Source organism: Equus przewalskii, chromosome 19 (genome assembly GCF_037783145.1).
Source record: "Equus przewalskii isolate Varuska chromosome 19, EquPr2, whole genome shotgun sequence".
Lineage (NCBI taxonomy): Eukaryota > Metazoa > Chordata > Mammalia > Perissodactyla > Equidae > Equus > Equus przewalskii.
The window spans coordinates 43,096,423-43,167,304 of record NC_091849.1 but is presented as its reverse complement, the minus strand read 5'-3'; the positions used below and the strand labels follow the sequence as shown (position 1 = coordinate 43,167,304).

At 53.2% G+C, this 70,882-nt stretch overlaps 1 long non-coding RNA gene across 1 annotated transcript; it reads right to left on the bottom strand.

Moving 5' to 3' along the window:
• Positions 1 to 30,218: 30,218 nt before the first annotated feature.
• LOC139077342 (uncharacterized) lies at positions 30,219 to 57,216 on the bottom strand. Its single transcript, XR_011529769.1, has 4 exons — positions 56,966 to 57,216; positions 52,888 to 52,947; positions 37,968 to 52,432; positions 30,219 to 36,234 (listed from the first exon to the last, which is right to left on the bottom strand). It is a non-coding gene; the product is annotated as an uncharacterized lncRNA (long non-coding RNA).
• Between the last annotated feature and the right edge of the window lie 13,666 nt (positions 57,217 to 70,882).

The window sequence follows — 70,882 nt, the reverse complement described above, 5'->3', positions numbered from 1 at the left end:
ACGCTGAGAGTGATATATTCAGAGAGAACCAGGCCTCTGAGATGGTGTGGCTGACAAGGCCTCCTTCACACCGTTTCCCCTTGGTTCTCCTGCGGGGTGTCCCTACTGGCTCCTGTTGCATTTCCGTGCACCCAGCCCCCCACCGCCAACATGCACACATCCCAGCTCCTCCAGAGGCTGCGCTGTGCGTCAGGATTCCCACCTCCTGAAATCCAGCATCTTGTCTGAGGCCCCTCTCTCTTTCCTGAGCCACATCAGAAGGGGCCACCCCTGTGGGGAGCTCCGCCTATCCCCACACAGGGTATTGGCCTTGTGGACCTCAACCAAATGACCCCAACCTAGGGCAGTAGTGGGGAGAGGGCCTAGAGCCGAGTCATAATGCTAATGACCCCCACAACAATAGCAGCAAGTCTTGTTTCTCAAGCACTGAGCACGATCTAGACGCGCCATCTGCATTATCTCATTTAGTTCTAGAGGCCTCCACATGCCAGTCAAGGGGACTGGGGCTCTGAGAGGTCAAGGGACTTGTCTGAGGGGCACTTCTAGGTGCCTTTCACCTGGTCAGGGTGGAAGGCCTGCAGGGTCCTGGCCTGGGGCTGCCCCTGCTGCAGCCAAGCAGGGGGTTCAGCCCTGGGCACCCCCACCTCCTGTGAGACCCGGGCTGGGTATGTCCAACTCCAGCCCCACGCTTCAGAGGAGAGGCTGGGGTCCTGGGGTGGAGGGGGCTGTGAGCTGGGAGAGCGGGGGTGGGCGAGACTGAGTGGCCCCTCCCATTCTGGGGTTGGAGGGAGGGTGGAGGTGGCTGTCAGGATTCCGGCTGCCCCCGGTGTGCTGCTGTTCCTCTGCCAAAGCTGCCTGCTGCCTACCTTTCAGCTCTGGGCGGCTGGGCTGTCTGGGAGAGATGCTGTTACGGGGGGCCAGCCCAGGCACCCCCACCTCCACCCCGCTCCCCAGGCTGAGACGTGTCTCCTGCTTGCAGAAAACAGATCTGGGGACCCAGGTGTACAGAGGAAGACCCCACAGAGCTTTCCAGAGCCCGTGCCTCCTGCCCAGGCCGAGGAAGCTCAGAACAGGGTCCTGCTTGCTCCAAGCCCTGCTCACTCCAGGCTTCAGCAGCCCTCACTGGCCCAGTGACACTGTTGGCCCTCTCGCCCAGCTTGTGGAAAAGCTGAGGAGCAGCGCAGTGCTCTGCAAACCAGGGTTCACACAATTTCCCACCCTTCCCAGCTCAGGGGCCATGCTCCTCTGAGCTTGAATGCCCTGCAATCATACCTCCCACCTGGGCACAGCTCACCTGCCCCCTGACTAACAGTCCTTCATGCACATGTCTGTCCCCCAAAGACAGAGACAAGCTCCGGGAGGGCTGGACCTGGGTCTGAGTCCACTCAGCACAGGGCCTGATATAGAACTAGTTCCTGCCCCTCCCCCTTCCAGAGAGCTGTAGGACAGAGATGGGCGGGGTGGGCAGTAAGGTAGGAGGGGGTGGGCTGCTTATGGAACAGTAGAAGGAACCTGGCTGGGAGTCCCACAGACCCAGGTGATGTCCTGCCTCTGCCTAACTGCTCCTACCTCCTGTGCTCCAACCTCGTAAGTGTTGGAGAATAGAAGCGATGCCTTTGGGACACAGGCTCGGCTGCCCCATCAGACAAAGGTTCTTCGTGTCTCGGAAAGCAGAGCTGGTAGGATAGAAGGACATGCTCTTGATAGAAATTTGAAACTGTCAGGGAGAAAACCTGCAGGAGCGGCCAGGCCCCTGACCTTGGCACGTGCAGCTGCCCGGTTCACAGCCCATCGTGGCAGCCGGTGGGGGCCGTGTCCCCTCCAGGGCAGGGGCTGGGTTGTACTCCTTTGTGCTCCCAGCACCTAATGCAGAGTCTGCCCCACAATGTGCCCATAACACCGGGTTGTTGAACAAATCTGGCCGAGGTAAATGGGTCCTTGCCCATGTGGACACTCACTGGAAATGACAGTGGCCTTATCATTGTGAACGTTTGGTAGTGAGCCCAAGGAAGTGGGCCCCTGGGTGATGGGCATCCTGGATTCCGGGAAAGGAAGGATCCCATGGCTTTACACTTTGGAAGGCACCAAGAGCCCAGGGGATGCAAGGCTGGGAGTGGAGCCCAGCCCAAACCGTCAAGGCCAGACCCAGGTGGAGGAAGAAGGCTTCCCCTCAGGTGGCACCGAGGGTGCTGACACGAACTCCATTTTGAACGTCCGTGTTCGAAATCTGGTAAACTGAACTCTCAGCCAAACACCAGTGCCCAGCTCACTCTGCAGAGAGTGAGGACGCTGGGGCGGGAAATGCTGAGACCTCACGGTAAAAACCTTGGGTGGCATTCTTTCTATTAGCTCCATTGGAACAAGAAATAGGGCCAACTCTCCCCCTAAGGGGGACAAACTAAAAGCAGAGAAGAGCAGGTCTAACTCAATCCTAGGAAAGAGAGATGCTGGGATGGAACTGGCGACATTCGTGGGGCTTAAGTCTGAGGCCAGAGGAAGCTTCATCTCTGGTGCAGAAGGATCTCCAGCTCCTGGGCACAGACTCTCAGCTCTGGAGGGAGGGCACCACCTCAGAGCTGGGCTGACATGTTCTGATGTTTACGAGTGGGAAGAGTCTATTTGGGAAACGACAGACTTGTGATCTTGAAGTCAGTCGCCAGTGAATACTGGGGAGTTGATTATTTGGCATGTGAATTCATAGATAAGGAAGCTAGACTGACAGGCAGACAGACAGATAGCGTAGCACCCTGCCGCAGACAAGTAATTTCATAGATCCTCACAACATGGAGAGGTGGGGTCTGCTACCACCAGTTGGCAGGGGAAGAAAGTGAGGCTTCCAGAGGCTAAACAATGTGCCCAAAGCCACATTGTTTGAAATGGGCAGATGAGGGTCCTAGTTCTGCTGACTACAAAGGCCAGGGGTTTCCTCTCCAGACCCTCCAGCCGACTCCACTAGGAGCGAACGATACCATGTTAACCGGCCTCAGCTCTCTTTCTGGCAGGATGGGAGGGTGCGCTCTTGATAGAAGTTTGAAACCGGCAGGGAGAAAACAGGATGAAGGGCTGCTGGAGGTGGGGGTGCTGGATTTCCACCAGGAGGGTGACAGAGCCTGTTTTGATATTCTGGCGAGGCTGGCTCCCATGACAGCAGTGGGGACTGGACCACGGGAACAGGGATGAATGGACTCCTGAGATTCTCTAGGGCTTGCCCCAGGGCCCTAGTCCTTGGTGTCATCACCCAGGGCATTTTAATCAATGGCTTGAATGGAGATCTGAGAGGCTGCCCGCCCCCCCCACCCCCCCTCCATTGCAGGTGACCTGCAGACCAGAGGAATGGGCTCTGTGGCACAATGAGGATTTACATCTGCCTGACGGTGCCTGGAACAACGGGCAAAACCAACAGGAGAGATCAACAGCGGGCAGAAATTACAAAGTCCAGCTCTAGGATCAATACAAAATCCAAGTCAAAGGGCACATGGGCATTGATCTCACAGAGAAGCTGGTGCATATATGGAATGGCTTACGTGCAAAGGTAGTCCCAGCGGCACAGTCTTGAATGCTGCAAAGGGTTGGAAGCAACCTAAATATCCACCAGTAGGGGATCAATTAAATACCTTGGGTAGATCCACACAATGGAAGGCCATGGGGCTGATACAAAGAATGAGGCAAGGAGTTATATACTGATAAGGAAAGTTCTCCAAGGTGCCCGGTTAAATTATAAAGCAAGGTGCATGACAGTGTACATTGACAGTGTAGACTATGCTTTTCTTTGTGCAATCGAGAATACGTGCATACATTTGTATACAGACCATCTCCAGAGGATACACAAGAAACAAGGTAGGAGGCTGGGGTCCTGCTTTACACTGCATAGCTATCGTGACTTCATTTTGTGCCATATACAAGTATGTGTGTGTGTGTGTGTTTATGTGTGTGTAAGGGGAAATGAATGGAGCAGGCCTCATAGTAATTCTAGTGAAAAAGACCTGGAAGTTTGGCTAACCATAAACTCACTGAAAATTGCTTTAAGAAAAAAACCTAACTGTAATATGAGGTTATAATAATAGGAGCATAGGACCCGGGCTGAAGGAGGTGTATGTCCTGCTATACTCTGAGCTGGTCAGGCTGTACCCAGAGTGTGGGACCTCTTTGAGACAGCCATGTTTGGGGAGAAACATTGGTAGCTAGATCAGACCTGAGGGGACAACTGGGCTAAGGTGGTTGGGTGGAGGGAGGGAAACTAGACGAACACAGAGATGCTGGAGAAATGGAGGGTCATTGAAGGGCTGGCATGCAGAAGCAGGAGGGACCTGATTATTTCATTTGCTCCAAAGAATGGAACTTGGATCAATGGTTTGGAAGGTACAGGGAGATAAATTTTTGGCCTCAGGAAGAACTTTCTAATCATTAGAACTTAACTACATAATAATAATATAATAATAATAACATATATTATGTAATTTAACAACGTAATATAATAAGAAGTACTTTCTACTAATTAGTATAGGAATGAGCTCTGCATCGCTGGCAGTATTGAAGAAGCCACTGATAACCATGCATCTCGGATGCTGCAGAGGGCATTAACAGAATCACCAGGACTCATATTTTTGGGTTCACCCCACACGTATTGAAGCTGAACCTCTGTAGTCGAAGTCTAGAAATCAGCTTTACTTATTTTATTTTTACCACAGACACAAACAACTGAACTAGTTATACACCTCAGTTCACAGTATAAGATCATCATTGGTCTATTCAAAGCCCCCTTTAATGTTACTTTTTGTCTTATTTTTCTCCTTCACCCCTGATCTCCACTCCCATTTCCCACCACCCCCGACCCCCTGCCCAGGCCCTCGTTCTGCGTGCTTGATATGGGTCTTGAAATGTGATGCATCTTCTTTGTAGACCAAGTCGTGTGGTTTTCTGCACGTTTGATTGTTTACATAAATGGTGTTGGGCTGTAACTCTCCTCCATTTCTTACGGAGGAGATCTCTGCATCCTTGTATGTCCGCCTGGCTTGTTCTAACTGCCGCTTTCAAGGGAGCCACCACATCTTACTTATCCATGACCCAGGGATGGACACTCAGGCTGCCTCCAACTCCTCACTACTCCAAATTTTGCTGCCATGTGTGCCCTGTACATGTCCTCTTTCCATCCTGTACGATCATTTTTCCAGGCTATCTACCCCTTTGCCGGATTCTGAGATGCAGGGCGTATGCACACTTAGTTTCATAACTACAGCCAGATTGCTCAGAATGGTTATATTAGTTTATTCTCTCACCTGCAGGACGCAAGAGTCCCATCTCCCAACATGGGGTATGATCCACCTTTCTAATTCGTGCTATCCAGTCGGGTGTGGAGAGGGATGTTGTTATTTGAAGGCTGCATGTCTCTGATGACTAGTGAATTCGTGGATCTTTTCATACACTTGGCCATTGTACCTCCTCTTTTGTGACATGTCTGTTCGTCTCATTTTTTTTCTATTGGATTTTTTTGTCTTTTCCTTGTTGATTAACAGGAGTTCCTTGACTATTTCAGATTTTAATCCCTGGTGGGTTTTGAAGTTGTAAATATCTTCTCTGAGGATCTTCCTTCTTAGCAGGTGTTCTAGGGGTCAGTCAGGTTCGAGAAGCCCCAGAGTAGATATATACCACCTGAGATCATTTTTACTTCTGCCTCTGCATGCTTTTAAGATTCTTGGGCTTTCTGAAGAGATTCCTCACCATCTCTTTGGAGCAAACAGAGGCCTCAGAAGGGGTGAGGGCAGGAGGAGTCATTGTGAATGTGGACATGGAGCTGGGGTGCCCCTCGCCCCTTGACCATCTCTAGTAGTATGTTGTATTGTGAAGATGTTCATGAGACATGGCCCAGATGGGCTTGTAAGAGGCTCCTCAGGGGTGATACATAGTTCATTTGGACAAAGTCTAGAACATCTCATTGTTCAGAAGAGATTGTCAATCTATTGGAATTTTCTCAACAATAGAAGCTTAACTCTTTTATCTCTGTGGAAGTTTTAAAATTTGGTTGCAAAATTTTCAACACTCCTTCCATTGAGAGATAGTAGGGGGGAGGTCTGTGTTTCCTCCCCTTGAATCTGGGCTGGACTTAGTCAATTTTCTTTGTACCCAATGGAATTTAGCAGAAGTGATGCTATATGACTTCTGAGGCTGGGTCAGAGAAGACCCTGCATCTTCTGCCTAGCTCTTTTGGGACACTCACTCTGGAGGAAGCAAACTGCTATATAAGATGTCCAACTACCTTGAGACTGCCATGCTGGACGGGCCATGCATAGGTGCCTTAGTCAACAATACTAGCTGAGCTCCCAGCCAATGACCAGCACCAACTGCCAGCCATGTGAGGGAGCTGTCTTGGATGTCCAGCTCTAACTGACATCTGACAGCAACTGTATGAGAGACTCTGAGTGAGAACTTCCCAGTTGAGCCCTTCCTGAATTCCTGACCCGCAAAATCATGAGACAACAAAATTGTTGTTGCTTATTCCACTAAGTTCTGGAGTAATTTGTTGTATAGCAATGGTAACCACAACAATCTCCTGGGACATGGAAGGATAGTTACTTTGCTGATAACTCTAATACATGTAGCCTCTATGGGTCTATTCTATTGACTATTGTTTCTGATGTTTTAAAAATTACATTATCTGACTCCTCATGGGTGTAGGTATTTTTGATTATGTGTTGGACATTGTATTTACAGACTTATTTGTAGAAATAATTTGAGGCCTAGAATGATGTTACCTTCCTTTAGAGAGGATTCACATTCGTGCCTAACAGGTACCTGGAGCAATAATACTACAGAATCACCTACTTCAATTTTAAGAATTGAGTGATTGGAAACTGAGCTGTCTACTTCTGGTTTATCCTTAACTCCTAAGGTAAGGCCCTTTTGGGGTGCATGCTCACAGAGAGAGGCTTCACTAAGTCCCATCCTGTGGCAAGCCTGGAACTCCAGTCCACGTCCTCTTAGACCTACAAGGCTGTCAAAAGCATTGTTCAGCTTCTTGGACTTGGCTGACCCCTCCTGAATGGGCAAACACCCTCAGGGAAAAAATGGCCTCACACGCCACTCTTACTTCTCTAGGTCTAGGTCGTGGCCCCAAAATTCCTCACTATCTTGTTAGCTCTCTGATACCTTCAAGCAGATTTAAAAATATTTTGTCCAGCTCTTCTAGTTGTCCTCAGTGGGAGCATTGGTCTAAATCACTTAGTCTGCCATTATGAACTCTTATTTACTTAATTCTTTAAAGGTCAAAAACATAAAGAAAAATGAAATCATGTTCTTTGAAAGTCCTTGTGAAAAAATATATCATAGTCTCAAACATTTTTAAACAGATATTGGCCATAGTCTGATTTTCCACTGAAGAGTCTGGGTCCCCGTTAAGAATATCCCCAACTGTAATTGAAACACAGAGCTGGGGTGTGTAATTTTCTTTGCCTCTACCATGAACAACTTGAGATTGCTTTAATTATTTAGTTCTTGGGTCACTTTTTGTTGTTTGTATCTTCAACACCTGCTACCTTCTGCTGTCAATGAGAATATCCTTAATGGCCTTTTCCTCACTCTGAATTTATTCCTTTAATACATATGTAAAGTAGCTAACCAAGCAGGCTAGAACAGTGTGCAAGGTAAGAGCAGATAGGCTCCGATTCGGATAGGGGAAATATGGATAAGCAAAGCTCTAAGGTTTGTCAGACCCTTGTCAGACAATTGTCAGGAGCACCTTTCGTCTGCTTAGAAGCCTCTTGATCTCAGATCTGAGTCTGGATGGTATAGGTTGTCATAGTAAAAGGCTGCTGCTCTTGCCCTGACTTAGGTGCCCCCCTGGAAGCAGGGAGTTTGGGGGTGAACAGTGCCCTAAAGCAGCTCAGGGTCTTCGCCAGCCCTAGGCCGCCTTCTCTTTGTTTCCGAGGCCCCACCCTGCCTCTCTGCCAAGAAGACTCAAGAACTCCTGGCAGAGAATGCTGTTCCCTGCTGGCCTGCGGAGATGACCACTTCATGGAGAGCGGAGAGAGGAAGGAGGAGGAAAGCGAAAAGAAAGGTCCTCTTTCAGGCTTAAGATGATGTGGAGTGGCTGCCTCACGGCCTGCCAAGAGCTGACTCACCGGGCTGGGACAGGCACTACAGGTGCACTCAGGCCAGCAGACAATAGGCGCCTGTTGCAAACAGTACACACCCGAGACAGACCACCGGGGTCAGGTGGAGACAGCCCCTGAGGGAGTATGGGGGCTGGAAGGGCAGGCGGGAGTCCAGCTTCCCGGGGCCTGCTCTGAGCAGTCACCGCCATGGGGACTGTGTGATTTCATGGTCTAGGGGCAGGAGCATGGGACCAGGAGTTCAGAGACCTGGGCTGCCTCTAATGTGGGCCTCATTCCTCATCTCCCAGCTCTAAGGTTCTGGTGGTAACTGCCACTAATGTGCTCTGGACGTCAGAGAAGGCATACACGCTCCCTGTGCCTCCTTTACCCATCTCTGGGTGAGTCGTTCACCTGTAGTATCTCCTTAAATCTTTACTGTCCTTGAAAGTAGATGCCATTATTAGTCCCACTTTATGGATGAGGAAACCAAGGCACAGATGCCCTGACGATGCACAGCTGAGAGCTGCGTTTCAAAAGCCAGAGCTGTGTGAGTCTGGAGCCCACGCTAAGCTCTGCACCATGCAGCCACCCAAGTAGACCAGGACCCAGAGCCCTGCATCCCGGCAAACACAGGGTCTACTCTGCGAGTCTGGCAGAGGCAATAGCGATGGGATGTCAGGAAGCTTCTGGGAGGAGGGGGAAGTGGAGCAGCTCCGGGCATGGGGACAGACAGGGTGGGAGGTGAGGGCTGGTGGGGGTTGGGAGCTGAGACGTGGATTCTTAGCTGACTCCTGCATTCAGCAGATTGGAGGTGGGCATGGAAGGGTGGAGTGGACCCTTACTTCCGCCCCTCTTCAGTCCTGGGGGAGTGACCCTGGTCCCTCTCCAGGGCTTGGTGCCGGGGCAGGCTCTTCACTGCTCTGTCCATTGCCAGCTATGTGAACTTGGGCATGTTCTAGAGATTTTCTAGTCTTCAGTTTTCTCATCTGTATAATGGGAATTATAACATGGACCTCATAAGGCTGTTAACATAATGACATTTAATGAATGGAGTGATTCTTGTTGGATATCCTCGCCCACACCTCTCTTCTCTGGGCTGAGGCCTTGCTTCTCTTGTCTTTCCTCACAGTCCTCCTTGGCCCAAACCATCCCTCCCCATCGGAGTTGACTCCTTGAGCGGCCAGCTCCTTCTTACCTGTGTGGCCCTCTTGCCTCCCCTCCCTGGTGGGGTCCGTGCTCCACAGCCTGTGCTCCCTGACTACTCTGCAGTGGGACCCCAGCCCGGGGTCCCATGGAGCTCTTTCTCTACCTTTGCCCCACTGGTAGGAGATGAGGGGTAAGTACACCAGAGTTGAGTGCCTGGAGACCTGCATTTAAGGGGAGCTCCATCTCATTTAAGAGTTGGGTCAGCCACCAGCCCTCACTGAGGTTTCCTATCTCTGAAAAGCAAGACTCTTTGGGGTTCCACTCCCACAGGGGGGTCCAGGGTGAGCTGAGGTGGTTCCAGTCCGTGGTTGTACTCCTTGGGAAGAGAGGGGCGGATGAGTCTGGGCAGGCGAGGATGGAGGGAGAGCCACCCCCGCACCCCCGCCTCTCCCTGTCGTCTATCTCCCTCCCTCCTCCTGTCTAGAGGCCTCCTAGGGTCCACTTTGCCTGAGAAAGAAACCGTCTGCCCCTCCTTGTCGATAAGGAATTAAGTGAGCAAATCCAGTCTCCACGTTAAGCCTTCCCTGCTCTGCGCTGGCCAGTGAGAAGGGCAGAGGGAGGGCCCGGCCTGGGACCAGTCGTGTCTAGGCCTCCTGCTATCAGGGCAGCAGACGATTAGCCAATTAGCCTGGAGGAAACCAGGTCTGGCTCCTGGGGCCTCTAGGATGCATCTCCCAAGAGAGCAGGGGCCTCTGGGACTGCTGGTTTAGGCGAAAAGGGGCAGCTGTGGGGCCATACCAAGAGCCCACAGGGTACGGAGAGGAGGCGGCCATCTTTTCTGCCATTTATAGGGGAGGGGACCTCAGGGATGGAACCCTGCCTTCAGTACCCCAACCTGGCCTCCTGGGTATGAGTCCCGTAAAGGCAGAGAGAGCTTGGCACACAGCCAGTGCTGAGTTATAGTCAGCCACTGTCATCATTATTGTTATTAATTAATTTATTTATTTACGTTTTTGGCAGGGAAAGATTCGCCCTGAGCTAACATCTGTTGCCAATCTTCCTCTTTCTCTTTTTTTTTTCCTCCTCAAAGCCCCGGTACCTGGTTGTATATCCTAGTTGTAAGTCGTTCTAGCTCTTCTGTGTGAACCGCTGCCACAGCATGGCCATGGACAGACAGTGATGTGGTTCTGCCACCAGCAAGTGAACCCGGGCCGCCGAAGTGGTGAGCACCAAAATTTAACCACTAGGCAATCAGGGCTGGCTCAACTGTCATTATTATTATTGCTGTTATTGTTTCTACCATACATTGAGCATCTATGATGTGACATTATTTCTATGAAGTTGTATTATGAACCCCACTTTATGGATGGGGAGAAATTGAGTGGAGATTCAAACTCAGATCTCCAAAACCTGATCTCTCTAATATTACACTTTGTGGGTCTGTGCCACCCTGGGTCATCTGGGGCAGTTGTTACAAATGGGTTAGATTTCCTAACCCATGCAGGGCCTGCTCAGTCAGGACTTCCTGAGGGGGAGGGACGACCCCAGGAATCTATTCTCAGTGAGCACTCTACCACCACATCACTACTGACTCTGGTGCCGGAGATCTGTAGTCTGACTCTGAGAAACTCAGACCTAAGAGACTCCTTGCCCTCTCCCAGAGCACCCTCTAAGTTGCCTGGGGGAGGGGAGTCCCACTCCTTTGTGGAGGGAGAGTTCCTTTCATCCACTAAGGAGCATCCCTCCAGAGGCCTGGCAATGGGCGGCCGGGTGGGCAGCATCCCTGGCTGAGGCATTCACCAGCCTCATCTCGGGCTAGCCTGGCAGCCGTGGCCTCATGAATTGCCTCTCTGCATCCATGAAAGGCAAGGCCCAGAAAGGGCCCTTGGCTTGTCTGAGGCCGCCCAGATGCCAGGAGAGGGCAGGCTCTCAGGGCAACGGGTTCCCACATTTGAGCTCCTTGTGCCCAGGTCTGTTTCTCATCAGTCTCTCTGGGCCTTGAGGAAACCAAGGCTTGAGGGTGGCCAGCGGCCGTGTGGTTTTGGAAGGAAGGGGAGGCCAAGTCCTGGAGTTCCCGGGGCCTCCGCATTCATAAGCCTGTACGGGGGCGCGAATGCACGCACACACATGTGAATCGGCAGGCACACAAGCAGAGTGCAAACACCCTCATGCAAACTTGCTGTGAGCTCAGGGGTGGCCTGTTACAGTCCTTGGCAGCCAGGGAGACAGGCAGGCCTGGTCTGAGAAGGCCTCACCCTGGCTGGTCCCAACTTCTCCCAGCTCCATCCCTTCCTCCTCAGGCTGTGTGGTCCCTGGACAGGGGAGGCCATGGCTCTGTCATCAGCTCTGAAAGAGTCTACCTTTCCGACCTGCCCTAGAAGGGCTTCCAGGCTGATGGGGATGGCTCACGTGGTGTGAGGAGCTCCACGATGAAGCCCTGTCTCTTCTCTGTCCCTACACAGTGAAGAACAAGACTAGTGTCCAAGGACTACCACCTCACCAGTTCTGCTTTTGCTGGTGGGGCCCAGGCAGGCACAGGTCAGACCCAAACCTCAGACCTGAACCGACCCCCATGGGGTGCCTCCTCCCTGGTTAGTTTCAGAGACAGGGACTGACTCCTAAAATAGGGGCTGGGGCTGGGGACACAGACCTGGTCATCTGGCCCTGCCTCTGTGGGGGTGAGCTTGGCTGACTCGGGGGGGTCATCCCACCCCAACCTCCCCTTCCCCATTTGGATTTGGGGCCCATGGACTACCACCAGCTTTGACACCTCCTTGGAGCCTGGGGCTTCCACCCTGACGGTGTACACCCCGGGCCAGCATGATGCCAAGAGCACAGTGGGAGCTCAAAACATGCAAGTATTCAAAGGCACCCCTTTTGCTCCCAATTCCTTTCTTTCCGTGTACTCAGTTTCTCCCTCCCCTTCTTTCCCTTCCTATGCCTCAGGCCTGGCACGTCCCCCAGCACCGCTGAGCCTCCTTAGGACCCAGGGAGGGTCATAACTTGAGCCTCCAGGGCCCATCGGGGCCAAATCCCCAAACAATCCTTGAGATTCATCTCGTCTGTTTCTCACCAGCCTCTCTGGGCCTTGAGGAAACTGAGGCTGGAGGCTGACTAGCAGGATCTTTACCTCTGGAGACAAACTTCCTCAGAGGGGGCTGGGGAGCCATTTAGGGATCAGTACTTCCCCTTGGCTCATGGTCATCATGGGCAGAGCCCCTGGCCTGGTCTCCCTCGATGATGGCACTCTGCCAGCCCCCAGCATCCCGCTCCTCCTGGTCGGAGGGCCGTCCTTCTCAGCCAGCTCAAGGAGTCCTGCGCTGGACCCATTCTGGGCCCGGTGCTGAGGAGATTTCAGGCCACGCCTGCCAGGGGCTGACAGGTTGGCCTAGGAGATGCCCATTCTCCACAGAGAGGTGGGCTACAGGCAACAGGCCAAGGGTCAAGAGAGCTGGGGCAGGCAGGGCCAAATGCAAGTCACTTCACTCAAAGATGGCCAGCTCGGCCCTGGGTAAGGAGCCAGGCACACAGCAGGACTGTTATAGGACCGTCCTCTAGGGCGAGGGGCCAGCAGTGGGCCAGAGGGTACATGGAAACATCTCGAGGGTGTGAGGTAAGTAGCCATGGGTTTGCGAGCTCAGCCTCTGGCCCAGACCACCTGGGTCTGCATTCAGGTCTGACCCTCACGAGCTGAGAGCTCTGTGAACCAGGGCAGGTAACAGCCCTACCTGGCAGAGCTGTTTCCAGAGTGAAGTGAGTCCCTTGACATAAAACATTTAGAATAGTGCCTGGCACATGGAAAGACCTTGATCGACGTTACACAGTATTGTCATAGACCAGAACAAATGGAAACCCACCGTTAAGGGCTTGAACTGACTGCTGGTATTTGAGTTCCTCCCCTGGACTCTGAGCTCCCCTCTGAGTGCTTTATGTCCTATGCCTGGCACATCTCAAGGACTCAAGAATACGTGTTAAAAGGATGAACACATGAACGAGTGAATTAGGGCAAGCAGAGCATCAAGAGATACTTCTTGGAAGAGGCAGCACTTGGAGAAAGGGCCCCACAGAGTGGGAGGGCAGCCGAAGCAAAGGCTGGGAGGCTTGGGGCCAGGCTGGTGTCCAAGCAGACCATCAGCAGAGGCCCTTAAGGAGAGGAGCCCAGCCAGGCCTGAGGGGGTTCAGGGTGGGACAGGCAGGCTGGTAGGAGACTGAGCTGACAGGCGCCCACCACAGAGGCTGGACAGCCGTCTGCCCTATCCTGGGTCACAGGGGTCTGGGGTTGGATGAGGGCTGCCCCTGAGATGAGGATGGATGGGAAAAGGGCAGGGAGGGGCAGCCGGACCTTCAGCTTAATCCTCTCTTCCTCCTCTGCCCAGGCACCATGGGCCATTTATGGAGCCCACGTTTATGGAGCCCTCCCTGGAATTCTCTTGTCACTGGGAGAAAAACCAGCCTTGCTCCACAGACCCCTCAACCAGTGGAGAAACAAGTGTTGGAGATAAGAGGATTTTAAACAAATAAACTCCCCTACAAGAGACTTAGAAGAGGAAAAGGTTGTGTTTTCTCTTTCTTTCTCCTTGCTTGCTTCCTTCCTCCTTCCCTCCCTTTTGTCCTCCTGCTTTCCTTCCTTTTTTTCATTCTGTCGTTACTAAAAACCCACATCCCCAGATAAAAAAAAGCAAATCAAAAGCAAAAAAACCCCACGCCTTCCATCAAGGTGTCATCCTGTGCTGACCACCGAGGACCTATTAACCCAAAGATCCTCAAGGGTCATCCTGTCCATTCCCCACCTCCAGGTGCAACTGCACAGAGATCCCTACAGGTTTCCCTGTTTCCTTCAGTGGTGCCCTGTTGCCTCTGCTCTGGCCCCTTCTTCTGTCCCGCCATCAGGCAGATCCCTAGGGAATGATCCTTGGGCAACAGAAGGCCCAATCTAGACCCTGAGGGCTAACAACTGACCCACGAAGCAGGCGAGGCTGTGCAGGGTGCAGGTCTGGCTGGATGGTGGGGAAAGTGTCACTGAACAGGGAGACACGGCCCCGCCCTCAGGGATCCCTGGTCTGAGGTGAGACAGGGCCCTGCCTTCAGGGAGCCCCGGTCTGAGGGGAGACACGGCCTCTGCTCTAGGAAACCCCTGATCTGAGGGAGTAGGTAGGTAACTACACCACAGATATCAACCTGTTTCTCACTTTTGGTGCAGGCTGGCAGGCTGTAAGGTGGTGTGGGACCTCCCGAATCTGTCTCACACAGCGGGTGAGTACAAATGTGTAAAGTTGCCAGGTCAAGGGGCAGTGAGGAACAGCTGACTTCTCTTATTTCCTTCTATCCTTTTTCTGTCCCCAGCTTCACCGACCAACAGCAGGGTCACTGGAATCCAGTGTCCCTTTGGGACAGGGGAGAGTTGGGGCTGGAGAAGGACGAGGTTGGGGGAGGCCTGCTGAGTGACTCTCTGGAGTCTGGCAGGCGAATAACCACAGGAGATAAGCCCCTGTGATAAGGGGCAATCAAGCCACCTCATTTAGCAGAGAGCCTGTCGGTGACAAGCCTGTGTTTTGAGCCCCACACAGGCCAGGATATGCGTGTGGTGGAGAGTGGGCACAATTCAGGAGCTCTTGGCCTCAGATCAGGCTGGCCAGCAAGAGGCCTTCTGAGGCAGCCCCAAGCTCCCTCCATCTGTCTCTACCCAGGTGGAAACATTCCCATTCCCTGACATCGGAGCATCTCCAATGGGACCTCATTAAATGGATATAGTGGGAATGGAAGGGGGGGTGGGGTCTGGATGCCCAGGAGCTTCTTGGCTCCTCCCCTGGTCACATCTTATGGAGTGCAAGCTGATTGGCAGGAGACACGTCCATTGGGTGCTCACTGAAGCTCATATGACCTGGAGGCTGGAGGGAGGCTGCCAGGGCAGGAGGAGTGTGAGCCTCAGGGTGGCAGGGTTGGCTGTGGCCTTTCCAGGACAGAAGGATCCTCTTTGGGGCCTGGATGATGAGCTGGCATTGCCTGAATGCATTGGCCAAAAGCCAATACTAGGTAGACCCTCATGGTACAGAGGGGAAACTGAGGCCCAGAGAGAGGAAGGGGCTTGCCTAGGGATCACACAACACTTGAAAGTCCCCAACTGTCTCCCCTGCTCTAGGCTGCACAAGAATTGCAAAAGTCAAACTTTCACTCTACATACACTTGTGTGCCTTCGTGGATGCTTGTGGGGCATGGTCTGCAGACCCAGCAGCTGTCACCATGCCCTGGAAGGGGTCCCAAGCCCAGCCCTGCCCAGGCTCCCAACTCTCTGGTCAGCTGAGGTGACCCACATGGAAAGGCCCCAGACTTCCAGGCGACACTCACTCATCACTCCCTCAGCTGCTCTCCCCCTGACAGTCCACAGGCGGTTCTCCATTCCTGCCTGGCGCTCCCCTCGGCACAGCGAGAACATCCACGACACAGCTCAGCTTCCCAGTCCTTGGGGACCACCGAGCTCAGCAATTTCAGCCAGAACACAAGACGGGCAGGCAGGCGGATTAGCTCTCAGGAAAATTGCTTTCAGCCTGTACCAAGCAATGCCACAGAGAAAACCCAGGATTGTCTGCAGCTGGGCTTGGTCCCGGCCCAGTCTTCCCTTCCAGAAGGGGGAGCAAAAGGCATGGGGACAGCCAGCTGTGGGGAGGGGAGCTATGATGCAAATTTAAATGCCTGAAATGAATAAGGATGAGAGGATGATTTATGAAAACCTATGCAAATAGATGTTCAAATCTACCCCAGGTGAGGAGGATATATGCAAATCAGGGCTCCAGAAAATCCTGACAATGAAGTTCTCTGTTCTAATGAACAGGGCCTAGGGATCCCCCAAATGTGTCCTTGCACACAGCTTGGGTCTTCCCACTCCATACCCTCTCTCTGCTTGCATCATGTGGTCTGTCCCCCTGTCACTCAGGGGCTGTGGCCAGAGCACAGTATGGCCCAGATGCAGCCTCCCACAGGGCCCACCTTTCCTCTACCTGTCCCAGGCTGTACTCCTAAAGGCCCACCAGCCCCTAACCATGGTCCCCCTCCAATGACTGAGAAGGATTTGTGGCTGCTCATCCCCCATGACTGCAGCCTCCACCCCAAGCTTGTCCTGTGCCCCCAAGGGGACCAAGAGAGTGGTCTCCCCATCAGAAAGATGGCCTCCTTGGGCCTTGTTTCCAGCAATGCCCAGGACACAAAAGATGCTCAATAACAGATGAATGATGGAATAAATGAACACACAAACGCAAATTCAAATGCACAGTCAATTCCCTCTGGGGACCCTCAGCCCTCCCCTTCTGCTTCTTGCTCAGTTGTTTTCACAGCTGCCTATGTATTGGAGCTGAAGTGTTCGAGCACTTTCCTCATGTCTTCAACAAGCCTGAGCTCGCCAGGGGCAAGAGGGTGTCCTGGTCATCTCCCTCATCCTGGGACTTTCTAGGAAGGGCTCTCAAATATTGATTGACTCAGCGAACACGTAAACATGTGGTTTCTAAGTGTCTGTCTGTTTCCCTCTCCCCCTTGCTGGTCTGTGCGTGCCTAGAGGGTGGGGACAGGCTCACTCATCTGCAGACAGCAGGGTTTGGCACGTAGTGGCACTTAGTGCACGTGGACAGATGGATAGGCGAATAGGAACCGCTGGGGACCATGACCGGCTGACAGGTCTGTCTTTCCTATTAACTCTGGGAAAATAAAGGATGCAATTAAGGAATGAACTAGAAAATGAGTAAGTGAGTGAATAGGTGGCTGAGTCCTGTCTGGGGTCTGAGGAGACTGTTACCTGCTGTACAGTGTCACTGTCCTCAGCCTAGGTGGCTGAGCACACGTGTGTCCTGTGCTCAGATCTGAGCTCCTCTCCCAACTTCTCCCCTGGGGCCTGCTCTAGGCTCTAGGCCTCTGCTCCTACATGACTCCTCACTCCAGCCCCCTCCCACAGCCTCGACCCCCCATGGTTCTTTCTGTGACCTTGATCCCACCAGTCCAGCTGTTTGACTCTGAGCCCCACAGCCTCTGGGTGGCTTTTTCCTACCTTCCTTTGAGGTTGCCACGTCAAGTGCAGCTCTGGAGCCAGCCAGACTTTCTGGGCTTGAGTCTTCCTTCTGCCATCTGCCAGAAGGCAAGAGATTCATCTCCAGCCTCAATTTTCCCATCTGTAAAATGGTGATAATACCAGCTATTAAGAAGATTAAACAAGGGTCCAAACTGACTCTTGGAATGGAACCAACTGCTCAGTCAAGTACTCCGTGCATGGGGCTTCCCTTCCCTCTGGGTCCCTGCTGCTGGCCCTGCAGCCCCCTATGGGGCCGCAGTCTCTGGGGCCCAGGAGACGCCCCCCCCCACCCCCCGCTTTCTAGGAGCGGGATTAAAAGACTCATTCCTATAGGAAGTTGGTTCGAGTGGAGCTTCCAGCCCAGGAGCAGGAAAGGAATTGGGACAATTAAGCCAGAAAAGAGGAGGTACCCTGAGAGACAATTGGAGCTGGAACCTACATGTGAAGCATTCATTCCAAAGGAATGGCTAAAACTGAAATGAGAAAGCTTGAGTTTAGGTACAAGAAAGGACTTCCCAAGAAGGACTTCCCCTGTCTGAAGTCCAGGCGGCTTTGAGAAAAAAAAATAATAATTTGAAATTATCTCTGCTTCCAAGTTTTCAAAGCGTTTGCCTAACCTTCATCTTATTCCATCCCTTAATATGTGGCAACAGTGTAGCTTGTAAAATAGGTGGGGCAGCTGATTCCCTTCCCACACAGGGCAGGAAAAAGGTTCTGAAAGGTCGTAGGACTGGCCCAAGGTTGCCCAGCAGAGGGTCAGGAAACTGGGGTGAGAGCTTTCTTATGAGTGAGTCCAGGTTACTGGCTTTCTCTCACCCTTTCCAGGGTTTAGTGAGTCTGGCATATTTTTTTGAAGCTGAGGTTTAATGCTGATTTCTTTGCTTAAGGAAAAAATGGGAAGTGGAGGGTGGGAGAGGTTTCCTCCATACTGTGGAGTGCAGTGGGCCCTGAGTATGTCCCTTTCCTTCTGGAGCTGGGCTGGGCTGGGTGGAGGTCAGTGGGGAGGACCCTCAAGGCAGGAAAGGGAGCACCAGAACAGGGAGCAGGGGTTGGGCTCTGAGCTTCCATCAAAGGCAGACGCCTCTTTGACCCCATCTGGCCGGCCATCCTTTCTCCCATGCAGCCAGACCCCCCCATTCCCACCCCAGCCTGGCCCATCTCCGCCTTGCCCCAAACCTGCAAACAATGCGATGTTGACAATCCGCGGGGGCTAAGCACTCGATAACACGGTCCCCACCACGCCAGACATCCTAACAGCGGGCAGGGCTCTGTGCTGTGACGGGAAGATGCTTTGAATACATCATCCTGTCAACCCAGTTTATTATTCTTTCGCTCAAGATAAACTGCAGCCGCCAAAAGGGGCTGTATAAATTCCAGGCTCAGAAGTCCAGCAGGCCCCACTCCTTGTTAAGCACTCACTCACACACACGCACATACACATAAATCCTGCTGAGAAAATACCACCCCCCTTGGGCCCCACAAGTCTCAGGGGCTCAGTAGCCTCCATCTCATGGGGTGGTCCCAGGAGCAGCTGCAGACATCAGGGGACCCAATGCTTGGGCCTACCCTTGGGGCCCTTCCCTGGCTGGGCCAGGGAAGGTCTCCCCACAGGAGCCAGCTGTCCCTGGTCAAGCCCAGCCTCTTGACTCCCGGACTTCTGTCTGTCCAAGGCGACAGCCCCGAGTGGGTGGCCGGAGCACCCGCATGGCTGGGTTGGGGAGGGGAGAGGCTTTCAGACTCCAGAGCTGACACCCTGGCCCTCAGAGAAAGTGGACCCTGATGAGGCCTTCAAAAGCTGCCAGCATCCATCCTGGGGGGAAGGGGACCCCACGGACCACCATCTCCCCAACCCCTACATAGAGGAAATGCTGAGGAGACCACGTCATCTCCACGTGCTGGCCGGGGGGGGGGGGGGCGTCTCTGTACCCAGGGTACAAACCCAGTCCTTCCTCCACGGCCCTGGGTATATGCAGCTGGAAGGGAGGGCTTCTGTGGGCTTCATTCAGTCTTGCCCTGCCTCACCAGGGGCTTAGAATAAAAACAAAAAATAAAACAACCCTATGCTAGGAGCAGGAACAATGACAGGGAGGCAGCAGGACACAGTGGAAAGAACCGGAGCTTTGGTGACAGATCTAGGTGTGGCTCTCCATCCTTCAGCTTCCTTCTCCATAAAGTGGGGAGAATCATTTCTCTCACGGGGTGTTGTCCTACAGACTGGAGGAGAGCACGGCGCGTCGGGCGCCTGTGTCATTTCTCCATCGTGATGCCCTGTCCTGTTCTCCACCAGGCCGGGGAGACTGCAGTGTTATCTCCATTCTAGAGAGGTGGAAGCTGAGTGGAGTCCGAGGCATCTCAGATAGGAAACTCAGTTCACTTCTAACTCCAAAGCATGATTATCGCTGTTATTTAGCGCCTGTTGTATGCAGGTGACTCTGCTGGATGTTGAGAAAATGTATAGAAGCAGCTTGACTTCATGCTGAGGTTACCCACCTCTAAAGCAGGCTCTGTCAGGGCAAGGATGTGTCCGTCTGTCTGTCTGCTGCAGGGCGTATCTCCCCCTGTCCTAGAGGACCCAGCCCTAGCAGGGGAAGCCTGGATCTCAGGTTCGAGGATTGGACTCACGTGACTCCGGACAGGTTGCTTGATCTCTCTAAGCCATGTTGTCCTTGTCCATGAAATGGCTGCAGGGTAGGGTCTCCAGGAGGATGGTTGTGGAAGGACCTTGGCCAAGTCCAGGGGCCTGGTCAGACAGAGGTGTTTCTGCTGTGCCAAGGCAAGGAAGGAGGGTCAATCTAGGATGTCAGCGGCCCTGCTCATGTGGAAGCAAGTTCCGGCCCCCGCCAGAGGGATGGCTGCCCCCTCTGCTACAGTGGTCCCCAACAACCAGTCCAAGGGTCATCCCCCTGTCTGGGACATGCCATGAGCCCCTCGCCCCTCCCCAGCAGGGACCGCAAGCAGGTAGAGTAACCTGGTAAGCTGAGAGAGGCTCACTGTGTGCCCAGCCCTGGGTCCCCAACCCCCGTCATCGGCACCCGGGCCTCCCCAGAACTCAGAGCAGGCTTTGGAGCAGGCTCCTTGGAGTGCTCCCGAAACAGGATTTTCAGGACCCACACCAGGGACTTTGGGCCACTCCAGCGAACACTGCTTTGGGAAGACAGGACCCAGCATAGATATCCAGAACTCAAAGCATCTGGCCCAGTGCCTATGCTCTCCAGAGATTGGAGCTCAGAATTGGTACGTTATGCTTCAGAGGTTGCCAAGGGGGATAATGGCCTTAACCCCACCCCACCCCCCAAAATAAAGCTCGTTTGACCTGTTTTGTAGCTCGGGCTCCACCTAAGACCTGACTGAATGGAGAATTCTTCTGCTAAAAAGCAAGTGAGGAACTCACTGAGGGAGATCAAGCTTCTCATTTCACAGATGAAGAGACTGAGGTTCAGAGAGACTGCAGCCACTCACAGATGAGTGAAGAGCTGGGGTTAGGCCCTGGCCTAGTGCTCACAGCTCCACTCCAGCCTGTCCATGACCATCTCCCAACAGCTCACCAAAGCTGGGGTCACCAAGATTCTGTCAGAATCACCTGGGCAGCTTGTTAAAATTAGTAATCTGCTAGTCTTGGTTCTTTACAAAATCCTTGAGTGATTCTAATTCATACCTGGGACTGGGAACCATGAAGGATGCTTACAAATCATCAGCACAGAGCTACATGCCTACTGTGTGACTTTGGGCAGATTACTTTCCTTCTCTGTACCTCAGTTTCCTCGTCAGCTAAAGGGAATAGCAATAGCATCTGGCATTATTGTGATGAGTTAACACATGACTAACACAATATCACATCTGCACTCTGCTCTTCCGCAACTCTGCTCCAGCTGCAGCAGCCTCCTCGTTGTTCCTTGGACATACGGAGCATGTTCCTGCCCCAGGGCCTTTGCCCTTACTGTTCCCTCTGTACTTTTGTCCCCTGGATAGTCCCATGCTCCCTCTCTTAGCTCCTTCAGGAGTTTGCTCAAATGTCACTGAATCAAAAGCCTTCACTGATCACCCTTGTCCTAATTAACTTTTCACCACCCAGTCTATTTTCTGTTCACTTACTTCTTGGCTTAGGCTGTCTCACAAGAATGTGAGCTCCCTGAGGGCAGGGAGTCATTTGCCTTGCTTACTGCCACATCCCCAGCACCTAGAACGGTGCCTGGCACTCAACAAACATTACTGATTGAATGAATGAAAATAAAATACTAAAACTGTGCCAAGTACATAGTAGGTATCTAATATATGTAGTTATTATTGTCATTCACATCTCTACCCACATTGGACATGGTAAAGACCAAATATGGCATATGGCTCAACCCTCATGGGTGGGGAAAGGAAGAAAGAATGCACTTTACAGGCTGAAGTAGGCCCACATGAGCTGTGTGGCCTGGGTTAGGTGTGTCCACAGCTCTGAGTCCCAGTTTCCTGTCTGATCAGAGGGGAACACTGTACCTGTCCTGTGTTTTGCTGTTGCCTGGAAGGGTATCCAGGGCTACGTCTCTGCCGATATTTTGGCTCTCAGCTCAGAAGCAGACGGGACCCAAGGACACATGCCTGAGTGAGGTCACGACTCAGGGATCTAATGTCACCCTGACATGGGAGCAGAGTGGTCACCTGCCTGGGCGATGTGGACACAAGGACAGTTGCCTCACCAACAGGCGGATGTGCTGGGAGCTCTTAACAGGTGGGAAGACACCTCCAGATGCCCCCTTCCTGTCACCGCCTCCTGACACCCAGCTATTGTTGGCCAGGGGAGCTGGAAGATCGCTGCTGACAAGGTGCGGTCCCTGCTGGGCTAAGCAGATGGGGCGGCCTCCCCATGCCGCCATGCCCCGGGGACCAGCCTGCACTGAGGTCAGGGGCTCAGGGAGCCCATAACTGCCTTCAGGGCAGTGTTCCTAGCCGCCAGCCTTGGTCCTTCCCCCCACCCTGCTCACTCACTCCTGTGTCCAGATTGCACAAATGAACGAACGAATGAATGAGTGAGCAAGTTTCCAGAGTTCACCCCCAGGCCTTGGCCTCAGGCTGCCTCTGCCTCTTCCCCACTGTGGGAAAAGGCAGCAGGTCAACAAGGAAGACACTTCTGAGTGCTGACTGTGTGCACTGCAGCCCTGGGTGTGGGACAGCCAGCTCCTCACAATCGGCTCACAACAGCGCAGGGTTGGCTTTTCCATCTGATTCGCCACTTGCTAAGATAGAGCCTTACTCAGGTTGGGGAGCACAGAAGGGGCACCTGGAGGAGGACTTCTGGGAGGAGGTGACACTAGAGTGGAGTCCTAAAGACTGAATCTAAACTGGCAAGTTGAACAAGGGGAAGGGTAATCCGGGCAGAGGTGTAAAGCCTGTGCAAAGGCATGGAGGTGTAAAACAGCCTGGGGTGTGCTGGGAAGGGGCCTGCGATTCGAGGTAAGCTGGGTTACACATAGAGGGAAGTGGCTGGAAAGGGAGGTAGGCCCAGGCCTGGGCAGCCTGTTGAGACCTGCTGGGACCTTGAGACCTTGGGGGCGGGGGGTGACTTCGATGGGCCTTGAGGAGGGGCAGAGCGTGATCAGAGTCACAAGTTTTAGCAAGGTCCTGTGGCTGCAGAGCAGCAAAGGGATCTGAGGGCTGAGATGGCAGCCTGTACATCCATCCAGGGGAGGGATGCTGGGGCCTGAGGAAAGGCTGTACTGGCTGGGATTCCATCCCGGTCTCCACCTACTCCATCAGCTAGAATCGAGGAAGCTGAAGCCAGAGAGAAGAAAGACGTGGAGGCCCTGGAATGGCCGGGGGCCACAGTTCATGGGCAGCTGAGATATCTCTTCCACACTCAGAATAAAACTCCGCCGGGGCGGGGCCTTGTTCAAAGAAAGTTTCCGATAGGGCAGTTGCCTCAACTCTGTGGTTTTCCTTTCAAGACAGAGCTGAGTTCATTGAACTTAAGGGCAAATCTATATCCTTGTCCTTCCTCTGCAGAGATAATAAAATTAATGGGATTATTTCCTGTGCGCAAGAATAGCCTGCTAAGAAAACATTGTGGAGTAAATGCTGTTTGTGAAAGCCAGACTGAAAGGCCAAATCTTTGCCACCAGGAGGAAGTAAAGGGTGTGGCTCCACGGGCTCTGGGGACAGTGCCACTAGCACCTTGCTTTGCCAGAGACTGCCACATGCTCTGACTTCCCTCTGACTCACTAGGCTCTGATTCTTGCAGATGGCCAGACTGCAGAGCCACCAGTCTGTCACCCTGGCGTCCAAGATACAGGTTAGCTGGCTAGTTGCTTAGCTTTTGGAAAAACAGAGTTCCTCCTAGACCCAGAGGAGGTCCAAGCTGGACTTTAAAGATTGTCTGGATCGTCTCTCTCGTTATAAATGGGAAAACTGAGGTCTCCAATGACACTAAGATGAGCTTGTCTCAGGTCACACAGCCAGTTGTGGCAAGGCCTGGTAGGGAAACTGAGACACAGAGATGGGAATTTACTCGCCCTGGTCATATAGCCAGCTGGTGGGTTGTAGTGGGAAACTGAGGCTTCAGGCAGGAGAAACGGCTTGCCTAGGCTCCCACAGCCTGCTGGTGACAAAGCCTGGGACTGACCCAGGTCCCCAGCCCCCAGGTCAGAGCTGGCTCTGTCAATAGCCCTGAGCTCCTGTCCCCTACCCCTACTCCTCTGCAGAGAGAAGCCTCAGTGGATCACTGCGGTCCATCTCTGTCTGCTGAGTCTGTCATCACTGACAGTATCTCCATACCCCCTGCTTAGCCCCTTTAGATCTTATCGGCCCAGCCCCCATGAGGGCTCCTCACCCGACCATCCTCAAACAGCATCCGTGTGCACAGGTGCACCGGCCGGGCGGGGTGCTGGGCATTCCATCAGGGGGTAGACAATGGCTGGGTTAAGAGGGTCATCTTCTTTTCGCACCTCCCGAGTCCTCGAGTTTGTAAATCATTATCCCAGGCTGCACAAAGCAGCCATTGAGCAGGGCTTGTCCCTGCCCCGTGACATGATAGGCAGAGGCTACTAGGGTCCCCGAGTGGCTGGGTGGTAGCTCCTTGCCCCCCGCCCCCTCCCAGGCAGTAGGATTGGGTTCCCCTTCTAATCCGTGCTCCTCCATCCACCCTCTTTGTGCCCATTGTAATTTATAATCGAGGGGCATGATGCAACCTGCTAATTACATTGCTCGATTTTGAACACATCCCGGCTTCTCTGACTCAGGCGGCAGAGGGAGGAGGGAGCAGCCGGTTCTGCTTTGTGGCTTATCAGGGCTGGGTTATTCCGCTCACACCGGCTCACGCTTCCCCGGCCCTCGCCTTTGTTAACCACAGCTTGCATCACCTCCTGCTTTCCATTTCTCCAGAATTTTTTTAACGGCCCTTTTTTATGAGCCACTCCATCTTGTTAGCTAATGAATGATTGTGGGGCAGTGATGGGGATCGCTTTGTGTCTCTATTAAATGTTACATGATTGCAATTATGAGTTAACAAGGGACATCTAATAAAAAAAAATAATCTATTTTGCGGCCTGGGGCAGACACGAGACTCACTGCCTGGTTCCCAGGCTGAATAATTGTGAGCCCTGGGGACCACAGTCTGGAAAAGGAACTGACAGAGGGAAGGATGGATACCCCCCCAGCTGTGGGGGCACGGCCGGAGGGAGGGCAAGAGCTATGTCTCCAAACCTCTCTGGAGGCGCCCCCCCACCTACCTGGAGAGCTCGGGCTCCCATAGGCAGGTGTCGGGATTATTGCTGATGCTGCTTCTCAGTCCTTCCTGTGTCCACCATTGTCCCCTAGCCCCTTCCCCACATCCCAGCAGAGGGAGCTTCTAAGGATGAAGCTGGCTGTGCCACTGCCCTACTCAAACTCCCCTTAATGGCCCCAAGACCTCCATTTATCACTGGGCGCTCCTGTCACCTTTCTGCTTTCAGTTAGCCATTCCCACAGCCTGCCTGTCCTCACCAAGACTTGTTCAGAGAGGGCAGGGCCCCTGGAAGGTGAGGGATCCCAAGAGTCAGGCAGGAGGAGGCTCTGGGGATTGGAAGGGGTGATGAACACGGAGAGCCTGCAGCTAGCTATCGCGGTCCTGCCGAGGAGCCTCAGACCGCCCCACAGGCACCCAGGACCAGGGCGCACCGCAATGCAGCACCGCCAGCCTCTTCATCACTGCTCTCAGGTGGCAAAGGGCAGGCTGTGGGCTTGAAAGCGTCCCCTGGGGGCAGCTGTGGCTTGTCCCAAGGATGGTCACTGAACTCTTGCAGGTGCTGGGTACACAGGAGATGCTTAATAAATACTCAGGGATCCAAAGGGAAGAGAAGAGTCATGGATGATGTTCACAACCCATTAAGAAGACCTCAACTCATGCCCTGAAGACAGAATACGGAACACAACCTATTCACATGGCACACTGCTGCTGAGTAGCAGGACTGGCCTTCCTGCTGCATAACCAGGGACCTGGCAGAACCTCTCAGTGAGGGCTGTCTGGCGGGCAGAGGAACAAGACTCCTGAGTCCTGGTGTAGGCAAGTCACATCCTCTCCCTGGGCCTCCATTTCCCCACCATTGGAGCCTGCACTTCAATATGGTGTCTGCATCCTAGTGAAGCTACTTACCCTTCTGCCCCCAGCCACCCCACCCCGCCCTGCCCCACCCCGATGGCGAGCTCCTTCAGTAGAGCTGTCCTTCACTGACTCAGTTTTTGATAGGCACTCAGTAAACGCCGAACTACTGAGCAGCTGAAAGGAATGCTCTCCAAGCACCCACTCCGTGCCAGGCCTCCCACCAGGCACTCCCTCTGTGTCGTCAGGAATCCTCCCACCAACACTGCTGGAAGGACCTCTTCATCCCCATTTTACAGCTGAGGCAACTGAGGTTGAGAGAGCTTCCAGCCAGTGTCCATTAGCGGGGCTGGGGCTGAGCTGTCTAAAGGCGGGCTCTGAACCAGAGCCAAGTGCGGGCTGAGGGCGCCCCTCCCCGGCTCCTCAGGGCCTGGGTGGCAGCAGGCAGGAGACCATTGGGGCGGGAGCCGACAGGGGTGACCGCAGGCTGGGCGACAGAAGGAACACAGTCTGAGGACACCGCTGAAGTGCATCTTCAAACACTGTGGCCGCGCTGTGGGCGCCGAGAAACCACAGCCGCCCACATCTCAGCGGTCAGGCGGCCGGGGCAGGAGGCCGAGCTGGCAGTGGCAGGGCGGCCAAGGGGCAGGCAGGAGTGTGTGTGTGTGTAGGGGGGGGTGCTGTGCTGATCTCACCCACAGAAAGCCTCAGCTAGGGGCAGGGCCAACTATGGACTATGTGGGACCCTTGTTTACAACTAGTGAGAGTTTCAAGATGGCAGCAGAGCATTAAACCCTTGTAAATGTGGGCCTTCTGGTCACACATCCCTGAAGTGGGTCCTGGCCAGTGTTTTGTCCACCCAGCTCCCAGCTCAGGGTTCTTCTTGGCATGCCACTTGGGTAGACACCGTGCAAAAGATCTGGCCCCTCACTGCCTGGGTGGAGCCCACATAAGCCACGGTGCAGGGCACGGCAGGGCAGGTGGAAGGGCTGGGCATCAGGAAAGCTCAGGTTGTGGCCCTTTTTGGAGGCCATGTGGACAAGGCCAGGCCAGCACACTGCTGGGATGGCAAGCAGGCATTCAGGGTTGGGCCTGCCTGGTGACTCACACCTACCTGTCGGCTCAGAGACGCTGTGCTGCTACTTTCACTGTGAGTACCTTGGGGAGAGGTCACGGGCCCTACAAAAGACATCTGGAGCCCCTGGCTGGGTACCTGCAGACCTCAAGCCTACAGGGAAGCCAGGGTCTTGTGGGTGCCCAGAACTGGGCAGGTGGCTTGTCCTCCAGAGCCAGGAACACTGTCACCAGAGAGGAGCTTGGAACCTGCGGTGAGCCTATATCCCCCAGTTGACTCTTGGCCACAGGGACGACCATGTCCACTGGCTCATGACTGTCCTCTGCCCTGCATATAGTGCCTGTGAGGGGCTGGGCTGAGTCTCAATTTGTGTCTTCCACCACAGTACCCAGCATAGGGCCCCATACACAGCTGGTACTCAGGAAACATTGGTGGAGTTAACACTGAAATAATGAGAGATCGTCCTCTTCTGTCTCGTTGGTCTTAGGGCTGACACTTAGCTTAGAGGTCAAGGAAAGGAAGTGTGCTTTTGGTTAGCAAAGTGGTGGGACACACTCCGTGCACACGAGTTTGGCTGTGCACCTCTGCACGCATGTGCAGGAACACACGTGTGGGGAACGTACACGTGGAGGGTGGACTCATGTACAGAGGGAGAAGATATAGATATATATGCGTGCACGCACGTGTGTGTGGGTGCTTACATATACGTGTAGGACATGCACACGTGTGGGAGGGGACACATGCACGAGATGCATGCACATGTGCATGTTTGTGTGGGAGGCGTCCAGCCACACACACTGGGGCACAGGTAGGTGGCATGGGCACAGATGCCCAGCAGTCTTCTTCTTCCTGGACTGCATCTCCCAGCCAGGCCCCCTCCCCCATCCAGGAGCCAGGCTTGCTCAGGCAGTGTGCAGGGCATGGGGGAGGTGGAGAAGTGTGGTGGCAGGAAGTGCAGGCTGTCTGGTGAAGTCTGGACTCTGCCCCTCACTCACTGTGCATCCTTGGGCAAGTTACATAAATCCTCCTGGTCTCAGCCTTGTTGTCTGTAAAAGGGGCTCATGACAGCACTTCCTTCATAAGCTATAAGGCACGACAAGTGGTATCTGGTTCCCGGTAGGTCTCCTGGCTGGGGCTGCTTCAGCAGCAGGTGCATGGCTGGAGCCCTTGTCCACCCATCTCCATGACCGTGACGGGCAAGTTCCAGACACCGCTGCCCTGGCCAGAGAGGTGAGAAGAGGGGAGGGTATGGCTGCGCTCTGCAGAGGTCTGGCCCCTGATGGCCCCCTTCCAACGCCTCAGAGGGCCCTGGGGAGGCGGCTAAGGCGTCCCCAGATCGGAACACACACGTGGTGGGGCATGGCAAGGTACAGTCAGTCTTTAAAAACAGTCCTCCTGGGACAGCGGAGCTGGGCCCCAGAGGCCACCCACCCACTGCAGAGACTGGCGTCCTCGCGGGGCGAGGTAAATCACCCGTGATTGCCCTCTGGAATGCGGGCGCTGTGAAAGGTAACACGCATGTTACTGCTACATAAACACAGTTAAACTATTTACAATGGCTCGGCCCGGCGGCCCCAGGAAGACCCTGCCATGTGGGGTGGGTGGGCCCGCCTCCGCTCTGCCAGCCACGGTGGTTGGGAGAGGGATTTATTTTGGCAAGAGCCAGGCCCTTGGCACCTTCCCATCGCCACCCGATCCAAGGGCCCGGTGTGGCCCAGGAGAAGCATCTTCTCCCAGGCCAGAAAAATGTTTCAAAATTATGGAAAGGAGAAGCACAACAAAACCCCCTCTTTGTTTTATTTCAGCCCTTATCCTTCCGCCCAGCTTGTGGACGGCACTTTTTTAAGTAAGCAGGAGCTTTTGCCCCAAATCCCAAGAATGTACTGGGGTGGTTCTCCATGCTGGCAACTGAGGGAGAAGACAATCCTGCTCCCGAGGCGCTCCCAGCGTGTGGGAAAGAACCAGCCCCTGCCTGCAGGAGCCTCCCATCTGGCGTGGGACAGAGCTCCTGTCCTCAGCCCCCTGCCCCGCTCCTGCCCAGTCTAAGAGTGGGGGCACAGTTCCGGTCCCAGGAATGGGGAGGCCCTCACCATTTGGACATTTGATGGAACCACCTGGAGCTCAAGGCCTCAGGGAGACCCAGGGAACAGGCTGCCCTGGGGGGCAAAGGCCCTAAGGTGGCTGTGGCCATGGCTGTTCAGGTCTCCCCAAGAGAAATATTGCTGCGTGCTCACCCAGATTCCTTCCCGTGCAGGTTCTAGCCTTGGTCCATTTCCTTTCTCCAGATGTGCCATCACCTACTGTTTATTTGTTTAAAAGGTACCAGGGTCACAAAAAAGGTCACCACTGAGGCTGATAAATGCCAGAGGGCTTTATACCAGGGTGTGGAGGCCCTGCCACCGCTGAGCCTTCTCCCTGGCCCCTCCAGATCTCCCTCCTCTCCTGCTCCCAGGGCTGCCCCTCTGCCCTCTTCCTGTGTTTGCTCCTGCAATGCCCACACCTGGAGGGCACCCCTCGCCCCTTCCTGCCCATTCATTCACTGAGCACCTGCAGGACCGGCCTTCTTGAGCAGCTCAGTTGACGAGGCCTTTTCTCTCCCATTGTCTACACAGCCCAATCCAGGCCATCTGGATTAATCTGCTCATCCTCCAGCTCCTCCGCTAATAATCACCATCATTAAGTGAAGGCCTTTGCTGCGCCTGACGCTGGCCTCCTTAGCTCACATACCTTCTTCCCGATTTCCCACCACCATCCGGCAAGTGGGAATTTCTGGCCCCATTATAGCCACGAGGGAATGGAGCCTCAGAGGTTGGGTGATCTCCCAGGTCACACAGCTGGTGAGTGGGACGGGGGTTCCGACATCTGTGTTCTGTCCGCCGCACCACTTTGCCCACTCGACCGCACCCTCCAGGGAACAAAGAGCAACATGGCCTGTATTAGGTGGGGTCAGAAAGGGGTCAGGTCGATAAAAAACATCAGAACTTACACACAAGTGAGGTTATCATGCAAAAAGCTCAACTCCGAAGAGAGCAGTTATTCTGACCGTGCTCCTTGTTCAGTGCATTCTGTTCTTGTTTTTGTTTTACATTTTAGTTTTATAGCAACAGGTGCAAAATGGAAAAGGTCAAAAAGCAAATCTTCATCCCGGCCTTCTCCCAGTCCCACGGGTCCTGTCCTTCCGGTGTCTTCAGCTGTGGTGCCTCCACCCTGAAGCATCCCCTAGCCTCAGAGCATTTTCACCCAGCTTTCTGCAGTTTTATTCACAAGCACTTTTCAAGTCAATCAAACTCATTCACATCAGAATCAAACTTTTTATAATCCAATTTAATCCATCACATTATTCGTTCAACTTGATTTCAAATTACGTTTTAAAAAGGATCTCTTTACTTTAGAATAGTCTTAGATGTACAGAAAAATTGCAGATAAAACAAAGAGTTCCCATACTCTCCACACCCAGGTTCCTCCATAATAGACATCTTAATTAGTCTGGACACTTGTCACAGTTAATGAACTAATATTGACACATTATTATTAACTAAAGTCTATAGTGGATTCAGATTTCCTTAGTTCTTACTAACGTCCTTTTTCTGTGCCAGGATCCCATTCAGGACACCACGTTACATGTAGTCACCATTTCTCTTCAGGCTCCTCTTGGCCGTGACAGTTCCCATTTCCTTGTTTTTGATGACATTGACAGTTTTGAGGAGTACTGGTCAGATATTCTGTAGAATTTCCCTCAGTTAGGATTTGTCTCATGCTTTTCTCATGATTTGGCTCGAGTTAGGAGTTTGTAGAGATAAAAGGCCATTTTCATCACATCGTATCGAGGGTACACACTATCTACACGACTTATCACGCTCGATGCTGACCTTGATCACGGGGCTGAGGTAGCGTTTGTCAACTTTTTCCACCATCAAGTGATTCTTCCCCCCCACTTTCCGCAGTGTCCTCTTTGGAAGGAAGTCACTATACAGAGCTTACACTTAAGGGGCGGGGGAGCTATGATCCCCCTCCCTGAGAATAAAGCATCTGCATAATTATTTGGAATTCTCCTGCATGCGAGATTTGTCTCTTCTCCTCCATTTATTTATTTAATCATTTATTTATATGAGTATAAACTAGTGGAAATTTATTTTAAACCTTGGGTTATAATCCAAAACTACTTTGTTTATTTTGTTTCTCAAATTCTTCCATCTTTGGCCACTGGAAGTTCTTTCAGTCGGCTCCTGGAGGGTTTTTTGAGCACTGTCTTACTTTCTGACACTATAAGTTACCCTGGGCTCCTCGTGTATATTTCCTGCCCCAGATCTAGAAGCAGCCTTTTCTCCCAGGAGCCCTGGTTTCACTGAAGGGAGAATGGTATTAGAAACCAAGATCTGAGCACCAAGTGTGCTTGTCGCTACTGGGGTGTGGTTGCTTATAGACTGTCCCAGCTGACAGAGAAAGGAAATATACATGCATTTACTAACCCATGTGTATATACATATCTGTAAGTATTTCTCATGTAACCATCTGTATCTATATTAAGCTAAACGTGGGTTCATACTGATGTCCCTAACTCTTCCATTACCACATGGATCATTCTAGCCTTCTCGCCTTACTTGTCTGTAATTTTTCACTCCAACAGTGAGAAACCCAGCTCCCACCATATACCATCCACTTACTGAATTGCTGAGTTCCAGGATACACATACGTTATTTCAGATTGTTAACCTATATTTCCATGGGAAACAACTTCATCAACTAGAGGACCGTGCTATGTGCAGCTCCCTTTGTCTTTAGTCGTACAGATTCCACTCATTTCCGGAGTTACTGAGCATCTTTCCTCCCATCCCCTTCAATGGGTGATTTTCTGCTTTTGTAATACAGTTGGATTCTTTGTCACATTCTGCATTCTATCCTGTGGTCTTCCAGCGTCCTAAATGACTTTTAAAAATGTACATACGTTAAGGTTCGGTCTTCATGCTGTAAAGTTCGATGGGTTTGGACAATCGCGGTATCATGTATCCCCCATCATAGTATCACACAAAATAGTTTTGCCACCCTAAAAAATTTCCTGTGGCTCACCTGTTCAACCTTCCTTCCACCCCAAACTACTGACAGCCACTGATGTGTTTACCATCTCTATAGTTTTGCCTTTTCCAAGATGTCACGTAAATGGAATCATATAGTATGCAGTCTTTCCAGACAGGCTTCTTTCACTTAGCAATATGCATTTAAGATTCACCCATGTCTTTGTGTGGCTTGATAGCTCATTTCTTTTTATTGCTAAATAGTATAAAATTGTGTGGATGTACCACAGTTTGTTTCTCTATTCGTCTATTAAATGACGTCTTGGTTACTTTGGCAATTATATTTTTGGCAATTCTGAATAAATTGCTGCTATAAATATTCATGTGCTGGTTTTTGTGTGGACATAAGTTTTGAAATCAGTTGAGTAAATACCTAGGAGTACAATTGTTGGATCATATGGTAAGACTATGTTTAGTTTTTGTAAGAAACTGCCAAACTTTTCCATAGGGGCTGTACCATTTTGCCTTCCCACCAGCAATGAATGAGAGTTCCTCTTGCCCCATATCCCCACCAGTAATTGATATTTTCAATTCGGGGGGGGGGGGGGGCGGGCGCGGATTTTAGCCATTCTAATAGGTATGCAGTGGTTTCTCTTTGTTTTAATTTTCATTTCCCTAATGACAAATGATTATGAGCATCTTTCATATGTTTATTTACCGCCTGAATATTTTCTTTGATGAGCTGTCTGTTTAAACCCATTTTTAAATTGGGTTGTTTGGATTGTTTCAAAAAATCAAGTCCACCTCTGAGAGGGGAGGGTCAAACATAAGTGAGGACCGTCAGCATTTAGGTAAGATTCCCAGGAACTATTTGTGGAATAACATTCCATGGAGACCTGGAATCCCAGAGCTAAAAGAGACCTCAGAGTCCTTTTACCGGAGAAGAAAACGGAGTTTTGAGAGGGGAAGTGGTGAAGTGGCAGGGATATTTACTGCTCGCCACATCCCCACATGCTCCCCCACACTTCCCAGTTGCCTCGCCAGTAGGACCAGTTCTGGTCAATAGCCTGTGAGTGGAGATGCTGTATGTCATTTCTGAGCCAAAGCATTTAAAAGCCAGTGCGTAGCCCTCCTGCTCTTTTCTGTCCCTGTAGGCACCGTCACGGAAGCCATGTGTGGGAATATGATGTGTCTAACATCCAGGGTCCCTCTGTGGGGCAGAGCCCCTGCCCATCTGCCTCCGTCATATTGTGTGAGCTAGAAATATACCTCCATGGTGTGAATACACTGAGAGTTCAGGGTCTATTTGTTATTGCAGCAGAGCAGGGCCTATCCTGACGCATACAGCCAGTCATCGGATCACGCCTTTGGCATAACGCTTACATCATTAGAGTCCCCCAAACCTGGTGGTGTGCTGGCCCAGGAAAAAGTTGCTTAAAGGAGAGAGAGAATTTAAATGAACCTATGTCTACTGAAACCTACCGTGTGCCCGGCCCCAAGTAGGCACTGCCCCTTCATTATCTCATGTCTGTCCGGGGAGGAGGTCCAGCTCTCTCCTGAACTGTCTGCTCTTGCCACTCACTGGGCCTTATCTGCCCAGATGACATGTAGGGGTTGACAAATAATTGGAGCTAACTTTCCCAGAAATAGATTAATCCTTATGGGATACTAAAGGCAAATCTCTCCACCCAAGTCAAGCCCTCGAAAGTCCCTATAAACCCCATGTCTCCCAAAAGTTTTACCTAAGAGGAAGCGGGTCTCAGAAGCTCTGTTCTATCTTCTGCTGCATCTTTTCTTCAAACTCAGTTAGCATCCTTGACTTTTCTAGAGGAAGAAGACATTCCCATCCCCATTGTCCAGAAGACGTGCACCCACCAGCATTTAACAGGCCTCTGCTCCAGCCTGGCCCAGCCTAAAGCAATTCCCCCTGGTTTGGGCCTCTGATAGCCTGCCACGGGCTAGTCTCCAAGTCTCCCAATCACAGTATCAGGGGCCTGATGCAGCCCTCAGGGAAGGGAGGGAGGCCTTCTCCATGTGAAGTGAAACGATGCTCACAGGGCTCAAAATCAAGACCTTGACCTCATTAGCACAATGTTCTGGTCAGCTGATTTGGGGAAATGTGGTGATGTTAATTATGTGCTGATTTATTTAATCCTTGTTCTTGTGAAATGCATGCATTTGCCTTCCCCTCCTCTCTGCAGGGGCTGTAAACTCCTGGGGGCACGGCAGGGGGTGGAGCAGGAGGGGGAAGGACCCACCCAGACCTAGATTCACTTCCTGGCTTCTGTGACCCTGGGTAACCTTCCTGAGCCTGGAATTGTGTAAGGATTACGCTCTTGGCACTGTGCCTGGCACGTAGGAAGCTCGGTAAATTATAACCATTATTATCATACGGTTAATTATTATTTTATGCTATCACGGAGGGAGGAATTTCCATTGCTCCATCCTGATTCTTGAAAGGCAGTAGAGTGTAGGCCGCTGTTGTCAATAGAACTTTCCATGATGGTTGAAATATTCGGTGTCCGCTCTGTCCAGTATGGTAGCCACTAGCCGTATATGACTGAGCCCTTGAAAGGTGGCAGGTGCAACTGAGGAACTGAATTTTTAATTGTATTTCTTTTAATTATTTCATAGTTGAATAGTCCATGAGTTTAGTGGCTGCTGTATTGGGCAGCACAGGTGTAGAGTAAGAATGCTGTCTCTGGGGTAGACCATCTGGGTTCCCACCCTCCTTCCTAGCTGTACGATCTTGGGCCAGTTACTCAACCACTGTGGGCCTCAGCTTCCTCATCTGTAAAATGGGGATATTGTAGTACGGACTTCCTAGGGAGAGTGTAAGGATTAAATGTGCACTCTATGTAAAGTGCCCCATTTTAGAAGAGTTTAAGGAACGTTAGCTATTAATACTGCTCTCTTTAGCGCCGGTGCCTGGCCTGCAATCCATGAGCATGACTATGTCTCCCATCTCGAGGGCCCTGTCTGCTCCTGCTCTGAATTTCTCTTCAACCTCAGCCCAGGGTGGAGAAAACCAGCATCTGTTGACCGGGCGTGAAGGAGACTCAGAATGTCTCGAGGACAAGGACGGGCAACACCCACGGTGACAGTCCAGGCTGCCCCTCTCCCCTGGCGGTGGTGTGAGCTGTTGCCCTTCTCCAAAGGGGTGGGCTGTGGAAGGCAAGCTCATCCTCTGGCCCCAGTGCATTTGGGGCATGGCAGCCTGAAAGAGGGGGTTCGGATGGGCTCAGGGGCCAGGGCTTTCTCCATTTCAATCTCCCAGCCACGGATCCTTAGGAGCCAAACTGTGTCCACTCTACCCTGTTTCCAGACGTTTCCAAATGTTTCCAACCATGGAGACGATCCGATCCACCTGCAGAACTTGGCCAAGAAGCCAGAGGAGGCCAGAAGCCAGGCGGGCTCTCCCGGAAAGCGGCGGGCTTCCAAGAAGCGGCAGATCTGGCTCCAATGCCGGGGCCTTGGAGCCGGTCTTCGGAATTCCCCATTCCTCCTCACCCTGATGGGGAACCGCATTCCTCCATTTCAGGGAATGGGTGCGAGCCTGTGTCCTTTCCTCTTCTTCCTCCACAGGGGTGCAAGGGCCACGTGGGGATTTCCGGAATCCAGGACTTCTTGGTGCCCCCAGAGACACAACTTCAAATTCCCCCAAAGAATTAATCAGCATCAGGAGCGAAGGATCCTCTAAGGATCTCACTGTCCCTGCCTTCATGATGGCTCCTTCCTCACCTGTGCTGGAATCAGTAGAAAATGGAAGGGTTTGCAGGCAGGGCCAAAGTCTCCTCTGAGAGGTGGCCTGAGAGAACACCTCCTTCTCCCAGCCAGAGTTCCCTCTTCCCCCAGTGCCTGGGGCTCCTACTTCTGCAGCCAGGAGCAACCCACCCTTCAGAGCCACAGAAGAATGCCACAGTCTCATGAAGCACAGTCTCCAAAGACAGGGCATGGGGCAGAGACCATCTTTGCTCCACTTTTCCCGATTTCAGGGTAAGAGACAGCAGGAGGCACCAAGGTTAGACTCTAGGAAGGACTTCCTAGTGTGAGAAATATGAGATAGAGTGTTGTAGGAGCCAGTTATATTCAACCCTCTGATCTGGCTGATGAGAGAGGGCTCTGATAGATAGAGCAGGATGGTGAGAAATCTGGGATTTAAAATGCACAGGATACATGGCTGATACGATGTCTCAGTTAGCTGGATTTGGAGTCAGACAGACTTAGTTTTAAATCCCAGCTGGGCCACTGACTGGCTGTATGACGTCGGGTTAATCGTTTAATGATGCTTCTATTCAGTTTCCTCATCTGTAAAATGGGGATAAAGAGATTCATAGCCCAGGTTATACTGAGGAGTGAAGGAGGCCTGTAGGTGAACGGCCCCAGCCCAGGGCCTGGCACATCCTGGAGAACTGAGAGGTGGCCGAGTCTGAGCCGGCTGGGGGTTTAGGGTACAGGGGGAGGGGAGACCTGCAGGAAGGTAGGCTGCGGCTGCAGAGCTCAGTTCCCAGTGGGAAAGATGGATCAGCACCACCGGAGACGGCCTGGGGCCTGCCGCAGACCAAGGAACGGGCCCTACTCCCTGTTCCCCAGCCCCCCTCATACACCCCACTTCAAGGCAATCGTAGGGGGACAGGAGAGCACTGGCACCCTCTCCCTGGAGATCTCTGCTCTTCCGGCAGGCCCCCTCCCCTCTTGATCTGAGGACCCTCATTTGCTAACCCCAAGAGCCCTTCATGGGGCCCCCCAGAGAGAACTGGTTTCCCCCAGACAGTCTTACTCCTTCCTTGCAAGACCCTCAGGGGCCCCAAGAAAGACCCCAGGCGGGGGCCAGCCTGCCAGGGCTGCTTCAGACCAGTGCTGGTGAGCACTGGGGTGGGGAGGCTGCTGGTGATTTGGGGGGCCAGCTGGTGGGTACGTTTGCCGGGGACCCACTTCCCACCAGACTCAAGTGCAAATTGAAAGCCCCTCTGGACCTTGAGGTGGGACAGGGAGGAAGCTGGCTTTGCTCGGCTAGACTGTGGCATTGGCTGGCCCTAGGCTGAGCGGCCTTCAGAGTCCCCTCCCCCACGCCCCGGGCAGGGGTGAGAAGGACTTTGTGGCCACTGGGCTGTAAACAGCCTCATAAAGTCAGCTCAGGCCAGACTCCCCACTGCCAAGGAGGAAAACCCAGAGATAGTGAGGGCTTGGGAGGCCCGGAGCTAGAGGACCCAGTGGGTGTCTTGAACTCAATTTTAGGCCTGTTGGATGGAGAAGAACAAAGCTCTTGCCGTGAGTTAAGACACAGCCCCCCACTCCCTTGAACTGGGGCTTCCCTGGGAACAAGGCTGTGTTCCGCCAACAGATTGGCCTGGGAGGTAGGGGTAGGGGGTGGTCTCAGTTTGCTTTGACTTACTCCCACCATCTGAACAAGACCACAATGTCTCCAGAAGGGAGAAATCTCTAACTTGTGGCCTCCAGAATCTGACAGTGATTCATTGCCAATGAGGGCAACACAGGGGGGCATTTTTAACTTTCCTGAAAAGTTATGGACTCCTGGAAGGCTCTCTTGGTCTTCCCCCGTATCTCTTTCTTCCCCTTACCTCTGCCAGTCCTTCCAGGGAAGACAGTGAGGGGCTGGGGTGGCCCCAGGGTCGGGCCAGGGATGTGTCTGGGGTGTAGAGAGCTGCCCGACTCCAGGCCCCTCTGTTCCCTCTCCCCCCTGCCCCTCACCCCCAAGCCAGCCCCTCTGGCCTCTCTGCAGCCCTACCTTGCCCAGAGCAACCCCAGCTGGGCACCCCGCTCCCTCCCTCCCTCCCTCCATTGCCCACAGAGGAGCGCACCCAGCTGCCCACTGCCAGGTACAGAGGATAAAAATATCCAGTGGAAAAACACGTGGCTCCAGGTCAAACATTAACCTGCTGGACCTGGCCTGCTGGCCACGGTGTTCCCTCCCAGGCTACCTGGGCACCAACATGCAGCTGGTGGCAGTGTCCTCTCCCTCTAACCATCACTGTGACCCTCAGACATTTACCCACAGGCTTCCCATAGGAAGCACCCACCTGAGGCCCAAGGGCGCAGGACCGGCCAGCCCGTTCAGACTGGTGGCTGCAGCGACAATCCTCCTTCCACCCAGCCGTGGGGCTTCCCTGGAGCTCTCTGGGTTTCCAGGTCAGCCGGCTCTGCCTCTGCTCAGAACAGCACCTCTGACTCTCTGGGGGAGGAGCTCCTGGGTTCCTCAGGTTTCCCATCAGTCTGCTGCAAAGTCAAGCTCACTTAGAATCCGGAAGGAAGCACAACAGGCAAAGGGAAGGGAGTGAGGAGAGAAGAGTCCAACCAGCGCTGGCACACACCCTTCAGCATGCTGGGAGGCCACCTGGAGGAGGTGTTGGGGTTGGGGGGTAGGCAGGTGAGAAGTTCCAGCCCTGTGCCTTGCATGTCCAGCTCTGATGTTATCTGGGGGTGGGGAGACCAGAGGGACAGGTGTGTCCTCCGTGGGCCCAGAGGACTCTGCCCACACACCTCAGGCGCACTGTAGTGTTACCTGGCATGTCCTACTCAGCCACTTGAGGCTTGGTGAGGCCATAGCCTGACCCCAGCCCTCACTCCTCACACCTCTGGGGTCCCATGCCCAGTGGTTCTAGAAAATGCCTACGTGGCAGCCTGGAGCCAGGGCCAAACATCCCATTTTCTGTCAAGGAAGCTTGACTGTGCACAATGAAAGAGAGGAGAGCACAACTGCCCCATCGTTCTGGCCGGCTGGAGTCCGATGGGCCCCAGTTGGAGCCCAAAAGGGATTAGGGGGCCCTGGGACCAGGGAAGCCCTCCCAGCCACTTAGATGTCCATGCAGCATTGCAGCGGTGTGGGGAGAGTGTGTAAATATTAACTTTTAAGGGGAAGCAGAGGGTGAGTGGAGATCAGCAAGGGCCCTAAGGGGCAATAAGGCTCCCCTGGGCACAGGAATTCCTACCCAGGACGGTCCACTGGCCTCCTGGAGCTGTTTCCCACCAGGGCGGCTGTCACTGTGCCAGGTCCGGGCTCTGGAGACAGTGGCCAAAGGCCTGGCCCTGCCACTGACCCAACCAGGCCACACAGGAGGCCCCGGGGGCTTTGGAAGCCTCGGTTTAGAGCCAAGTTCTGCCACTTAAGTAGCCACGAGGTCTTGTAAGAGTTACTAGCCTCTCCGAGCCTCAGTTACCTCACCTATACAATGGGGACAACTATGCCCCGCTCTCAAGGTGTTCCAAAGATTAAGCTAGCTGATCTCTCTCTGTAGTGCCCGGCACAGAGAAGGTATTCTATGGATGGTTGCTCTGGTTAGTTTTTCTCTCCGTTCCAGGCCTCAGTTTCCTCATCTGTAAAATGGGAACAATCATGCCCAGCTCACAGGACTACACGAGCCGATCTTCATATTGTTGCACATGAACACTGGTCCATAACTATCAGCACGATTGTTATTTGTCCTCTGCTGCGTCTCTGTTTTCTCATCTGGATTTGGTCATCTCCAAGGACCTCAGCTGGAGCTGTAGAGCACTTGCCACCTGCTCCCTGAACGCAAGCATGCATCCTGCTCTTTCCCCTCCTGCGGGGCCAGAACCGCATTGCATCGCTCCCCTCTTCATGCTGACACTGGCTTGGCTCACAGAGCCATTACCTAGGGAATTGAACAAAGACTGAGGGGAGAGGCAGATCGTAGGAGAGCGAGAGGCCCCCCGCTCTAGAGAGAGAAGCAGGCAGAGGTGTTAGCCCATGCCCTGACCTCAGTCGAGACACAAAAGCAGTGATGCGAGGAGGTGGGTGTGAGGTGGGGGTCAGGATTAATTTCCCCCAGCTAAGCAGCAGCAGTGGGGGGAAGGAGGATGTTTGCATCTGGATGCCATCTGGACGAGGGCAAACACTGAGGGGCCACTCGAGGAAATGCCTGAGCAGCGAATCAGATCCTGCGGAGAAAGTGCGAGCCCTAGAACCACACTGCATGTCTGAGGGAGAGGAATGTATCTGGGGAGCGCTGCTCGTGGCGGGGAGACCAGGCTGGGGAAGGAGGCCAAGGGCAAGAGGAAGGGACCACGCCCGGGAGCCTCTGCGGGGGCCTCCCTAGGCTGGTGGCCCCCAGCAGACACAGACGCTGGACCTGTGGGCTGGGGGCCATAAAGGCAGGGTCCCCAAACATACAGAAGGTCTACATTGCCTCAGAATTCTGGGTCTCTTGTTAGACCCCAGGGCCCAAGGTGCTGCTGTCCTTCAGATCAGTGACTTTGTCCACCCCACGCACAGATATAGCACCTGCTGTGTGCATAGCCCAGGTGTGGGAAGCCTAGACTCGCACAGGTGTACAGCAACATGGAGCTTTGGGTTCTGACAGACTCAGGCTCAAGTCCCCTCTCTCCTTAACTGGGTTTCACAAAACTGAACTCTCTTGGCCAAGCCTCCATTTTCTCATTTGTAAAAGAGAATTGCAGCTTCGTAGGCCTCCCTGAGTGTGGCTGTGCTAACCCTAGTGGTAATCCAGAGCAGGGCGTGGGGTCTGGGGGACCCTCAATCCTCCAGCCTGGGGACTGTATGCCCCCTTTTGGCTGCCCCCTGCTGATGCAACGAGGCAGGTGCCACCCCAGCCCTGTCCAAGGGAGGTGCGCCATATGCAACCCCGAGGGAAGCTCAGGAAACAGCCTCCCTGCAAGTCAGCCGATGGCTGCAGGCCCTGGACACATCGGCCTTCTCCCTTTGCTCCCCCTCTAAATCAGGCCAGGCAGGCACCACAAGTACATGTGCATGCATGCACGTGTGTGTATTTGCGTGTGTATGTGTGGGTGTATTTGTGCAAGTTTTTGCACCTGTGGATGTGCACATATGCTTGTATGTTTGCTCACCAATGTTTTGTGTGTCTTGTTTATTTGTGCATGTTTTGTGGGTTGTGTGCAAATGTTTGTGTTTTAACATTTGAAAAATAGGTGCATGTGTTTGTGCGACTATATGTTTGTAAGCATGTGTTATGCAAATGTGGGTTGTATGTTTACATGTGTATGTGTATGTATCTACATATTTGTGTGTGTGTATTTCATTCGTTTCTTCGTTTTTTAGGTGAAGAAGATTGACCCTGAGCTAACATCTGTTGCCAATCCTCCTCTTTTTGCTTCAGGAAGATTGTCGCTGAGCTAACATCTGTGCCAATCTTCCTCTATTTTGCATGTGGGACACCACCACAGCATGGCTTGATGAGTGGTTTGAGGTCTGCACCCAGATGCAAACCCACAAATGCCAGGGCTCCAAAGTGGAGCGCACGAACTTAACCACTACGCCACTGGACCAGCCTCCTGTGTGTGTGTTTTTGTCTGTACAATATGTGTATATGTTGTGTGCATCTGTGTCTGTGTGAATATATAATATACATGGGTTTGTGTTTGTAAATAAGGTATGTATGTGTTTTTATAACGTGTTTCTGTGTTAAAATGCTCGTGAATGTAATGCATGTGTGTATAATGAGGATGCCTGTGTACTATGTGTGTGGATGTGTATATGAAATTCAACTGTGTCTGTAAGCATGTGTACATAATATATCCATGTGGAAACATGTGTGCATAATTAGCATATGTGAAATGTATACGTTTGCAGATTTGCGTGGGTAACGTGTGGTATGTGTGTCTGTGCCCGTAGGAGGCAGCCTAGCAGGTTAGGAACAGCCTTGCACTTGCAGCCAGAGGAGGGGGTTCAAACCCCAGGCTCCTAACAGTGAGGCCTTGAGGCCCTTATTTGGCCTCTCTGAGCCTCTGTAGGCCCGGCTGTGACGGCACCGGCTGTGTTCCCTGCCCTGCCTCCCACCAGTAAGGCCTGGGGTGGAGGAACTGGTGGACAAGTAGGCAGCCCAGGGCAGGACCGTCCTGGCAAGCACTGGGAGGTCTGTGGGTCCAGCCCTGCTTCCAGGACTGCAAAGGAGCAGGACATAGGGCCTGCCCTCACCCAGCTTACAGTCCGGCTGTGGAGACAGAAAGCAGTGAGAGGGCAAGGAAGGGCCTGGAGGAGATTGGCATGCAGATGGGCTCCCAGGGGCCTGAAGGGGCCAGGTGGGTGCAGACCCTGCAGTGGTAAGAGCCTGGGTTCAAATCCTGCCTCTGCCACTTATTTGCTCTGGGACTGTGGACAAGTCACTCAACCTCTCTGTACCTCAATTTCTTCACCTGTAAAATGAGATCGTCATAGGGTACACCGCAGAGGGCTATTGTGAGGACTAAATGAGTTACTACATGGAAAGTACTTACAGTGCCTGGAACCTAGAAAAGTGCTCAACAGATGTTAGTTATTGTTGTTATTATAAAGTGAGCAGCCACTGAACTAGTTCTAAGTACATAGAAAATTAAGTGAACAGCAAACACTATCATCAATTCCAAGGAGAATAAAATGTTGTGCAAAGGAAAAACAATCACAATCTACTAAATGGCTCAACCCTGGCTGTCAATGCTTTTACAAGGTCGTGTTCTATTCCCATCTAACCAGAATGACATGCGGATTACAGCAGGGGAGGGCCGGAAGGCTGTGCATATGAGTTGTTGCCAGAGGCTCCAGAAGAATCTGTCACGGCAGGTGAACTGGCCGTTCTGCTGAGTGAGACTGCTGTGTGTAAGGAACCCTAGGGAGCTGAGTGATTCCTCGTGCATGAACAACTTTGATAAAGATTTTTAAAAATCCATTTAAATGCATCAAATATATCTTCTACCTGGACTCTAAGTGTTGAACGGGCTGATGTTGTTTATCTGTCTTAGCAGAGGGTCTCCAGGAACCAGGTGTGTGGGGAGTGGGGCCTCTCCTCACCCCGCCCCAACTGAAATGACTTTAAGGGAGAGCAAGGGGGTGCCAGGCAGCTTGGCTCCGGTTTTTCCAGAGCTGACTATAGCCCAGCGTCACTTTGATGCCATGCAACCCCTGCCCTCCCTCTGTACACGCTGTTTAGTCATCAATCTAAATGCATGGGTAGAAAGAAACATAATATTCACAAAAACTTATATGCTCTGAGGTGTAACACTGTTCTAAGCCTTTTACGTGTTTTAACCCATTGAATCCTCACACCTATCCTTACAACAATCTGTTTGGATTTCCGTTTTAAAGAAAAGGAAATGAGGCACAGAGAGGTTAAGTAACAAGCCCATAGTAGAGCCAGGATTTGAATTTAGGAAGTCTGACCCTGGAGTCCATGCTCTCAACAACTGATTATTCGAGAAGGCCCGAAGAAGCAGGGTGGGGAAAGAGATGGAACACCCGGCCCAGTGCCTTGGGAGCAGCTGGCAGCCAGGCCACGCTGGGTGACCTTGATGGACATGGCAGGGAGAGGCTGGGTTCCCACAGGGGGCAGGGAGTATCAGGCACGGCAGCCCTGCCAAGGCCCTAGCAACGGAGTCCTGTTTGGGCAGCCCGTGCGGGGCCAGGTGGGTGGTAGGACAAGGAGGAGCCAGAGCTGAGAGGCCTTCAGATGCCAAGCTGCTGACTTCAGCCCCAAATGAGTCCAGAAACCCACGCCTGGTCCCCTCAGCCCTCCCCAACGGTGTGCCTGCATGTCTGCACGTTGGACACTCAGTCACTCCACAAACACCCACCGACTGCTCAAGGTGTGGTTGAAAATGAGTTCAGGATCGAGAATGCTGGGGGTTGAATCCTGTCACCTCCTAGTTTGTGTGACCTTGGACGAGTCAATCAACTGCTCTGTGCCTCAGTTTCCTCCCTATACGTGAAGATCGTAATAGCATTGATCTCAGAATTGTCGTGAGGATTAAATGAGTTAAACCTGTGAAGTGCTCAGTGCCATGCCTAGACTATCATATGTGCTCAATTAATCTAGCTACTGTTTTATCCCTTGACCTTTGGGGATGTTAATAATAACGGTGTTACACTTGAGCTTCACTCAATCCCTAGGAATGGTAATAAGATAAGCAAGAGTTTGCCTCTTGGCCTCATGGGATTTTCAGTCTATTAAGGGGAGCTTGAACAGATAAATAACTACTAAACTAAGGCATAAACGAGTTAGCTATGCCTGAAAGTGGACACCTAACCATCTCTGGAAAGTCCTGGAAAACTAGCCCATGGGCAGAGGGCTCAGAGCTCAGAGGCGACATTCCTCCTCCTCCTGCTTCAGTCGGGAGAGCAAAGCAGACGGGCTACAGAAGGGTTGGGGTGTCAGAACGGGGCTCAATTGGCCATGGCAGGAGGCACCCTGGAGGCACAGGTGGCAGCTCCTCCAAGGTCGGTGAACAAGGCTCAGAAGAATCCAGGCCCATGGGCACAGCCACACGGGCTATACTTTGGCTTCTTCTGTTCTCCTTCAGGCTAAGTCCAGACGTTCTCGAATCCAGCTGCCTTAAGATCCCTTGCCCACCACATGGCCATGGAGCCTTTCTGGCCCTCAAGGCGATGTTTTCTCCTGGATATGAATGATGTGGCTTCTGACTGTGGTTGGCTTCCTGTGGTCCAGCTTCTCGGCAGGAAGGGTATGCTGATGGCACTGACGGGCATGTGCCTGGTGTGGGTGGCAGGCCCGTTTCTCCTCCCTAATGAGTATTTGGAAGTCTAGTGTCTTCCTCAGGCTGTGATCACCCTGGGCACTGTGGAGAAGGAGGGCCAGGACCAGACAGTGCCCCTGGCCCCCTGCCAGATGTACCAATAGACCCTCACCAGCGGCCCGAGGGAGAGATGGAGGCAGCTGTCCTCTACCCCACTTTCACTCCGTTGTTCAGTCTATGAATGCTTCTTGGGCATCTACTTGGTACCAGACACCATCCTTGACCGTCAAATGAGGCTTTGAGAGGTTAGTAAGAGAGCTAGAAAGATGCAGAGCGGGGACTAGATGCCAAGCTGTCTGACTCCAGAGCGCTGTCATCGATTACCAGCCCTTATTCATCTTCCCTCTGAGATTCCAATGAGAGCAACGATCATGAGAGCATTCGTTGTGCACTTCCTATGTGCCAGCCATTACTCAGAGAGCTCTACCCGTCTCAGCTCCTTCCATCCTCACAGCACAGAGATGAAGAACTTGCCCCAGGTCACACAGCTAGTGCAGAAGAGCTGGACTTGGAACCCAGGATGTCTGGCTCCAGAGCTTCTCATGCTCCCACCACTCCCAGACAGATGCCGACACCTCGACACAGGGAAACGCTCTGCGGCTCTAGATGCGCTGCTGTGGAATGTTAACAGACCTCCCAGAGAGATTACGAAGTGAAAAAGCCAAGCAGCAGAACAGTGGAGTGAGGAGGCCGCCGTTCATACGAGGGAAACTAATAATGTAGACCTGGCTGACCTTGGAGGCTGAGGGCTCTGGGGCTGAGGGTGGCAGGCCCAGGTGTGTGTGGTGGCAAGACCTAAGAGTAGGTGTGACCTCTGAGCTTTAGCAGGGCCACAGGACAGAGGGGCTTTGTCCTTGGGTGTCACTGGCTTATTGGCAGATCTGGGGCTCATGATATCTGCCCGGAAAAGACATCTGGGGAGACATTGTGGAGAGGACTCACAGGTGTCTGAGGCAGCCTTCAGTCAGGCACTGGCAGGACCGAACCCTGGACTCAGGATCAGGGGAAAAGGGACATGCTAGGTGAGACGAGACTCGTTCAGACCTCTAGGAGGCTGGGATTAGACGGCTCCAGGGTCCACTTAAGATGCTTGGTAAAACTACAGCTTCCCAGGACCCAGCCCTGAAACCCTGTTTTATAGGAGGTCTGGCAATGAGGCCCTGGAATCTATAGTTTTGTTTGACTTAAAAATTATTTCCATATGTTTTTGAAAAGGTGAAAAGAACAGAGAAAGGAAGGAAGGGAGGAAAGAAGGAAGGATGGATGAAAGGAAGGAAAGAAGGAAGGAAGGAAGAAGGGAGGGAGGAAGGGAGGGGGAACAGGAGGGAGAGAGGGAGGATCAACCAGTGCTGAAGAGAAGACAGTGACAAGCAAGTCTGCCTCCCGTGCTCCTGCCTGGGCCTGTCCCCAGGGCCAGTGGTGGCTGGCTACTTGCCTTCTTTCTGGAGATGTTCTAGGCACACACAGCACCGTATTGATGATAGAGAGCTGCCTCATTCTTTTTTCACAGCTTTGTTTTAAAGAAGATGTAGTTTTAAAAAGCTTTTCAGCAAATTTTGATAAATAGCTAGTTTGGGGAAAGACTAGCTTAGGGAACTTCTTTGGAGCTGGCAGCTCTAGATTCAAATCTTGGTTCTGACCTTTAGAGTCTGTGACCTTGGACAGGATCCATGACCTCTCCAAGCTCCAAGCTTTAGCTTTCCTACACATCAAAGGGGGGTCATAATGGTAGGGCTTTAATGAAGATTAGAATAATTTATGGCCAGTGCCTGGTGAGTCCCAGGAGATAATAAGAATGGGGGGAAGAGACATTTGCACACAGACACGGGAATGGGAACAGTCACAAAGAATGTTTCAGCAAATGTGGCGGGTTCTGAGGTGGGCAGCCTGCAGGATGAGTCCTGTCATGCTTGGCTGGCATAAGAATCCAGGGAAGAACTAGGTAGAAAAGTGAGCTCCCCATCTCTGCCTGCAGTCCACAAGCAGCGCGGAGGACCACGAGGGGTGATGGCCCCATGAGTTGCCTTTCCAGCTCTGGCCAATGACTAAACGCTGAGAGCGAGCTTTCCCGGAAGAACGGACAAGTCTGGCATGTGCTCTGCTTTGGAGGGTAATCCATTGTTGGTCTGGATGGCAGGTGTCACTAAGTCAGGGCTGGCAGGGCCAGAGTTGCTGGGAACCACAGCCATGGGGAGACTGGGTCAACTGTCACAGGAGCTTCCATCAGGTCCAGTGCTCAGCTGTCCCTTGGCCTGGTGGCTCTACAGACTGGGAATTTTGGGGCACCCTGTCCACCCTCGGGCACACACAGGAGCTAAACAAATCTTTGTGGAATTTACCTTTTGGATCACAAAAGTAATTGGAAAAAAATAATTCCATGGAATTCAGACAAAAAGCCAGGGGAAGGGTTGAATCAGGAGTAGGTTTGAATCCCAGTTCTGCAATTTCCTAGAGGTGTACATTTAGGTGCATAATGTAATTTCCCCAAGCCTCAGTTTCCTTGTTTGTACAACAGGGCCTTCCCTCAGGATTTAGCCATATAACGTTTGTAAAGCAACCAGCATAGGGCTTGCTACACAACAATAATAGTCCAAATTCATCATTTTTCCCTTTCAGAATAGCCAGTTGTTGGAATTCAATTGATTATATTTGCAAATGAATTTGATATTCACTGCTTTGGAGTGGTTCTCACAGAAGTTGGGAGAGCTTTTTCAAGGAGATGTTTTGGTAGGAGGTGAGTCCTGAATTAGTGTCAAAAAGGAAAATGGCCTCTAATTCAACAAGTTTTTACTGAGCACCTATCATGTGACAGGCATAGTCTTAGGCCCCAGGGATGAAACAGTGTACAAGGCAGACCAAAATCCCTGCCCTTGTAGAGAATATTCTAGTGACTTGTCCCAGGACTAAAGCTCCCAGCCTGGGAAGGGGACTTTTCGAGACTCAACAAGCCCCTTTCCTGGTCTTCCTCTACTGAGAGGGTCAGGCCAGGCTGCTTCCCCAACCACAAAAAAATTGCCTGGCTAGTACCATAGGGACATTTGCTGACCCTTGTAGGCACTCACTCGGGGTGTGACCTACAAGACTTACATGGAATGTGGGGCTGACTCTGCCTAGAAAGTGGCTCTAGGTAACGGCAGAGCACACACCCCATTCTAGTCTCTGTCCAGGCCCAGAATGGCTCCCTCCAGATGGCTATCCCAGCATCCCTTGGCTTTCTCTGGGTAAGTAATGAGGTGGATGGGGAAGGACGGACCCTGCTTCCCACAGACCCAGCCTGTTTGGTGGCTCTGTCTCTTGAGCCCCTTCGCTACATCTTCTCCTTCCTTAGACCGGGGTTCCCTGAGGGCAGGAATGTGTCTCCCCTCAGACCGGGTCTCCACTCACACTGGGTCTCCCCTCAGACAGAGGACTCTTCCCCTCTCCTCCTCTTCCAGACTCTAGCCTCTGGGGAGAAGGGCTGTCCCTCCCAATTTCTGAGGCAATGCTCCACAAATTAAAAACTGGCTTGACCCAAACACAGCTCTTCTGCTGCCAGGCCAGGACTCTGTCCCCTACACTGGACTTCCTCCCAATTTGCCCCACAGTCGGCTCTGCCCTGTCTGTTCACTAAGCCATCAGGAGACCTGGCTGCCAGGCAGCTGCTCTCCAATCTCAGGAAAAGGGCAGTCAAAGGCCTGATACTCTATATCTCGCCCCTCCCTGGGAGCTATTAGGCAAGTGAGGCGTTTACTTTTCTGAAGCCCTTGCTGTTTAGCTACAGGATTAGTTCTAGTCCATTTACTCACTAAGTCCGCTGGCCAAGCACTGAGACCAGAAAAGCACATCTCCCTTGCATAATAAATGTTTAATAACGACGGTTGGGATTGACCAGAAAATGCCCCGGCTGGCAGTGCTGAAGCCACCTCAGCTCCAGGGAACGATTACAGTTCAGATCCATTGCCCCCACCTACCTACTCCACCAGCGTCCAGGCTCTGGGAGCACCAGGCAGCCTTCCCACCTTCCTCCTTCTGCCACCTGCCCACCCTGTGACAGCAGAGCTGGCAAAGGGAAGCCCTCCCCAGGTGCTCCAAGGTCCTCTGCTGGGTTTTGGTTTGGGTCCTGCCTCCTCGTTTAGCCTGGGGTGTTCCTAAGGGCCGTGTCTCCCCTCAGACTGGGGCTCCCAGAGGGCTGAGCCATGTTCTCCCCTCAGACTTAGGCTCCCTGAAGGCAGGACTGTGTCTCCTTCCCACCCCCAACACCATCCAAGCCTGGGATCTCCCTTCCTTGGGTCTTCCCACGCAGCCCAGCACAGAGCTGGTCCCACCTGAGGCTGCCATGTGCCCAGGCTCCAGGCTCGTTTGCAAACAAAGAGCAGATCTGTGTGAGCGCTGGCAGATGTTAAAGATAACCCCGCTTAGCCCTTTAGGAATTAGTCTAAAATATACAATTGTATTTCAGGAGCCTAACGGGTGTTTCTGAAACCTTGGGGGCCCAAGACAGTTATAACATATGTCCATTTTAGACTTTGGAAAATAGGGCGCTATAATTGGAAAAGTTAGCGAAACGCTAAGTACAGGGAGCCGGTCTCTTTACATCTCAAATACCAGGTATTTAGGTGGCTTTCTTGGAACCTGGCATTAGGGACACGTGTGAATGGGCCAGGCTCATTTCTGAGGAGTGAGTGGGAGCAGTCAGTGAGGATGCTCATGCAGGGTGGGCAGCGCCATCTCTGTGCCCCAATGCTACTGCCCCTGCTGCCTGGACACAGACCCCAGACTCATCTCCCTTCTCCTTCCTCTTCTCTTCTGACCTAGGCTTTCCTGGGCTCTCCCAGGAGCACTTGGTAGACTCAGGGTTGGTGCTTGTGCCCTAGAGCATGCCAAGGCCTGGCCTTTTCTCCAGGGTGGAATATGGGACTCCTACTGTTTGTCAGAGTGTGGTGGCTATGCCCTTGGGTGCTGGTGCCAGAATGTCTGAGTTCAAGTCCTCCCATGCCCACTCAGGCAAGTTACCTAACCTCTCTGGGCCTTGATTTCCTCATCTATAAAACGGGATGAAAGTTATAACACTTACCTCCCAGGGTTGTTGAGATGATTAAAGCAATAACTTACATAAAGCATTTCGCACAGTGCCTGGCACATAATAAGAACTCAATAATGCTAGCTACTATAATTATATTTTAAAAGGGTTAAAAATATTTCCAAAGCATGCTTTCATTAGACCTAGGCTCTCTACTGACCTGCCCTCCCTGGAGAGCCCTCTCTAGTCTCTCTCCTTGACCTCCTGCTCTGTTCCAGATGAGTTACGTTTTGTTCACAATTCATTCATTCATTCATTTGTTCCTCTAATACTTATTCATGCGGGCACTGGAGAGTCCATTATCGACATAGGTAGCCTTTGCCTGCCAAATACTGCCCCCAAATTCTTCTCTAAGAGACATGGCACTCCAGCAGCTTTATGAGGAAGCAGGAGCGGTCCATGGAATCTGTCCCCATCCCCGGAGCTACAAAGTCAAGCATGAAGCCAAGCAATAACCACCTGGCAGGGGCTGAGGGAGGGACATGGTGCTCTGGAGGGAAGGGTGGCCACCCTGACGTATTTCCAGAGCATCAGCAACTTCCCGTGTAGTGTTTCAGTTTCAAACGGTGAGGAAGACCCATTTGGCATTTTGGTATAGAAGAAGGCACAGCGGATGTAGAGTTTTTCAGACAGTGCAAAGGGCCCTGGGCCGTCCCCATGTGTTTCAGTTACATAGTGCTGCATAAGAAGCTATCCCAAAAGTTAGTGGCTTAAGAAAACAGTTATTTGTTCGATCTCTATTCTGCAGTTTGGACAGGGTGTGGCAGGGACAGTTCGTGTCTGCTCCATGCCTCTGACTGCAGGATCCACTTCTAGGATGGCTTTGCTCTAATGCTGGCAAGTTGGTGCAGGGTTAGCTGGCACTGAGGGTGGGGCCTTCATTCTCCACCATGTGGCCTCTGCTGATGGCTGTGTTGGGCTTCTCAAGATTGGCAGCTGGGTTTGGAGAAGGAGCATCCCAAGAGCCAGTGCTCTAAGAGGACAAGCCCCACTGTGCAAGTGCTTGCCAAGTCCCTGCTTGCATCACATTTGCTAATGTCCCATTGGACAAAGCAAGTCACATGGCCGAGTCCAGAGTCATTGTGAGTGGAGACCATACAAGGGTGTGAATATTGGGAGGGATGATCTACTGGGGACCACCAAAGTAAGAGTCCACCAAAATAAGGGGTCCCCAGGCTCATCAGTGAGCAGACACATCCATGTAGGCCCAGATGGGGCCATTCCACTGAGAGACAACAACAGGGAGTATATGGGTTCCACTGCCAGGACAAAGAAACCCCCAAATACAGAGGCTTAAACAAGATAGAAGTTGATCTCACTCACATATAAACATCCAAATAGGTGATCCACAGATGATGTGGTGGCTTAATGGTGTCAGGTATCCAGCTTCCTTCAATCTTGTTGCTCTGCCTTCCTCAACGTGCAGCTTTTATCATGTAGTCCAAAATGACTGCTCCAGCTCCTGCCACTGTGTTTGCATTCCAGCCAGTGGGAAAGGGAAAGATGAAAGGGAGTGCTCCCTCCTTGCCATGCCATTGGCCAGGACCTAGTCACAAGCTACATCTAACTGCAAGGAAGCAAGAAAATGTAGTCCTTCATGGAGAGCTTTGTACCCAACTAAAACTTCTATTATCTTAGAGGAGGAGAAGAGATATAAAGGAACAATTGGTGGTCTCAGCCGCAAGATGACAGATGACCAGTCCCAGGATATTCTGTCTGCCAACCTTGTGAGTTAGGAGGGAACATATTCCTGACATCAGGAGCAGACATTTTAAAAACAATGCTGAACTGTGGCTCATGATATAAGGAGAAGGGTGACCCCTGGGTGACAGTCATCCTGGCCTTTGCACAATCAGGATCTACCCAACTTCCTAGGGAACCAGCAGAGAGGAGCACCATTTCCTACTGGTCCGCTGCCCATGGGCAGCTCCTGAGCACCTGCAAGGCGTGGCAGAGGTGGGTGCACTGAGAGACCACCAACAGTTCCAAAGAGGAGGCCATGAACGTCCTCTGCAGCCCAAAGCACTCGGCGTACGCTGGCTCCCAGGGGTCGGGATGGAGCTCTGAACTGCAGGGGCTGAGGTCACGCATTGGATCCCACAGGTAAATCTGAATCCCTGGCTGCAAAGAGCGCCTCTTTTGCCACTACCCCCTCTTGCTATTCCACCGCTGGGAACAGAGCGGGTAGCTCAGTGCAAAGCCACCTGGCTGCCGATGAAAGTCTGATCTAATAGTTGCCTTCTCTCCCTGCCCACAGGGGCTTCTCCTGCCTCAACACCAATGTGCGCTAGACATGTGTCTCTCACCAGGCCTGGAGCCCTCGCGGTCTACTTTGTAGTATGCCACCTCCCAGGTCTTACCCCCCCCCCCCAATGGAAGGCTCTGCGCTTCACAGCCACAGCAGTGAGCACTCTGTCATCCACAGGGTCTGGGGAGGGCAGGAGAGGAGCCTCAGCTTCTTATAAGAATGATGGCACATTTCTACAAAGAGAGGTTCAGATAGAGGAACTCCTTCCCTGGGGGCTTGGAAGCAACAGTGTGTACATAGTTAGCCCAGAATCAGAACAAGATAAACAGTCAAATAAGAGCAGACATGGGATGCAACTCGAGGACGAATCCCACAGTGTGAGCAGCAAATTGGGGCCCCTGAAAACTCCTAGAAGTTGATTAATTCAGAAGAAGGGGCCAGACAGGAGAGGGCACGCGCAGAGAACCTCCTGGCTAGAGAGGTCCCTGTTGAAGATTGTCTAGTCCAAGTAACATGCCAGGTTGGGAGGGAGAAGTGGTTTCTCAGAAACGCTGATTAGGAAGCCAGTCAAAGCGCCCCAGGCTTTCAGGACAAAGGAGAAGCCATTTAGTGAGACATCATCCTCACTCCACCTGCAGCCTCTCTCAACACAGCGCTGTTCTGTGCGGCATTCACATCTGTAATAATCAAAGCATGACCAGGATAGACAGATGTGGACAGCACACAGAGAAGGAAGGGAGCAAAAAGAAACACGTTCAGCCTCACAAATGATCAAAGAAGAGCAAATGCAAACAAGTTAGTATTTACACCCATTACACTCCTTTTAAATATTTTTAGCAAAGTCCAATGCCGGGATATCAGGATGGTCTGTTCACCTGCCCTTATGGCCCCGCCTCCTCCTGCCTGACTGCACCCCCATCACAGGTGATTGGACCCTGACTTATAGGGTTCCAATCCATTGGCTGACCTGAGCCAATCGGATTCTCCCTTTTCAGAATTTGAACTTAGAGACACAGAAATGATAGGCCATTGCTGGTGGATCTGGGGCCTCTGTGTTCTCAGGGAGACTGGTATAGTGGTCCTGAGTAGTGTTTGAAGTGAAGTAGGCCAGTGAGGTGGGATCTGGTCTCACCAGTTGCTGACTGCGTCTTTGTACAAGCGACTTCGTCTTTCCATGCCTCGGTTTCTTCATCTGTAAAACGGGCATAATTATAATTCTTACCCCAGAGGGTGGTTGTAAAAATTAAGATAATCAATACAGGCCATTGATCAGTGCCTGGGACCAAGTAAGCCCTCAGAACATGTGAGCAGTTAGTTATAAAATGATATGTGCTCAGAGCTGATGGTTCTGCTAGGCCAAAAAAAAAGAAAAAAAAAAAAAATCCAGGGCAAGAGAGAGAGATGGAGCAGGGAAAGCAGAGAAGCTGGAACAAGGCGGCCCCTGGGAGCTGGAGGCAGCTGTCTGAGCTCATGTTGGCTCCCAGCTCCAGTTTCCCTGAAGCCTGACTGTACTTGGCTCCCAGTGTGGGATGTATCCTTACATTAAACTGCCTTCATTTACTTTTGGAAAGCAGTTTGGCAAGCCACATCAAACGGCACAAAAACAGCCTTGCCCGCTGACCTGGGCACTTATCTTACAGAAATAATTAATGAGAAGGAAAAAGCCACATGCACAGAGATGTCCAAGGCAGCTGTATTTATAATAATGGGAAACTGGAAGCCATCAAATGCCCAATGTTCAGGAAATAGAAAAGTCCCTTGGATGGAATATTATGCAGCCATTAAGAATGACAAATATGAAGACCACGTAGCAACATAAAATTGTTTATGAAAGAACAAGTGAAAAAGAGCAGAACACAAAATTGTAGCAGACTCTGATTACACTGGGTAAAAAATAAAAAAGTAAATGTATATGGACAGAGCTGGCTGAGATTGCCGAAAATGACAGAAACAAACTTATTCTGGGGCTATCTAGAGGGAATGGCTCTCTGAAGGGAGGGGTCTTCTTCCCAGTCACCCCCAAGGCACCCCAGCCCCGGGAAGAAGGGTGGATGCCCTTCAAACTCCCGGTCCCCACACGCTGCTCCTTGCCAGCCCCGACCCGCCTCTCTGGGGAGAGGATGCTCAGGGCTCGGGCTGCCGCTATTTTTAGCCAGGGCTCTTGCAGTCCAGTGTTCTAGGGTAAAAATAGCCGGGGTGGAGGGCACAGCACTAACTTTGCTGCTTTCTGCGCCCCCCCCCCCCTCCCCTGGACCAGGCGCCTCCTGGTCTTGGAGCCACAGCTTTCCACTGCATCACTCTGGCTCCTTCCCATCTCTTGAGGCCTCAGTGGCCAGGGAGGAATGTTCTGGTCTCGTACATCTTGGAGCCTTGGAGCTCACAGAGGCCAAATGTTCCATTTTATGGATAAGGAAACTGAGACCCAGATAGGAGAAGGCACATACCGGGAAGTAGTTGGCCAAAGTCTCCCCATCCTCACCCACACCCCTCCTTTCCTGCCTTGACCCCCTCACTGCTCTCACTTATAGGAGGGTAGAAGATCCCCGTGGTAGCCGCAGAGCTTCAGCAGGGGGTGGTGGGGAGCCCTGGACTAGGAATCATGAGATGTGCATTCAACTCCTGACTGTACGGTTTGCTGGCTGTGGGGTTGAGGGTGGGTCACTTTCCACCCTGGATTGCAATTTCTATGTCTGCAAAGTGAAGGAGTTGGACAAGAGCAGCTCCAATGGCTTTTTGAATTCTGTGAGCTGCATCCTCCATCCCAGGCTAGAGGCCAGACCTGCCAGCTTTTTCCTCCTTGATCTACCATCTTCCCAGGACCCGCCAGGTGCTGTGACTTCTCAGTTACCCAGGTAGACAGCACACCTCAGGGATTATCTGCGTCTGTCACTGCCTCTCAGGCGAGATTCCCTAGCTCCAGGCACATGGTTGAGCCGCCTCCATCTGTTGGGGTACCTTCTGAAGGAATGCGCACTAATTGTAACACCAGCTGAAGCCAAATCTACTAGGGAAGGAAGTCTGCCAGCAAAACCAAATCCTCCAAGTGCAGTTTAAGGCAAAATACGTGAGACTTGAAGATAGCCGACAGCTAGAAGCTTGGTACTCCCTGCCACTCCTACAGGGCATGGAGAGTTATCCTGGCACAAAAGTACCTAAATGTACCCACCACCTCAGAGACCATCCCAACGTGATGTGCCTTCCAGGTGGCCCTCAATTCTGCTTCCCTCCTGGACCTCGCCCCTGCCCAAAGCGCATGTCACACGCTGCCTGGGCTTGCGATTTCAGTCCGCAGGTCTTATCTCCTGACTAGATCATGTAAGCCCCTGCACATCACCCAGCTCACGGTTCACGTGGGAAGGGCTTAAAGTGAATAGCCCCAAGTGAGAAACCACAATGCCTGGAGCCAGGAGACAAGCTGAGCCAAGCAAGCAAGTCATGTCACCCCAGGCCCAACCTGCTGGCTCTTCTGGGGTGTGCGTGTTAACGTGTGTGTGTTTGTGCGTGTGCACACGTGCATGCCTGCATGTGTGTGTGTATGTGCACGTGCTTGCCTGCATGTGTATCGGGGGGGTGCCACAGGAGAGTCTCATGACTATTCTAAGTGTCCCTGGCATGGGGGCCCAAACTCGCAGGAGTTTGTGATGATGGTAAGGATTGCCCCTGAACTCTCCAATATTTCAAATATTTACCTGGAAATCTTACCGGTTCCCTCATTCAGTTGCAGCCTCTAACTCAAATGTCACATCTCTGCCCTTAGCTGGCACTTTATCGGGACAGTAACACTGGAAACGCTGATCACCTCAGGAACAGACATCCCTCATTAATAAAATGGGAAAATGAATCAGGGCTTAATAAACGTGGCATATTCGATAGACAAAACACGGACACAGATTCAGAAGTCCTGGGGCTGAGGGAGGTAGAAGCCTCAGGTCAAGGACTCTGGAGGATTCTGAGTCAGAACTCAGGGGTCTTGAGAGCCTAGGCGGCTGGAGAGAGGTCTGTGTGTTGCAGGGAGACCTCAGACCACACATGAGACACCCTTCACTGTCTGAAAGGTGGGTGGAGGCCTGTGGGAAGCTCCTGTGGGACCAGCCTGATATCCTTGTGTCCCTCAGCCTGGCATGCAAAGGAGGAAGAGAAATGGACAGGGATGTCCACATCCAGCCTGTGTGTCTGCCTCATGTCACCTGTGGGCAGGGCCACAAGGGTACATCTGGGATCCACATAGCACTGAGCTTAAACTCAGCAAGTCACCTGGCAGGCCCCCATGGCATAGCCCTGGGACTTCTGAGCCCTTTCTGAAGGGCAGATGTCCCCCAAACATGTATCCACTGTGTGCAGGTTGAAAGGGTGGTCTAGTTCATTATGGTTTGGAAGAAAGAGCCTGGAAGCTCAGGTGTTAATCTGGCCCGTCTTTATTAAGCTCTGTTTCCAGTGTTCTTTGCCTTAGTTTCCCTGCCTGTAAAATGTGAATTGCAGATAGGCTCTGGATTTCTTCCTAGTCCCACTTGCTAACTGACCTTGGGCAAGTCTCTTGACCTCTTTGAACCTCAGTTTCTCTGCCTGTAAAATGGGGACGCGCATCCCTCCCTGCCTTCCTCCCTAGGCTAGGCGAGGATCAAATTGTAGAGCGTCTGCAAAGTGCTTTGAAAACCAGAGGCTTCTCATGACCACAGGTGCGTTATTGTGACCAAAGACAGCCGGGCACCCCACCGGGACGGGGCCCTGGGGCCATGGGGGAAGGTGCTCTGCCTTTAGCCCCCCACTGATTTGTTGGGGAGATGAAAATGACCAGCACCCATTCTGAGATGGAGGGTGAGCAAGGTCCCTAAGACCTGAAGGGGTTCAGTGGCTGGGAGGGACCACAGGGGCTAATCCTGGAGGCTCCCCGGAGAAGGTAAGTCACCTTGAGGAAACGAAATCTTTTAAAGTCAGCCCTGAGGGTCACACAGAGGGTGTGGATCTGCTCCTGGCCCACACCATACCCCTAGAAGCCCCTTTACTGGGCTTTTTAGTTACAATCATCTTATTTGATCTAGAAAACTGTCCAGTTAGTTATTATATATGCCCACGGACAGAGAGGTCCTGCAGCCAAGAAGGCACAGAGGTGGGTCTCAAATGTGGGGCTCAAGAAGCCAAGCATGGCTCCCCTGCATCCCCAGAGGTCTGCCACCCTCCCCTTTCTCTCCCGTCCCTCCCCCACTCCATACCTGTATGAAACACAAATGCAGATGGCTCCTTTTATGTCTCCAGGGATCAAAGGGTTGGCTTTGGAAGAAAGACGTGCTGCTTGAAAGCCAACCAGTGCCCGGTCTGCACAAAAGGCCTTTCTGGTTTCCCTCCCACAGCTCAGGCATGGAGCCCCTCTGGCCGGCCAGCGGTGGGTGCCCACACCTGACTGGCTCCAGGCCTCCCCTCCTCCTCCATAATACAGTGGAGCCAGGCGCCCAGTGTTCCCTTGAAGCACGTTCTCTTTGCCTTTGTTGGGTAATTTGTCTATGGAACGTGTTGTTCCTGCTGGGCCGGGCACTGTCATGTCTCAGAATAATGGGAGAGAGAGAAAGACAAAGAGAGATATAGAATGACAGAGAGACAGACAATGCGTGGGATGGAGAAGCACTCAGAGACAGGAGGAAGAGAAACAGGTGGAGAGAGCAAGAGAGGAAGGCCAGACAGTGGAAAACTAAGAGACACGCAGAGGAGATACAGAAAGGAAAAAATGGAGATCGCCTGAGAAGGAGAATGAAGCAGGGAGAGAGGAGCAAGGCAAAGACAAGAAGGGGAAGGAGAGGTTGAGGAGGCAGAAAAAGAGATGGATTTTTTAAAAGCCCAGAAACGGAGGGGAAAGAGCAAAGTGGAAAAGAGAGAGAAACAACTGTAGAGACGTAGAGATGGGCCAGCAGGGCAGGAGAGGGCACCCCCAGCTTGGGGTGGGGGCCTTGGGCAGTGCCCTGAGAACCCCCACTCCATCACTGATTGGGGTTCCATCAGACCCAACCCCCACTCTGAGTTCCTCACACCTCACCCCACAGGGTTATCTCCTGCCCTCTGGGCTCTCAGCCCCAGCCCAGATGAGACTCCCGGGCATCTTCTGGGACAAGGTGGTTGGAGGGGAAGAGACGGGTGTTTGGAAACTAGCAGACCTGGGGTGGGGAAGGGTGGGGTCACCTCCATCAGGAATCCCTGTACCCCTCCCCACCATGGAGTCAGGTTTCCCACCCCCATCCCAGTGCTGAGAGGCCCAGGGCTGGAAGCCAGAGGGGAGGTGGGGCAGGAAAGCACCTTCTGACCTGCCCAGAGACGTTAGAACCAATTTCTGTGGCTGACCCCAATGTACGCCTTCCCTGACCCTTCATTCTCTCTGGAGTGGAAGGACCTAGATTTTCTGAAGCCAAGACCTGTGAGTCCTCCATTCTCACCCTGTCACTGACTAGCTGGGTAACATTGAACCTGTCACTTCTTCCCTCTGAGCCTTACTTTCCTTATCTGTGAAATGGGAAATAATCACAGTGCCTGCCTCATAGAACAGCCGTGAGGATTAGATAAGACGAAAGTGAACGTGTGCTCAGCCCAGCGCCTGGTACCAGGCCGTGCGAAGTTGCCAGTAGCAGCAGCCATGGTGGTGCTAATGAGGCGGAATAGGAATTCTGGCCCTGCCTGACTCATGGGGACTTTGTGAGACTTATAAGAAATAAAGGTTGGGAAAGGCGTCCCAGCCAGCGATGGCCAGGCTCCAGGCCAGCTCCCCCTGCCCAGGCCCAGCCAGGGTCCCCACCAGCGGGGCTAGATTATCCTCCAGGCATTGTGGGCACAGTGCTAGCCCACAAGACATTTAGGGGCCCATGAAAATGTTTTGATTTATTTTAAAACCAGAAGAAAAAAATGATCTTTTAAGTCGAAAATGTTTTTATATATAATATGAATATATTTGTATTTATCCCAACGCAGTTGTAAAATGTGATTATTGGTGTTTGTCTATGGAGGAAGGGGCCCACAAAGGCAAAGGTGCCCATGGCCCACAGAAGTCCTAATGCGGTCCTGCTGGCCCGTGCCGCTGGTCACTGAGGGGTAGGACAGACGCACTCTTGGTGGCTCTAATGGACACCCTCCCCAGAGGGAGTACAGTTGGGCCAAAATCATCCTGGGGACATGGGCCCTGGGGAATGGTGGAAAGGGGAGAGACAGGAGAAGGGAGAAGAGACATGATACAGTAGATCCTCAGCCTCTGCCATTGGGGGGCCCCAGGCCACAGTGCAGAAACAGCCCCCAAACCTTAGGAGGCCCCGAATCTGAGGGAAAAGCACATTCTCAGCCCACAAGGAGCCCCAGTCTGAGGAGAGAGACCAGCTCTGCCTTAGAGCCTACAATCTCATAGAAGATAAAATAGACAAGTTTAAAACAGAGCAAGAAACTAAGGGGAAAAAAACTTCAAAGTCCATCCCATAACTAGCCGTATGGCCATCAGAGAAGCCTGGAGAGAGCTCCCAGATGACTGAAGGAGGGTGGGCATTTCAGCAAAGACAAAGAGCCGTGGAGGATGGGTAGTAGAGAAGGGAAATGCTGGCACTGCTCTCAGGGGAAGGAGCTGACTAGAGAGGGGAGGATTGTGGGTCTGGGTACGGAGGGGTCTGAATGTCCAGCCACGTCTCTCCAAGCTGTGCCCACACCTGGGACCTCCACAGACCATGGCTCTCCCTGCGGCATCTGTGTCCAGAGCTGCACAGGGACACAGGAGTCACTCCTGGTGCGGTCAGGTAACCGCACGCCCCAGGTGCCCCCCCTAAGCCAGGCGCCCTGCAGAATTAAATTACCATATTGGAAATAGCAAAGTAAACACCAATAGGTAAAGTGCAAATTAAAGCCGTTCCTCCCAGATACCTTATTTATAGACCTGAGTTCAGTGGCCGCGCCCTCCCGGGCAGGAGCCGCAGGAGCAGAGCAGGGCACCTGCCCGGTGCCAGCCTGTTCCCAGGACACTAGGCTTCTTTCTGGCGGGGATGGGGGCAGGGGCTGGCCTGAGGCCTGGCCACCTCCAGCACCTGGGGTCCTAGTGGGTGAGGTGGGGGCCATCCATATGCCCTGGGCTTCAGCTGCACGAAGGCCTTGGGGCCAGTGAAGGTTTGGCTTGGTACAAGGGAAGATGTCTGTAAGGAGTGGGGATGAGGGATATAGGGCCAGAGTTGAGGGGTACAGGGTCCACGGAACAGGTGTTGGGAGTTGAGATACTATGATGACAACAAGAGCTAACATTTACACAGCAGGTCCTGTTCAGCTTCCTTCCTTAGCTGACTTGATCCTCACGAGAGCCCTGTGGTCATCCCCATTTTACAGATGGGGACACTGAGGCACGGAATGGTTATAGAACGACACTGCCACTAAGTGTCCTGTCAGGGATTTGAATCTCCCAGTCTGTTCTCTTAACCACCACACTATGCTGCCTCTCCAGGGGCTGACTCAGCAGCCTTGTGCCCGTCTGCCTGGCACTTTCTCCATCTCCAGTGTTTTCCTACCAACATACGTGCCAGCCTTGGCGTAGGAAAGTGCCCGGCCCCATGTCTTGCCCAGAGGCGGGCAGGTGGATCGGCTCAGTTAGGCCCTCTCAGGGTCTCGGGGCACAGAGACACCCACAGTCTCACAGGCTCACAGCTCTCCCGAGGCCCTCCCCGCGAGTCCCAGTGCATAGGCGAGGGCTGCAGGCTGAGGCATTGGGACAGAGCGCACCTCCCTGTGATGCCGACCCGGCTGGGGCAGAGCCTGACCTTGGCCTCGTTGGCCTGGTGCTCTAACCACGGAGCACGAGGCCATGGATGGTTAGCCACAGGTTTATTAGTGGAGGGAAGATGCCGGGCCAGGGCCAGGAAACCACACTTTGCCCAATTTGCTCATCCCACTAGACCTGGGAAGGCTGTCACCATCTTGGCGGCGGGGAGCCAGCAACAGAAGCTGTGGGCTTGGCAAGAAGGCGTACGGGAAGGAGAAACGGCCACATTTTGTAAAGAAGGGAAAAGGCTCGCCAAAGCCTCACGCTCTCAGCCAATGGGCCGCACATCCGAGAGCTGTTTCCAGTTGGAAGCCAAGGGGCACCACCAGACTGACCCTTCGCAAATATCCCCTGCCGCTGGGCAAACACCACACACTAAAAATACCCCTGTCCTGAGTGGGCTGACTGGAGGCACCGGCCAAGGGGCAGGCAGGCCCAGGGGACGGCTCAGCCCGCCTCCTACTGGACATACACCTGTCAGGGTCCCCACCTTCCCTTGCCGGGATTGGCCAGCAGAGCTCCTTATCTGTTTAGTGAGAGAGAGGGAGAGGACTCTAGTGGTTAAAGATGGAGAGGCAGTTGGTGGGCTGGGAAGAGCTGCAAGAGGGCCTGGGTTCTGCCATGGCCCACTGTGCAACCTTGGAGAGGTCACTTCCCCCAGTTAGGGCTCAGCTTCTCCATCTGCACAGAGGGGACAGTGATCCTGCCTAGTCAGAGAATAGGAGCCAGGTGAAGAAGGCCAGGTTGCCATCCTGCCCCAGACCCCGCAGGGGTAAGGACACTGACTTCCTACGTGCCCGGCTCAGTACTAACACTTTACCTGTATTAATTCCTTTAGCCCGTGTGATGACCCTACGAGGCAGGTACTAGCGCCACCTCCAACTTACAGGTGAAGAAACTGAGGCACAAAGGAGTTCAGGCACTAGCCCAGATCACACCTAACGAGGCCCCAAAGTGGGACTTGAACTCAGGCAGTCTGGCTCCAGAGCCCATGTTTTAACCACACTAGATGCTACATGAGGTGTGTGTCATTTCAAGGGTGGAAAAGGAAAGGAGTGTGTGTGTTTCATGCCCAGTGCCCCCAAGAACCCACCTCTCCTCAAAGAGACCTTCTAGAAGCCAGAGGCCAGGATGAAGAGGTGGGTGACCCCTCACGTCCCCTCCATCTTTGCTTCTCCCGGGGGACACCAGACAGAGCTGGGAAAGCCACTGCTGAGCCGGCAGGGTAACCAGCATGTGAAACGTGCCCCAGTCAGAGCTCCTGGGGCGGGGGGGTGGGGGGGGGCGGGGGTTGGAGAAGGAGGTAGCGGGCTGCCAGCCATGTGGTCCCCAGCCCACGCACTGTCTGGCTGCCTAGGGGGTGGGATAGGGGGCCCAGAAATAGCAGGGCTTTCACTGGTGTTGGGAATAGAAACCCAATCCAAACAGTGTGGTGAGTCGGGGCTTTCCAGCATGGCCACAACCCCCAGAGGCCTGGAGGCGGCTGTGAGGGCCCCCTTCTCCTCTCGAGTCTCCTAAAGGATAGGGCCATTTTGGGGAGGAAGCCCAGCTGGCCCCAATCCCAGAATCCTTCATAGCTCGGGAAGGAACACCAGCAGGTGACAGGAATACAGCAGGTGACATTTATGGAGCACCTACCAGGTACCTGGCACTGTTCTAAGTGGTTTACGTGGATTACCCCAGTGAATTTCACCACAATCCTTGAAATAGGCCTATTACTCTCCCCATTTTACAGAGGAGGCAATTGAGGCACAGAGGGGCAAAGTCAGGTGACTGAGGTCACACCATGAGAAAGTGGTGGAGGTAAGACTTGAACCCAGGCCATTGGCTGCTGAATGTGCTTCCTGCCCCTGGGCCTGGGGGCACAGACCAGTCACACTGGGTCCTACCCTTGAGGTCATCTTGGTCTGAGGGGCTCCAATGTCCAAGAAGACTCAAGGTGTGTGCACTGAAGGCTGTCAGACAAGGCTGGGGCTTCTGAAGCTCTTAGGCCAGTCCACCATGTGAAACTTGAACACACAGAGCAGAGTCAGAGGAGGAAGGAGCCCACAGCAGGGCTGACCTGCTGGATGGCAGCCCGGCCTCGAGGGTGAGACCCCTGGTCCTGGGCCCGCTTGGTTTCGCACAGGGGAGAGGAGGAAGTGTAGGGCGATCCCCAAGGCCATTGAGAGGAGTACATGGAACTCCACGGAGCTGGGTTCTGAGGGTCCCACCCTACTGCCCCCCACTCGAGGCCCTTCTAGGATTCTGAGGCCCAGAGGGGAAGTTCACGGTCAACTGTTGACGCCCTTCAGAGATTAAATCAGGCTCAGATGTCACCTTCTGCCGTAGGGACCCACCAAACTTGGGACTAATTGTGTGTCTGCCTATTCCTAGAAGCCGACCCTCCCTCAGGGTCCCTCCTCAGGACACCCACGACACTGATTTGCTGGTCTGGGGAAGGCCTTCATTTCTCCTCTCCTTCTAGGATGCGTTGCCAGTGAAGACGTGAAAAAAGCTGGACAGAAGCCTGATGTCTATGAGTTCTTGGAATGAGGAAGCCTCTGTACACGTGGGCCAGGGACAGGTGGCAGCTTGTGGCCTGGATTCAGAGAGCACAGGTGAAGGTTGCCCACCTCTCCCTTGGGGAGACAAGGGTGGGTTGGGGGGAACCAGACCCCTGCCCAGGCCCCTGGGCATTACCAGAGGAGGGGCCCTGGGCAGGAACTAGGCATTTCCGGGGACGAAGGAGGTCAGCAGCTGAGGGGCGTGGCGGACAGGAGAGCGAAGGCTTTCTCAGAATTGGGTTCAAGGAAGAGGATACGACGCAGGCTGGCAGGTCTCCCTCAAACCAAGTGCCTGGATTGCTCTTCCTCCTCCAAAAGGCTGGCTCTCCACCCTGCTGACCCAAGAAATTGCCTCTCTCCCCCAAGGAAACAGGGTGGGTAGGCTACCTCCTGGGGCTCCCTCTCTTGCTTCCACATTCTCAGCAGGAATGTAGGGTGAAGGGAGGGGAGGTCTGGGCCCTGCCTCAGCATCCCAAGCCCCTCCTGCCTCAGCTACCCTCAATATGGCCTCCTGGGTCAGGTTGGGCCAACAGGGACGCACAGAGCTGGAAAGTGGGCCCCCCTCCCCATCCTCTGTGTGCCTGGCACATGGGAGATGCTCAGGAAGTATCATTTTGAGTGAACCAGTGTTCACAGGATCCAGGAGGCCTTTCGGAGGAAACTTAACACGTGGAGTTCAGCATCTGCTGAGTTCCTTTGGACTTGAGACTCAAAGAGAATCCAAGGCTGGGAGAGAAACGGCAGCCTCAGAGTCAAGAGGAAGGAAGTGAGGGAGAGCTGGCCAAGGACGGAGCTGCCCAGGGAAGGAGGCTGCTTGTGGTCACACTGAACGGAACCCGGCACGGGAGGCGGGGAGCCTGGGGCCGAACTCGCCTGAAGATCACTGTCCTTCTCTGTGCCCTCTGGCTGTGAGGAAAGGAAAGCGTGTTTAGAACCACAGACCCCAGGGCTCCGCAGCCATCCTCCTCCAGCCCCAGGATGCCTGCTGGTTAGGGCTTTTGAGTTCAAGTGTTGGCACCCCTCAATCATTCCACATGTGTTCATCCAGCACCGACTACGTCACGCTGATCGAGGACCTGATCCAGCAGAGAACAAAAGGCAAAGTTACTGGCATCGTGAGGCTTACAGTTTAGTGAAGGGAGACAGGCAATACACAGATCAGTACATAAGAACTACTAAAAAGTAATAATAATAAAGCAGAGTAAAGGGAATAGCACACCGGGGGGTTCAGGAGGTGACACTGGAGCAGAGTCCTGAAGCAAGAGATGGGGAGCCACATGGCAGCTGGGGAGGAGCCTGCTAGGCAGAGGGAGTAGCCAGTGCAAGGGCCCTGAGGCAGGAGCTACTATGTCCAATTGAAGAACAGCAAAGAGGCAGCTGGTGGGGCTGGAGTGTGGCCAGTGAGGGGAGGGTGGTAGGAGGGAAGGTCAGGGGCACTGGGAACCCAGACCAGGCAAAGGTGTGCAGGTCAATGTGAGGCCTTGGGCTTCTACCCTGAGTGACTGGGAGCCACTGCAGGGTCCAGAGGCAGGACTGCCATGGCCTGATTGTGTCCACCAGTCTGAAACTCCACCTCTCCAAGCTTTAGTCCTCACCTGTGAAAAGAGGACCCGGCAGCACTGACCTCCCAGAGTTGTGTGAGTTTCAATAAAGTGGTTCCTATAAAGGGATCCACCTGAACCATAGTGGTGGGTCAACACCCAGCAGGCAACACCAGGTCATTCTTGTCATCCTTCGTGTGCAGTGCCCGCTAGAATCACCCCAACAGGTGGCCTTCCTGCCTCTGCTTCAATCCCCCTAGCCATGGGAGCTTTTCAGGAGGGTCTAGGCTTTTCCCAACATCAGTTGTACGGAGCCTGCCAGGTTCTCCGGTGTTCCCTCTACACCCAGGCAGGCATCTCTCAGGGGAACACCACAGGGCCGTAACTTTGGCAGCTGCTGCCAGGCCCCAGGCAGAGCTGACCTGGGCTGTGGGTCCCAGGGCCACCCAGGGAAGGACTACCACGTGAGAGGGATGGACAGCAGAGCCGGACAGGGGGCAGGGAAGAGGTGGCAGGTGCAGGCTGTCCAGGGGGAATCAGGGAGGTACATGTGGTTGTCACAGCTTCCCCCTCCTTCCCAGCACCAGCATCCTGGGGCAGATCCAAGGAAGCCTACGCTGGCTGTCAGGCTGCCCATTCACCGCTGTGCTAGGCACCCAGAGTAGGCAGGTTCTTCTCACTGGTCCCACACAAAGATATGATGTTCTGGGCCTGGCCGAGACCTCTCAAACCCCAGGGTAACCCTGGCCTCGGACCAGAAGCAGCCTGTGGCTGGCGAGGTGGAAAGACTTGGGCTCCCACTGACCAAGTGCCTGCCATGGACAGGCCCTGCTCATTTGTTCCTCCACTTCTTCATGAAGGAGACGGTGGTGCTACCCTCAGATTCCCCAGGCTCCCCCAGGTCTCCCCATCGGGCCTGGGTCCCTCCCCGCTGCTGTGGCTCTCCTTCTGCTCATCTTCCTTGGGTGACTGCCCCAGGCTCTAGGAGCTGCTTTGCCTGCAGAGCTGGAAGTACCTGGAAGTTTACACCCCACAAAGTGGCCCTTAGCCAGTGACTAGGGTGCAGGAGAGCAAGGTCCCAGCTCCCTTACCACCAACTGGGACAACCCAGAGGTGTAACTTACACTCCAGAGTCTGTGTGGGACAGGCAGAAGCATCCTCTGCACACTCAGTGGCCTCTTCTTCTCTCGTCTTCCTCCTAGTCCCTCTCATGTCCCCTGGGAGCACCCACCCAGGAATCCCCATCTCAGGATCTGCTTCTAGGGAACTGGACCTAAGACCCCTCCTAAGGTGATAATAGTAGTAGGAATAGCTAACATTTATTGAGTGCCTACTATGTGCAAAATATTGTCTTAAGCATTTTACACTATTAACCTCACTACACCCAGTGAAGTAGTTACTCCCATTATCCTCATTTCATAGATGAGGAAGCTAAGGCACAGGGAGGATAAGTCAGTTGCCATAGAAATACTATTGTTATCCTCATACGGGTGAGTGGCAGAGTCAGGATTCTTACTTGATACCCGTTCTGGTAAGGCAGGAGTACAAACATGTGCACACACAGACATGCACACATTCTGATGATGTGGCCTGCAGGGCTCACGGGCCAAGTCACAGCAAACACTGTGCCTGGCACTGGGTAAGCATTTGGGAATGTCCCATGACACAACATGGCTGCAGGCCCAGGGCAGGCCACCAAGGCATGATTTGTTTGTCTTTATGGGTTCATCAAAGGAGATGTATCACGTCCAATCCTTCTCTCATGTTCAAGGGGACTGGGCACAGGGTGGCCCATAGAGTAAGGGCAGTCCTTGGGTCTCCAGATGCTCAGCCATTGCTGGGCTAGTCCCATGCTCATAAAAAGTCTGCTGAATAAATTCCCAAATTACTTCAGCCTAAAGGTGGGGCCACAAACCAGTCAGGCTCCACAGAGCCAGATTTTTGGTGGAGAAAACCAAATGCGTGCTCACACGTGCATATTAAATTGAATCAACAAGAATACTGTTCCCAATAAATGCCGAACAAAGAAAATCATAATCAAATCCAGAACCATGAGCATGGGGCCCCGACCTGAGGCTGCTCACTGTGCCAGAAGCTTTGGGACCCCAGACATGCAGGGCAGAGACCCTGACCTCTAGAAACCCACAGTCTGCCTGGGCTGAGGTCTCGAGGAGGCCCGGGGAGCGTCCTGACCATCAGCATCCCAGGAGAAGGGAGTGTCCAGCAAAGGGCAGCTTCATTTTACATTCCTAACTAAACAGCCAAGGGCCCTGTGTGAGCCAGCTCTGCTCCACCCCCTCCCCAGCCCCCAGCCCAGCTCAGCTGGTCACTCGGGGCCCCAGATGCAACCACCTCGTACACCTCAGGCCCAAGCCCTTTTAGGCTCAGAATCAGAAAGAAGGAGGAGAATGCAGCTTAGCCCACCAGGCAGATTCAGTGAGAGTGTTGCTCCCTGTCCACATCCCTATTGCTGCCCCCCGCCGTCTCTTAAAGGGGCTCCGCCTGTGCCTGCGTGCAGGCCCTCCTTGTCTGGTGGATGACGTCAATCTATCCTTTGTCACAAGCCCCTTTCAGAAGCGAAGCTATTCAAATTGGGCGGCAAACTTGGGGACGAGTCATTACCAGGCAGGGCAGCAGCCGGCCAGCTGACTCCCCCCTCTCCCTGTCACCATCCTTCCCCTGGGGCAGGGGTGGCATGTGGGAAGCCAGCTGGGTGGGAGCCCCCACTCCTCCTCCCAGAGCTTCCTACAGGGGCAAGACTCAAGCAGGGCAAGACTGACAGGGCCTCATGGCTTCTAGTGGTGTCCCTGCCATGCAGTGTCCTCTGAGAAGCATGCCTGCCGAGGCACCAGGCAGAGAAGTCTGGTGGACACCCGCTGTCCAGAGATGAGCAGATCCATTTCCTCAGGGCTGCAGATGGCTGTGAGGGCTCTGCTCCTCATCACTCTGATCCCCCTTCCTAGGGTGGCCGGCAGAGAAGAGGGGCCCGGTGCCAGACCCACAATGAGCTATCGAAAGGTGCTACTGAATAACGGGCAGGGAGCCCCTATCCACCTATGACCTGGGACCCCCAGAAGAGTATTCTGACGACAGCCTCCAGGATGGGAGAACCCACTTGTGCTCCTGGCCTCAGCCCCACCGCCTCCTGACTTGCCCTTGCTGAGCCATCTCTCCCCAGCCCTGGCTGTGATGCCTGTGATTGCTCTTACTTTCTCCACCCTGATCCCTCCCTGTTCCCTTCTCCTTATTCCTCACTCCTTCTGGCTCTTCTCCCTTCCATCCACTCAACAGACATTCTCTGCACTCATTCACTATGCGGGGCCGTAGGGGAACAGGACAAATAAGCTACGGTCCCTGCCCCTAGGCAAGCAAGTGACAAGCAGTCACCATATGCTGAAGTTTAAGTGCCATGTAGAGGTGGGTGCCAGGGGCTCCAAAGCTTCTCAGAGGAGGGACCATTGAGATGACTCTTAAAAAATGTGTGTGGGTTTATGAAATGGATAAGGTGAGGAGTGGGAAGAAGTTATTCCTGCTAGTAGGAACAGCACGTGAGAAGGCCTGGAGACAAGACAGAGCATGGCATGGTGGGGGAGGGGGCTCCGGGATGCAGTGTGGCTGAAACGGAGTTACACCGGGGTCCTCTTCACCTCCTCCAGCCCATGACCCACTCCTCCCTCCCGTTGCCATGACCTGTGGCAGAACAGCTCTCAGGTCAGGGTCGGTAGGACAGCATGGGATGGGGGCGTCTGGGGTCAGTGCCTGGCTCTACCACCTGTAGGGGGAGCCACCAGTCTCTCTGCCCAGCCTCTCCACCCCTTCTCTGGCAGCATCTGGCGGGAGCACCCGGTCCCCTTCTACTTGTAGTTCTGGCAGGACTGCCAACCACTGTCCCCATGCTCCTGGCCACAGGGAAGGCTTGGGATCAGAGATGGACAATCCCAGAATCACATTCCCTTGGCCAGAATGATTGGTCCCAGGATGGGCATGTGATCCAAGCCTTCCTTGGATTTTACAGACAGCACTAGGAAAGAGAGAAGTTCTGTAGCCTCTGTAGAGGGCAGAGGCTGTGGTGAAGATTAAGTGAGATGATATTACGTGTGATATAAAGTGTTTCAGTCAATGCTTGCCTTTTGTTTCTATTTTCTTCTTCCTTCCTGACCACACACTACAGAGAGCCCAGGCTAGTCCAGGCTCCTCATGGTACAGAGGGGACACTGAGGCCTGGAGAGAGGCCATGACTTTCTCCTTCCCTGAGTCTCCTGGCCTGGTTCCCACCCCCCTGTGCTGCTCCACAGTGAGAGGTGGCTTCCCAACAGTGATAGGTGTGTGGGACTCTTTCCTGTGCAAACTGCAGCTCCAAAGACCCCCGAGCCCTTTGCAGACGGTGGCTTTGTTGTGGCCAAGCAGAGAGGCAGTAACACCTCAGCCGGCCTGGCTCTTCGCCTGCATGGACAGCAACCAAATAAAGACCCCGAGGGGCCTCCCACCTCGCAATCCTCCCCCACAGGTCTCCTCCCGGCCCTGCTCCTCGGGCCCTGGCTTCTGCGGGCTCCTTCTGTGTTCCTGCCCTGTCACAGGCTGGCACAAGAGCCGCCACAGGCCATGCCAGGCCTCTGGGGTCACTCTACCCAAACCACTGCATGTTTCAGAGTAACCTCTGCTGTTCCCGTGGGAGTGGGACAACCAGGAAAAGGCCTCCGAAACCAACCTGGAAGATTTTTCAAACAAAAGAGTGTGATTTCCCTCAGGGGAGGGAAGGAAAAGGGAAAAAATACCCCCCACGGTCCTGCTTGGCTCCAAGCGGCTCAGTCACTGTCTTGAGCACATTTAGTGGTTTGGCGACTGTGGGCGTATTTTAAAATCTGCTGTCCAGGCAGAGAGACAAAGGAGGCTGGTGTGGGGCCAGGGGAGACCTCAGAGGACAGGGGTATTCATCTTGTTAAAAATAGCCCACCCTGTTGCTATTTCTATTGAGCTTGGCACACAGAGCCGTATGATTTTCCCTTTTTTCGACCAGGCTTTGCTTGGACCATCTGATAAAAATAGTAGATAAGTTCAAAAAAAGCTGGGATATTTTTACATGTAAGTCCCACTTGGAGTGGGCCTGAAGTGGGGTGGCCGGGGAGCAGGGGGGTGGACAAGAAGGGGAGAAGTCTTGGTGGCTGGGCGGGGGCAGGCCACAGAGGACCGGGGCTGGGAGAGCTCAGCCCAGGGAGGAGACGTGGGAAGGGAGGTGATGCTCTGTCCTGTGTCCACAGCGCGGGGTCAGCAAACAGAAGCTGGGCCCTCCTGACCCACCGTGGACTTTGCAGTTTCCCAGGCCCTGCTGGCCCCAGCCCCGACCTTCAGCACTGTTCCCACCACCCTCCCCAGGGACGGGAGACTGGGCTGATAGGAAGCGGACACTGGGCATATCTCTGGGCTGGGTCACAGCGTCAGAGGCCATGGCAGAGAGAAGAGCCTTCTGCAGGGACACCTGAGGGCCAAGGCTGCCAGGAGGCAGGCACTGGGACAGACAAATTAGGATCGGGCTGCCCAGGTGGGACAACCGCCCCATTCAGGTGGTGTCAGTCAGTACACGGTTTCGCGCGGCTGGATACAGAACTCTGAGTATGGTGGCAACACAGAGACTTGAGAGAGCCCTGGCGTGTGTGTGGGTGAGCAGTGGCCACGCACACAAGCCGTCCATGGTGCACTTCCCAAGGGCAGTAGCCTCAAGTGAATCACCACTGGCCCCCACCACGCCCACCACCCTCTCTACAGAAAGGGTGTCGAAGGACCAGGACCTGACAGAGCTGCATGGGGACCAGAGGTGTGCAGACATAGGCAGGGGCCACTTACACTGTGGGAGGTTCCAGGGCAGAGTGGGGCTTGCTCTCAGCAGGGAGGGGCTGGGAGACCCATGTGGTCAGCCAGAGGCAGAGGCCTCCTTCCCTTTTGAACTAGAGATTCGGGCAGGCTGCCAGCTCACACACCAACTTTTGGAGCACTCTGGGACTGCAGGACCACGGAATGAACTCTTCCCAACTTAAGCCCTTGGACTGATGAGTCTGGGGCCTCCCCATAGGCAGAAGTTGTGTTTCCCCCATCGGACCCTCCAAGGGCAGAGTGGGTCTCCCCACAGCCCCCATACCCACAGCTGCATACTTCCTGGAAGTGACAGGCTTATGGGCTGACAAGCTGGAGGCCCAGCACAGAAATAGGGGGACATCTGGGCCTCACCTCCCTGCCCCTATCCCTGCTCTCACCACCACGTGACCTCATGCTGCTCCAGTCTCC